This window comes from Cicer arietinum, chromosome 7 (genome assembly GCF_000331145.2).
Source record: "Cicer arietinum cultivar CDC Frontier isolate Library 1 chromosome 7, Cicar.CDCFrontier_v2.0, whole genome shotgun sequence".
In the NCBI taxonomy this organism is placed as follows: Eukaryota; Viridiplantae; Streptophyta; class Magnoliopsida; order Fabales; family Fabaceae; genus Cicer; species Cicer arietinum.
The window spans coordinates 13,816,658-13,888,746 of NC_021166.2; the positions used below are offsets into that span (position 1 = coordinate 13,816,658).

Below are 72,089 nucleotides of genomic sequence, written 5' to 3' on the forward strand. Positions count from 1 at the left end.
ATCATGTAAAGTTTTGACCCAATTGTTTTTGTTGACTTTTGGATAATTGCACCCCAAAAAAGTTTGAAAATTTCAAAATTTGTTCTATATATGCAATGCTTGTTTGTGTATATTAGAAAGCATCACATAAAGTTATTTCTTTTTAATATGAAGCCATGACATTCCATGCTTTTGAGTTTTGAGTTATCAAAAGCAATTAGTGTAATTCATGTTCGTATGTTTGGTATTCACACACATGTATAATTGTTTAATTGCATTGCAATGTTTGATTTAACAAAACAGAAAGTGATCATATTAAGGAACATACTCATGATTGTTACATATGTTAAAATAAAATTTAGAATTATTTATTAAATATTTTTGGATTTGTTAATCACTAAAATGGTCAAATCTATTAATGATTATATAGTTCCAAAATATACAATTGGACTATGATTGCTACTAGTTTTAATTATTAACGTAGAGTTTGTTATTCATCAAGGTGGTCAAATTCATTAAAGTTTTTATTTCAAATTATATGATTGTATTGTAAATTGAGATGTTATGTAAATAACATATTTGGATTCATTGAGATTTATTATTGTAAGACATATATAGATCATAAAAAAATAAAGTATTTGTTGACATACTATGTTGCTTGTATATCCAAAGATAGACATGTATGTTATTTCGTGTATCATTGTTTATCCATTAAAGTATGTGTATTTAGCATCATTATGGTTTTGATTATGTTTTTATGTTTACCAAAGGTGAACTTAGATACATAATTAAAGTTGATTAGTTTGAATCCATAAAATTTATTCAAAGAATTAATGTGTGGGATTGCTACGAATGTTTGCAGTTGAAAGTAATTTATTTGCATTGGTCATTTGAATGATTAAATTCAATGGACGAAATTATGTTGATGGGTACGAAGAGGTCTAGTTTTTATTTGGTGTAATGAATTTAGACTTGACATTAGTAATGGATGAGAAGCCCATCACCATTAAGGATATGTACTATTATAGATCTAGTATTTTAATTGATGGTTTATATTCTTTCAATTATGATGTTAATTTTGGTTAAAGTGTAGCGTGTAACTTAAAGAAGTCAATATATAGACTAAAGTAGGCTCCCAGACAATGGTATCATAAGTTTAACAATACCATATTGTCGTATGGTTTTATAGAGAATATTGTTGATAGATGTATCAATATGAAGGTCACTGGGAGCAAATACATAATCATGATCTTATATGTTGATGATATTTTGCTTGCTACTAATTATGATGTTGCTTTGTTTCATGATGCTGAGAAGTTTCTCTCTAACAAGTTTGAAACAAATGATACACATGAGACATCTTATGTGATAGAAATATAAATATTATGTAATAGATCACAAGAACAGTAAAGATTGTCTCAGAAAAGCTAATCGGTAAAGTATTAGAGAGATTCATGATAGAAAAATGATCCGCATAGATAATTCCCATTAAAAAGGGAACAAATTTGGTCGTATGCAATATCCCAGAAATGATTTGGAACGAAAGGAAATGAAGTTTATTATATATGCATAAGTGGTTGGGAGCTTGATGTATGCTCAAGCATGTGCTCGATCGGATATTAGTTTTGTTGTTGAAATGTTGGATTGATATCAATGTAATTTCGAACACTACGCCAAAAATGACATTTTATAGCACGTCTTTTTTAGTGTTTATTAAATACAAGCGTTGTTGTATGATATTTTAAAAATAACGGAGGATACAACAACGTTTTTTCGACAAGCGCTGTAAAAGACTTGCGCTTTCACATAATTAAAGGACCTATTAGAGCGCTTTTTGGAAAAGCGTTGTAAAAGGCTTTTAAAAAAAATAAGAAGGTCTTTTACAGCGCTTTTGGACAAGCGCTTTAAAAAGCCTGTAAAAAAGCATTGTAATAGGCTTTTAAAAAATAAAATAAGAAAGTATTTTACAGTGCGCTCTTTAAAAAAGCGCTGTAATAGGCTTGTAAAAAATAAAATAAGGAGGTCTTTTACAGCGCTCTTTAAAAAAACGCTGTAATAGGTTTTTAAAAAATAAAATAAAGAGGTCTTTTACAGCGCTCTTTAAAAAGGCGTTGTAATAGGATTTTATATATAACAGTAAATCGCTACAGTTTCCTCTTTATTACATAAACTTCACTACGCTTCAGTGTCCTTCTCCTCTTCATTATCCTTCTCATTGCGAACCTTACTGTCCCTACGAACAATATTGTTAACCATCTTCATTGCAAATCATCTCCATATTTGTTACTATCCCTACGAACATTATTACGTACTCTTCTCATTGCGAACCCTACTTTGTCCTACGAACCGTTCGTATTTCTGCGCATTCTCGTCGTTGCTTCTTAAACGAAACCGTAACCCTATGAACCCTACATATTTCTTCGCACTCTTCAGGTATTGTATTCAGTTATTCATTTATTTCTTACATATATATATATACCTATATATATATATATATATACCTATATATATATATATATATATATATATATATATAATGTGTTTGTTAATGCTAATAATCACATTTATTTGATAGTGGTTTACAAGTTTTCCGAGCTCAAATGGGTGTTACAGTGTCGAAGCAAAAATCAAATAAATCACATGGATTCCAATAAATGTTTAAAATATATGCCTTTAAAATTTCATTAACAATCAATGCACAAATATTTATTGACTTATATGTTTTATTTTATAGTGATCTCGTCAAACTAACAACATGGACTGCGGATACTGTATATTGTGATTTATGAAGGAGATTGTTGATATAATCCCAGAAAGAGATCTAATTGAAATAAAGGAATGCACCTATTACAGCGCTGCAAAACTAATACAACAAGCAGCGCATTTTTTGAAGAGATTTACAGCGCTTTTTTATTTATTTTAAAGAGCATTGTTGTATCTTTTTACAGCGCTTGATACTACAGCGCTTAATTTTTTGAAAAAATACTGTAAATGACTTAAAAAAAAGCGCTGTAAAATACCATTTTTCGTGTAGTGGAAATGGATCACTTAGAAGTTGAAAAAAAGGTTTGCTTTGGTACTTACAAGGTACTAAAGATTACAGGCTCACGTACATAAGATCAGTTCACCTTGAAATGATTGACTACTCATATTCAAACTTAGTAGGATATATGGGAGTTAAGGAATTTCACATTTGAGTTTCGTTTTCTTCTGGATAAAGAAGACGTGCATAAACAAAGTGTCATTTAAACATGTTGATACATATTTAATAATAACGGGTCCGTTAACTAAAGGTTTACCACCCCAAGATGCTTATTTACCATGTTGAAAGGATGAACATTATGGATAAGCCCTTGTTAACATTATAGTGCAATCTATGTATATATAAATGTATGGTTTTAAAGTTTCATTTTATATAACACTTGTAAATTCAATTATAGTTACATGATATAATTATAGTATTTCTTAAAGATGTTTGAATTGAGTTGATTTGTGATACATGGAAGAAATCAAGTTGATGAAAATATTGACCACCACGATTCGATCATTTCAGTTCAATTAAAAACGACAACTTGATAATTTAATATATAGATTAATGTTGAATTTTCAAGTTGTCACATAAACCAAATGAGAGATTGTTGGATTATTTTAATAATCTATTAGTATGACTAATTTAATAAATAGATCACCTTTAAATACAAGATGGCATAACAAAAAATGGTTGTTTGGTCTATTCAAAATAAATAATATATCTCCTCTCTTTTGAATAAATAGTTATAGAGTAGTTGCAACTATAAAAAAAATATAGAATAGAAAAAAAATATTTTATTTATAATTTTATGATTAATTAATACTTTCATTGTCAAAGATGCAAGAAAATAAATAAATAAAAACGAAGAAACTCAAAGAAAATAATTACAATATCGAGATTCTTAAATAAAATTTTCTAACATTAAAATCTTCTTTATTTTGACTGAACACGAATCTATCGTCCTTAATTGTTTTTTTTCTATAAAAAAGAAAACCCTCGAAATTAGTGAGGGGAGGCAAAGGTACGTTAAAAAGCTCCTTGAAATTTTAACTTATTTTTAAAGATAAGGATATCTTGTTCTGGCGATGCATATTCAATCACTCACTCGAATCATATACACTATACGATTATGGAGTACTACTTTACTTTATGTAATCTAATAATGCAATGATTATTGCATAACGTGAACCAGTAGTTTCTCAGGCGCATTTCTTGCTTCTTTTTTATCTACTCAAAAAAGTGGTACTTCGTCTCTCATCTACCACTCACACACACTGCCATCAAATTCACACTTATTACAGAATCTCAACCCATGTGCTGCACTAATCTCTCTCTTTTTCCACTGTAAATTACAAAAATGCAAACCAAGGCTTCTTTCTTCCATACTATATAAATATCTCTCAATTTAAACGTATGTCATGAATCCTAAAAATAATTTTTTTAGAGGTTTTCGTGTAATATTATAAGTGTTTATCATTCTAACATTAAATTGTATGTCATATCATTTAAAATATATCATACCATAATTTTTAATTTAAATATTTGAAGAAGAGACCAAAACTTAGAGATTTTAAAATAAATAAACCAATTTCACAAACAATTGTGCTTAAATTTTTTGGATTTACTCTCTCAATTTGTCAATCTTCTCAATTTGTCTCTTAATTTTATATTCTCTTTCAATATCTCTTAAACTTTGAGTGGATTGTTTTTTGTTTGGCACAATACAAATCAAAAGTAAAGCTCAAGTAACTCGCAACCAGTCATCCAAATTGGCTAAGATACTGCTGTGCAGAAACAGCAGAAGGACCAAGGACCCCTCCCCCCAGGCCACCACATCATCCAACCAGTGAATAATGCAGATTCCAAAAACACACAGTTTGGGAATTTGAATTTTTCCAATAATACAAAGTAAAAGTGTCAGTGTAGAAATAAATGAACTATAGTTTGACACAATAGTCTGAACTTAAATTTTGTTGTACTTGCAAAAGTTTAGTGAATACAATTAGACTCTTCTCACTTGGGCTGTTAATAAGAACAGCTGTTCAACCCCCTCAAACGAGTTAAATCACTGACATTGGTATTAAAATTGTAGTCTACAATTGAAATTACAGAATTGTAGATTTTGAAGTCTACAATAAGTATATAACAACAGCAATTTCAATTAATAGCTTATATAAATTGCATTAACTCTCACTACCCACACACTATAACTGGACAAATTATATATCATATCTTTCTTCCCACTTCCACCAGCTAGCTAGTTCAATCACTTCCACATTTTCACTATACTTCAGATTGACAATATTCTTCACTGTGTTATTTTGTTTGTTTTTAACTTTTATATATATAATAATAATATACTAGTTCATATAGTATATAATAATACTATATATACATATATAATTAAAATGACCTCGTTGTCCACTCACTCACATACATGCATACAAATCATGGCAGAAAGACTACGGAGAAAAGGCAAAAAAATTACATATCATTAAGATAAGGAAAAAGACATCAGCACTAAAAGAATTAAAGCAATGAAAAGAAAGAAAGAAAGATAAAGAAATGGAAAAGGGAAAAGAAGAAAGAGAGAAAAAAAAGAAGATAAAGTCACTGACTTTGTTGTACCCTTTAAATTATTATTAAAAACAGAAACAGACACGAATGTTGGTAGCTGTCTCTGGTTGAACACAAGAAAAATGATACTAGAATTTTGTTCATATAGCTAAATAGCCAGAAACCAACCATTTTTGTTCTACAGTCATCACCAACAAAGGAATTTACTGAATTCTGCTCTGGAAAATAGCTTATCCGTATAACTATGTAAACCGTACACAAATAATAAACTAAGTGAACTAAGTCCTTAACTAGTCCCTCATCAAAAACAAAACAAAACTGTACATAACCACCAACAAAAGGGTACTTCCAGCGTGAAATATAGGACTCTGAATTGAAATCAAATACTATTACCTAAAGTAAATTAAATCTAAGAATAATGTCAGCAAGTTGAATTTTAAACTCTGCATATATCACTCTTTCTTCCTTCACCAAGAGCTAAAAGGGGCAATTTTAAGGCTTTATTTCAACCCACTCATAACGTCCTTCCATAGGCATGTCCTTCACAATATCGTAATTATACCTGCAAATTAACCCCAAAAATATAACATATTGTCATAATTTTAATTAAAAATAACATTCCTCAAAAAAATATCAAAATAATTTTAGCTATATTTTTTTTAAGAAAAATAAAGTTTAACTTTTTCGTTCAATTCACTTTTACCTAAACAAATAATCTTAAACATGAATAATTTTACTTTAAATTGATTATTAATTAAAATGAATATTACAAAATCAATGAATTTAAGATTAATCTTACTTGTGTTGAAAGCGTTTCTGAATGTCTTTCTCGGCGGAAGCAAAGAATTCATCGAGTTCAGATTCAGTTGGCATCTTTTGCGGCTTATCCTTTACTGAATCAACCTCTGGCGAATTGGGTCGAAGCTCGCTTAAGCGACTCATCTCTCTCCTCCTCCTGCAATAATATTGTTAATTTCCATTCTTATAATTGTACATTATTTAAAGTTCAAACGTGCATATTAGAGAATAACAGAATTCGTATGAGTTTAAACGGAAGAAAATAAATCATCACAATAATAATATTAATAATGACTTATTCATACCATACACATTATTAGAGTCACACGATATTCATTTCGAATTCAAATCAACTCAATTTTATTGAAAATTTGAAAATAAAAAAACTGAATTCATAGTTTGAATTTTTTTAATAATTAAAAAAATTAACCTTATAATTTGGTCATCATCATCAGTACAGTCGCGCGTCGACGTTTGAACTTGCGCGTTTTCAACCTGAAAATGCGTTACATTACATTACATTATTATTATGTTTGTTTAGTGGCAAACAATAAAAGCACATTAATGATTGAATTGGACAAAACGGAAGTTGAATAATTAAAACCTTGATGGTGATAATAATAATAGTAATAATACCTCTGGATCTGAGAAATTGAGGATCCTATTTTCATTGAGGTAAAGGGATTCGTTACTCGAACAACAAGACGCCGGGGATTCGTCGGAGCAGCTTTCCTCCGTCGTGGGAGAAAATGAGGATGGCGGCAAGATGTTGTTGTTGTTGTTGAGGTTTTTTCTTTTGTTTGTTGAAGGTTCAATGGACAATGTAGCTTGAGGTCTTGTTCTTTTTCTCGCTTGAGCCATTTCCATAATAATTTCAACAATTGAGGGAAGGGAATTATGGTTTGAGGAAATTTGTTATGGGATCCGGGGGTGGTGATAGCGGTGGGTGGCGGTGATTTTAATAGCTCCAAACAGGCGAATAGTGATGTGACACGTGGAGGGAAGGTTAATTATGAGAAACGGAGGGAAAATTGTTGCGTGTGGCGGTTAGAAGAGGTGAGTGAAGGAGAGAGAATGATGAGGTTAGTTAGAAAAAGAGAATCATTATTTATTTATATATAAGGTTGTTTGTTTGTTGCTGGGTCAGAGTATGAATCGAGAATTGGTCTTGTGTGAGCAAAATAATTATGATCGCTTCTTAATTACGGTTATATCCTTTATTTTATTTTATAATTCCCAAACTGCCGTTCTTTCACATTCTTCTTGCTCTTTTCGTACATTCATCACATTCCCGGATTCATCTATTTGCTTTAAACTCCTCTTATTTTGGATAAAATATTCTCTACATCAACGTTTTATTTGCATGTCAGGTTCCTTGAACTACCCTTCTCATAATTTATCAATTAACTTAAATCAATCAAACAAAAGAAATCTAATTGTAAAAGAAAAACTAAATTTAATGTACATAGCACTGAAGCAGTATTATTTTCAGCAATTTTTTTTTTTTTGGCAAATATAATTGAGTACCCATTTCCCTAATTATTTGCAGTAATATAACGTACAGGTGGGTCTAATGGATCAAATATAATTTGTCATATCATATCTATAGTGCCATATAAAAGTTCCATATTGATGCTCTCTTTGGATCTAAGTTGAGAATTGAGATTTTTTTATATGTCTACTGTACATACTTATTTTCCCAAGATATATTGACGGATTTCATTTAATATTCCATCTAACATATTTTCAGTATATTGAAAGTGTTGCATAATATATCATAGATCTGAGTTTGAATTCCTCTTAAAAAGTTAATTTATATTTAATTAATTTTGATACGCTTCGAATAATATTATTTTTCAATGAGAAATATACGAGGACAACAAATGTTTAGTCCAATAATATAAATTGTACCGCACTGAATTATATTATATTATCAGGTTTCTATTCTTTCTATTAAATTGATAGTTAATAATATTTGTTTATAAAAAAATTCAATATATATGAATATTATAGAGATATTTTATGAATTAATATAATAAGTTTGATATAAAAAAAATTAGGTTTAATTGCAGCTTTGATCTCTCTCTTATTTTTTAATTAAAAAATAACAATTCGATATATTTTAATTAATTTGACATATAATTTCATGATTTAGAACACATTAATTATTCATATGTCACGATATTAAATTACAAAAATAAAAAAAAATCTAAAGTTTAAAGTTAAGTTTTTAGAGAATTTTAATATGGTTTCATGGGAGTTAATCATCATGTGCATTATTTAAAACATATTACATTGCCATTTTTAGTTAACCAATCAAAATAAGGCACTAAAATTGTCAAATTTTAAAATAAGTGAATCAATTTCGTAAATTAATAAAAATATGAGAACTAAAACTGCAATGAAAGAAAAAAGAAATAAAATAAACTGCATTGTGATATTATATAATGTAATTGGATTTATATATTAAAAAGTTTTATATTAATTCCAATGGTTTAGTCTTCTAGAAATACTCGTTGAATGTCTTTAATCTTTAATTTAAGTGACAAATACCGATATTGGTAGATTAAACGTTTTGTCCCGAGTTCGAATGTTAAATTTAAATTGAGATATCATCCAAAATTTCTTATTTCTTCTTCACACACATATATACGCCAAACCTAAAAACTTAGCCCTTCAATTTCTTTTATTTTTTTTACAATAAACCCTTCAATTCCTATTTATATATACTCATAAATACGGGATAGATAACGTATACCTACCTATTTTTTTAACGTATACCTTGGAAATAAATAAAAAAAATCATATATGTTAGTATTTGGTGATGAAATATCACCTATGTTAAATTTATGCCTTTCCTAAGGCTGCCCCTTATTTTCAACAAAACAAAAAGTGATTGAGAACAAGATAGATAGATAGTACAAGTAAATAAACTAATATATCTAAATCATTTTAAGGCTTTAAGTGAAGAGATGTCCCATTACTACTAAGAAATTTAATTAACAATAAAAATTAGACAAAACAAAAATGAAATTTTGTTTCTAAAACTATTGTTAGGAAATTAGATATTAGTTTATTTATTTTTCCATGTTTAATATTTTCCACAAGCTACAAATCAAAGTCCATTCATTCCATGCTATTCTCTATGTGAGCAGACACAAGTTAAAGTACCATGATATGCATGCAGGATCTGCTCTCTGCCGCAAAGTATAAGGCGACAAAACCATTATTTATAAATATGTAAATAAATTAATAACTGAAAAAAAGCAAAGCAAGGAATACTCAGTCTGAATTATTATCATAAATTTATTATTAACATGTTTATACATTTTCATATCATTCATTCATTTATTTTCTAATGAAGAAAATTGTCCTTTTGCAACAAAACGAAATGTTGAACCAATAAGGACCTAATTATGCAAGTTTCTAACTTTGACTTTTGAAATTATATTCTTAAAATAAAATGTTGTAAAAGTTGATTTTGTACAATTAAATAATTTATGTTCTCACTTTCTATTATTTTTATTTTCTCCCACTAATTATTTAGGCCAAACATAGCATAAAAGAAGGACAGTACAATACTTACTTTGAAGAGTGGACACAGAAAACTAGAATAATTTTGCCTCCTTATAAACTTTGGTTTTGTGTGGAACTCACTACCTCATTATGGTAAAAGATTCCACTTTCCACTTTAATTTGAAAAGTGCTTTTTGTACACTTCAACTGGACCAGTGTGTTTGTATTGACAAAAGATGATTGCGTCGTTGAAGGCCAACCAAATTTGACATAGTCACGGGTATCCACCATACCCTTTAATTTATTTTTTCACTGTCACCCATTTTTCATTTTTACAAGAAAATGACTAAAATTGAGATGTTTTAAATGGGAAACCATTCCGTTAATATTTTAAAGTAGAGAAATTAAATCTGTAATTTAATCAATTTTTTATGAATTGTGTTCAAGTTTTATTTTATTATATATATATATATATATATATATATATATATATATTTGGTAAGATATGTTTTACTTACATTAATTATTATTAAAAATGAGACAAAAAATTAACGATGTAAAAAAAAATACAACTGAAATAAATAAATAAAAAAAAATAAACTTAACGAGCTAAATTTGGAATCAAATTAAATTTAAACGATTATATGTACATTTTTCCTTTACATTGCAAAAGTGAAATTCCTCACCATTGAAACTTATCTTATTTAAATTTCTTAGGTAATTCTCTCTTTCTTTGATTGGTGTGAGCAAGAAATCACATTTTACCATTTTTTTTTTTATATAATGTAACGATGTGTTTCTAACAAATTATAGCTCATTAGCTCTCATGAGAGAGTAAAGTGTGAAAATTGTATGAGTGTAAGAAACAATCTTTAAAGTGTTTGTAGAAATCACAGCTCAAGACTTTAACCTTCATGTTTCTAAAATACTATGGTTCACTTTAGATGTACATTTTTAAAAGAAAAAAATTTAGTTTTTTTTAGGTGTACTTCGAAAGTGTATGTGTGAGGTGAGAAAAGAAACATTCAACTTATATTATGTGAATATTAGGTAAAATGTACTACTAATTTTTTTTCAAGTAAACAAAAATCAACTACTCTTGAATATCATGTATAAGCAAACAAATTATTTCGCATCCTTTAAGGGAATGAGTTAGGTTCATTTATTTTTCTGAAAACAGTTAAAAAAAAAGTAATAGTATTTATAAATTGCCTCTTATTGAAACTTGTTTAATAAGCATAAAAATAGTTATTGAAAAATAAATTTTACAATAATTAAAGGGTGTTTTAGAAATTATAAATTAAAATATATTAGAATTGGTTAAATTTTATTATATTTGAGGCTGCCATTTTTTTTTGTTGCTTGTGTTTCATGCTAGAGGGAGCACTCTTGTAGAATACAATTAGTTTTGTTTTTACGAAGAAAAAAAAACGATATTCATTCATTCAAATCGATAAAGTATATTACATACAAACACAAATTCAACATCATTAAAAATGAAAAGGAGTGAATCTGCAAATATACTTACAACATTCAAGTTAATAGCATAAAACGATACAATGTTTATAAATACTGTGATAAAATCAAAGTGATTAGAATATCCATGCCTCCAAATCTATAATGTTGATGACCTTATCATTGGTTGAATTAGTAATTGATCGAAGTTGATATGTCAATCTAAATCAAATAAATAATGCAACAACACGAGAAATCAAACAAACACTGCATCAAGACGGAAAATCGAACAACGTCGATTTGAGACGACGAAATCATGAAAAATACATGAAATAAAAACTTAGTATGTGTAGAAACTATTTATTTAGATTAAAATAAACGAAAAAGAACTACATTAGTGATTCCAGATAAAAAATGACCCCAAAATCACTCATTTCAATTAATGAAAAAGAAAAGAAGCTTAGAAAAAATGTGGAGTTATCTATCAAAAAAATTTACAATCGGCTAGTAAGATACAACTAGTTATTCACGTTTATTCTCATTTAAAAGTATAATTTCACCATTTGAATTATTTATCATCTATACTCCTATTCTTTTTTTGTTCATAGATGAAATATTATCACCAAAAACTAATACACGTACACAACTACAAAATATTAGGTTTGAATTCAAGATACGATGAATACTGAATAGTCTAATAATATTAATATTTTATCAGTTAAAACATCTATGCTTATATTCTATACTATATAGAATTGCACTAGAATTTACATTGAAGACAATAAACAAAAACTTTACACTAATTTATGACATGCCTAACTCTACGAAAAAATATTTAATTTGGATAATTAATTAATATGTTGGCAAATTCAAAAAAAAACAATACATGCCAAAATATTTTAATATTTATTTATATTTCATTATAATTATATAGGTAAATATCTTATATTTATTATATTAGCTATTTATTAATTAAGAGTCTAATTGATAAGTGGTCAAATTAAGTAATAATGTTAATTAGATTTTTATTTGAATAATTAATTAATATGAGCTCAAATATGAGTGAATGCCACTCATAGCCCATTTAAAAATAATGAAAACTTAATTGATCATTTTTCTATATATATGCTATAGTCTTCAATATATTATATACAGCATATTTTCTCCGCATTTGAAAAGTATCAAAGACATAAGGAGTTCAAATTCAAGAATAAGTATTTGTCATCCGTCTCTCTTTATGTTTCAGGATCTATGCTTAAAGATTATCTATGACCACCATTGAGAAATTATCAAAATGAAATATACTTCGTATCTATAATAAATCAATATGTTATAGATCCTAAAATAATAAAGATTTTATGTTTATCATACTTATTTACAATTAAGTTTCCCCGATAGAGGAGTATATGTAATCATGTAAATATGTAATAGCATGTCTTGAATGATCAATTAGTAAATTAATTACAATAATATATTCATATTATATATATATATATATATATAATTGAAATTTATTTACATTGAACAAACTACATTTAAAAATTAAACTAAAATATTTTACAATAAAAGAACCTTTGTGAATTTATATTTGATGATTTCAATTTTAAGTCTAACCTTCCTAATTTTTTTTTAAGTCTAACCTACAATCACATGCAGATGTAGTGGGAGAAATTTATCCGGATAAAGTGAAAAAGAAACGATGCAAAAATAAATAAAAAAAGACAAAGTTTATCATCCTCACAATTCTTAAGAAGCAAAGATATTGGAATAGACACGCTTTCGTTCTTCAAAGTGATAAGTTCTCACATTTTTTATCGGAAGAATGAAAATTTAGAAAAAAAACTCTTGAATGAAGTCACGTTAATTAAAATTGACCTAAACGTTAAATCTCATCTACAAAACGGTTAAATTTAATGACATGTAGTATTAAATAAAACAACATGTATCATTTATAAAATTTGAACACACTAATCCATGAATTAAAATTGAATAAAATTTAATGTTTTTCATCTTCTCGAATAGAAGAAATACTAAACCTCATTCCTTAATTTTCGATCTAAAATTAAACTACATGGCAAAGTTGGGCAATATTATTAACACAAGCATCATGGTCCCAAACTTGAGAAACAATAAACACAAAAAATAGTTGGTACTTTTAAACAATAAAAAGGACTTATTCATACTCAATCAATCTTTACTTTGAGGTTACCAAAACATAATATATTCACTTTATTTTTTATTTTGGGGTTTTAAACTCTTCACACTCTTAAGAAGTGAGGCCTTATTTTTCTTTTACAGTTAGGTTTATAGTATTAAGAGTTTATAATCAAAAAAACAAGAAAACTTTGTGATAAAGGTTTTGTAAAATCTTCTAAAATGTTAATTGGTAAAAGATTTGGAGTTGGTTGGACGTATTTACCAAAATAAGCCAATCATTTTTTTGAAATATCCGCATAGAAATATTATGCTAATGAAGAATCGATGTTTCATAGAAGAAGGAAGATGTAAAACATTAAATTTTATGCCATTGCATACTTTGGATTAATGGTTTTGTGGATGAGGTTTATCGTTAGAGACTATTAATTTTAATTTACGGAATATACAATCACGAGGCTTTTTTTTTTCATAGATGAAAGTGAATGTTTACTAAAAAATTATGACATCTATTTGTAATGCTTTATTAATGATTTGAAATGGAGAAACTAAAATAGAAAGAAAGTAGAAGTGATGGAAAAAAAATCAAAATTTGATGAAGACCGAAAAGGAAATTGGGTAAAAATAAAATGAAAAGAATAAATGATATTTTCATAGTCACACAGCCACTGCCCATATTCTCTTTTTTGAGTTAAATTAAATTTTAAAATTTTATCCGTTGGACCATGTTCAACGCCGTTTGTTATGTTGGATATGGGTTTGAATTCGGGATTTTATAATTGTGAGTGATTTTTTTTTTTTACCATTTTATCTAAATATTAAAGAAAAAAAAATCAAAATTTGATAATTTTTTTAATTTCTATAAAATCATCTTAAAAATAGTTTTGGTTTATCTTGAAACGTGTTTAATTGTCTTTCAATTTTAAGTTTTTTAATAATTTTTAGCAAATATGCTTAGAGCACTATTAAAAGTTGTTCTACAATAATTTAAAATTTTTAAATTTGTGATAAATTAAATATAATTTTTTAAATATTATAAATTCAAAATAAAAGAAAGTAACAAAATATAGACCTAAAACATGAATTTTGAGATCATTTATGTGGATATACTTTGTATAATATTATAAACATACTTGTAAAAAAATCTTACAAAAATATATGTTATCGTTCCACTAGAGATTAAAATTATTTATAATAATTTTTGTAGAAACTAAAATTTATCATTTCTTTTAAAGGGACTAAAATATATATATAATGAAATTTAAAACTAGTCTTTCCTCTTTTTTTTTTTACATCTAATCATAGATATCATAGTTGCATACAATTAAAATCATTGAGAAACGTTGAATAATAATAATAATTTTCAGCTATTAAAAGAAAAATTCATTGGACTTTTTAAAAAAATTCAAGTGAGAAAGTCTCATCTCTATGTGACAATGCGTACTATGTTTTAATTTTAAGCATTCAAATACATATATTAAATAATCAACTTTTTTTTATTTTATATAATTTTGTCTCAAATAAATACTAGTGTACTTAATTATTATGAATTTAAAAAATAATGAAATTAACTGCACTATTACTTTGTTCAAAATTGGAATATTATTTGATATCTCATTTATTGATAACTTGATCAAATTGAGTAATAATGAGTACGCTTGAAGGAGGGTGTTTATCAATGAGTACGCTTGAGTAATAATGAGTACTCAAATATTAAGAATCATTTTCATTTCATGTATTTGTTTTATTGCAGGTCTATTAACAACCATCTTATAATTATTAAAATGATTAAAAAGAATCTTTTTATTTGTCGCATCTTCTTGTATATTTTTAGTAAAATTTTCTCATGTAAATGTAATTGTCATTTTTTTCATTTTCCACGCTCTCTAATTTTTACAATAGTCTCGTTGTCTTTGTCCATTAACTTTAAAATATTCAATAGATAATCAACCTTCAAGATTGTTAGGAGAAACTACATCTTCTTTCTTTTACTAATGAATGAAATTAATTTCCACCATTAAATATGTTTAAATAAAGTTACTCCAATTTACACCTTTAATATTGATGTCATTGTTATATAAAAAATAAAATAAAAATTGAGAATTAATATCGTGATAATGGTTAGTATTGTATAAAACAATTTTAAAGTGTGAGTATCACACTAAATTCTATATTCGATTTATCATCATCAATTTAATTAATAATTTATATTTTAAAAACTTTAGCGTAATTTGTACAAACACAGCAAAACTATCATTCAATAATATTTTACATAAGATATTTCCTACTCTTAATCTTTTCTATTAATAGACAAGAAAATGATGATTTGGAGTATAATGAAATATATATTGGCTTTTAATATTTGGCTATAAGTTCATATGTTTCAATCACTAGGGACCATGGTACAACAAGTGTGTGGAATTTTGTCATAGTGCACTATCAACTACATTGGCAGTGAAGATAAGTAGAGAAGGAAGATGGCTAGCCAAACAGAAAGAAGGTTCCAAAGACAAAACATGCAATCCAAAACCAACTTGGTGGAGCATATAAGTTTTTTTTTTTTTATAAATAAATTAGACTAATTCTTACATAATTTATTTGTATGTAAGTCGTTAAATAAAAAGTTAACAGATTTTTATGAGGACTTTTAAATAGAACACTTTTGTGATAGTAAATAGAACCCTTTTTCTTAAAAAAATATTTTTGAATTTTTTTCCTAGCTTCTAAAACAAACAAATATATAGCAAGCATTTTTTTCAATTTATTGAAGCTGGATATGGAGAGGATTAATAAGAAAGCATTTATGTAAGTTTTTAAAAATCATCATAACAATAACGTGATATCGATCTCCATTTATTGTTTTCAACTATATATAATTTATATAGTTGCATCTCATTCTCTCTTCAGCGCTAGAAAGTAGAAACAACTTAATTACCCATAAGTACTTTCAAAATATAACCTAGAAACGTTTATTAATTAAGTTGATTATTCAAATGTGTGATAATTTTTAATTTTGTAATTTTTATTAGTAGAAAATTAAGAAATGAAAAAAGAGGCAGATAAATAAGGGAATATGATAGACATTCTAACGTGGCCCAGATGGTGTGTCGCCGTCGGAACAGATGTAGTGTTGCTGACTCCAAAACGTGGTGTGGACCTTCTGCCTTTATTGTTGAAATTAAAATAAAAAATGCCCTCCAAAAAGAAAATAGCATGTTATTTTATTTTATATATATATAGTAAATAATAAATTACTATAAATAAAAAATACTTGTTGATTAAATCTTTGATGTTTTTTTACAACACTGCTGTGTAATATGGATAGTTTTTCACCAAGTATCACAAAAGTCAAACTATTAAGAAAAATTAACTATACATCTAAGGTTATATGTTGAAATAGTCAATCAAATTAAAAGTATATATTAACTTTCTTGTGTTTTGATGATAAATTTTATTGTAATATTTTACTTTTTTTAAAATCAATGTTTCTCTATGTGTATACGCGGAGATTAATCTTTACCAATAACTAAGATTCATTTAGTGGTCTATTTGAAAGTTTAGTAGGAGAGAGAAAAAGAAGATTTACAAAAAGAAACAAATGAGGAAAAGGAAAGGTATCGAACGATTGTCCTCCAATTGATCGAGATTTTTTTCTTCATAGTACAAAATCCCTCAAGTATGGGAGAACACACAAAAAAAAATGTTTTGGAAATGTATTTATAATAATTTTAACAAATAAAAATATCTTAATCATAAGCATTACTTATCATTCTCTATAGAGAATACTTTCTTAAATAAAATAGAAGATTTCTCTCATTTTCTCTCTTGAGGCTTTATTTTTTTCTCCCCTCCAAACTTTTAAAGAGAGTTTAAGACTTCACATAGGAGTCTATGAGGAGATGAGGACTTTGAAAAATTAAAGGAGAAAAGAAAAAGTGGAGGAAGAATAGTTCTCCATCGAATGTGGAGTCTCATTTTTTTCACAATACAAAATCTCGCAAATTTGGAGAATTCAAAAAGTGTATTAGAAGAGGATTTTTTAGTGTTTAGATAAAAAAATTCAAAAAAATTCATCTATAATAATCTTAAAATTAAAATATATTAGTCATATGCATTCCCTTTTTATTCTCTACAAAAAAGATACTCTCTCAAACAAGGTGGAAGATTTCTCTCTCCTTGCATCTTGCAAAGGTTGTCTCATTTCCTCCCCTCCAAACTCTGAAATGCAGCCTAAGTGTCTCTTTGGTTCAACATAAGGAAGAAGACATTTTAATGGAGAGTAATAGATATGTGTTTGATTTAAAAAATTGAAAAGGGAGAAGAGTTATTTTAATTAAATTTATGTTTAGTTCAAGGGAAATTGGGAAATTTTTAATGGCTTATAAGTTATTTTGATCTCCACCACTTAAAATCCCCCAAAATGAAAAAGGAAAAATATATATAAATATATATATATATATATATATATAAAAGAAATTTTGCTTCGATCTTCCTCTTAAAAGTTGAACAAAACCAAAAAAATTTAAAATATTTTCTCTCATCCCTTCAAAATTTCTCCAACCACCCTAGGATATTTTTGGAAGGTTAGTTTTGGAGGGATAAGTCTATATTTTAAAATATATATGAGATTTCAAAAACAAAAACAAAATTGAAATAACTTGATAATTGATCATATAACATCTCATTTTCACTTAATTTATTTTAAGAACTATTTTGTAGTTTTTTATTTATTTATTTTGCAATAATGTAGCTTCCTTAATAAGATATCCCTTCTTGTTTCAGCTTGGCCCAAGGCTCAACTCGAATGTACTCGTCCACTTCGACCCAATATGATGATCGAATGCGAAAGTCTTAGGGTTTTTTGGACTCGCAACCAGACCTAACCTAACAGTCACAAAACGTGACCATGCCAAAATTTTGCATTTAAAGTCATTTAAGGCTCTTGCCCCGCACACATTGAGACCATCACCTATATAAATAATGCCTTTAACATCGGTAAATGTATTTTTTTTTTACCTAACCTTACCTTTCGCTCTCCTTAAATAGTTACTTTGTTGGATGTCAGAGTATTTGCAGGTACCACCTCACCTCCAGATACAAATCATCATTCAAGTATCAAAGTCGGCTATCCAGCTCGGTCCAATTCGGATCACCTTTTTTCCCCTCCAAAATCCAACACTTTAACATATCTTAAGGGTCTGCTTGAGAGTTTATGAGGGGAAGAGGAGAACTTTGGAAAAAAATAAAGGATGAAGTGGAAGGAATAAATGACTCTAGGAGCGGAGTTATTTGAGGATTTATTTATTTTCATAATACAAAATTCTCATAATTTTGGGAGAACTCAAAAAATGTATTGAATGAAAGTTTTAGAGGATTGTATAATTTCATCCAACATTTTCTATAGTGTTATACTACTTTATTAATCATAAGCATTCTCTCGAATAAAGTGTAATATTTATCTTTATCTCCTTCTCTTTCACTCTCCCAAAACCCTCCCTTCCAAACTCATAAATGAATTAAGCCTTTGTTTGTTTGTACGGTGGCATTGGTGTGACCTGCGGTGAAATATATTCTAAACATTGGAGCTTTTAGGTTAACGTATTTTGTGTACAATATTCGATGGGGTAAATGCAACTTTAGACGGATAGTAAGTTTAAGAGCGATTTTTTTTTCAATATATATATTTTTATATGTATCTCAATGATCAACCCTTTATCAAATCGTTAACAATTCTAAATACTTTCACTTGTGTCACGCCACATTGATTTGATAGTTTTCTTTAGGTTCCATTTAGAGTTTGGAGGGGAGAGTTTTGAGTGAAGAGAAGTAAAAGAAAAAATATATAAAAAAAATCACTTTTTTTAGAGAGTGTTTATGTAGAGATTGATAAATGAATGATTATGATTAATATATTTTTAATATTAAGAGTATTGTAATAACATAGATTGAATTGAATTTGAAGAATTTATCAAAGTCCTCCGTAATCTTCCTCCAATGCATTTTTTTAGTATGGTTTTTGACTTAAAATATATATTTTCTTTAATAGTTATAACAAACTTTGAGAAAACTGAATTTAAGTAAATCATAATTCTTTAAATTAAGAACCATAAGAAAAATATTTAAGGAAATGCACATAAATTTTGTCCTTTTTAAATTCTCCAAATTACATGGATTTTGTATTATGCATAAAAATAAACCTTCAAAATTCTCTCTCCAAAACCCTCTATTATTTCTACTTCATCCTTCTTATTTTTTCAAAGCCCTTTCATAATCTCATCTCCTCTTAAACTCTCATACATACATAATGTTTAATGAATCAAAGAGAATAGAGTGATGTTTCATTATAAGGAGACCGTACTAACGAACCGGCCCAGAAATTTTGAGGATTGGTTCGTGGATCTCACTAAATGGGCTATATATCCTCAAAGAAAGAAAGAAAAAAGTGTCATGTTTATTAAATCACATCACATAAAGCATAGACAGTGGCATTGGATTCCGCAATTTGTCGCTACCATAGGGAAGAAGAGTTTATGAAAACGACAAGTGGTTGCGGTTTTGTATTGCATATTATTTATGGGACCAAGCCACTATTAACGTTAGGAAAAAATTCCCAAAACGCAAATGCAAATCACGAAGTTATGCGCAATCATTGTTTGCATGAGGAACCTCAAATTATTGAAAATGTGGAACCAATTTGAATATGCAATTTCTTGTACATTAGTAGTTATTACTAAAAATATTATCAACACCAGCCAGGTCCTAATAAGTTTAACATAAGTTATGTTAGTTACAAAAACTGTATCCTATAATTTTTCCATTAATTTTTTTATCTGTGCATGCTGCCTACAAGCTGTGATTTCGTGTTTGTACCTCACAGCCTCCGTGAATTCTGCAATTCAACCCACTTTGTCCTTTGATTTGTAATTCCATTCATCATTTGCTTCTTACTTTTTGATCTATTCTTTTCTTTTTTTGTAATTAAAAAAATTAGATTAGTTGGATATATATTCTTCCTATTGTGACATATTGGGACATAAACAAAAAGCATTATAGAGGTAGAATGTTTTTTTACTAATAATTCAGTGTCATATTGTGACAACTAAATGGTTTTTTCTTTTATTTTATTGGATGTTAAATAACTAGAGATATTTCAACCATATGATGGATAGTATATACTAGTATTTGTTATTCCATTTTTTCTGGGGCGGATTCACGTAGTAAAATTTTTTATTTTTGAGTAATGTTGTTGAAATATAAAATTTGATATAAAATGAGACATAAATTTAATATTGTATAAAATGCGAAAGTTTTTCTATCCCGTTAAATTTAACTTTGGTTCCAAAAAACTTAGAAAAATGTTTCTAGATAACGTGTTTTAGAAAATTCGATCTTTGTATAAAGAAAAACTTTTTTAAAGTTTTCCATAACATAAATGTGTTTCCGCAACACCATTATGTACGTGAACATTCAAAAAATTTGTTCTAAATTTTTTTTCTTCAAGTTTTTTAGAATATAAATTTGTTCCAAAAAATATGAAGAAAACAAATTTCCGAACAAAAATATTTTTAGAAAATTTAAAATTTGTATTATTAATTTTTTTAAAAAGCTTTCTAAACACATTTCATGTTTTCCGAAATATATACATATACCAAAAATTGTAACATTTGATTTTTTTTTAAATAAAATTTAATTTAATTTTTTTTTACATATCCGATAGAAATATAAAGTAGGGTATTTTTTTTACGCCTAACATATAAATAATAATATATTTATGAAGCTTAATGTAAGTGACAAATAATACAAATATCGGTATTGTTAGATTGAATATCGTGTTTCGAATTTAAACTTAAAATTTTACAATTATATGCAAATTTATTTATCATTCTATTAAAAAAATAAAATATTAATATATTTCTTCTTTTAGCTAAGTTTGTTGGCATAAAAAGGTACATGGATGTTAATTCTTCTAGTGACACAAGAGTTTGGATAGATAGAATTAAAAAGTTAATCAAATAAATTTTTGTTTGTTCCTCTCACTTTTTATATTCTTTTCATAGATATGTATCACCCTACCATAGGTTTGAAAATTTTGTAGTTAACAATTACAGTGTAATACATACACGTTTTGAGTATTTTCGAGTTGTAATGAGGCTTAGGTAATGGTATGATATTTTTTGAATAGTAGGTTTTTACTACTTGAAGTTAGGTACACATTTTCAAATTATTTTATCTCTTTTTTTTTCTTTATATTTTTATTGTGGAGATTTTCAAACAACGACAAAAGAATCAAGAAGATGTTATTTGTCAAAGTTCACAAACTAATAATTTATTTTCTTTTTATTTTGATTTTATTTTCTATTTATTTTTTGTTGATATTTTTTATTTTATTTTTGAGAACCATCACCCCAAACTTAAAAAGTTGATATTCCATGAGCAACACAAAACTTAGAACTTTATCAAGACGAGACAAAAGTTTTTCTACCTAACTTCAACAAATGTGATTTAATTAAAGTCAAGTATTTGACTTGTAGTGTGACTAGTAACCGAAAGAAAATGACAAGACTCAAAGGAGCTAGTAAAGGATAACATTCGAACAAAGTAGTTAGAAAGGCTCAAAGGACCAAATAAAATTGCCTAGTGGATGCATAAGTCACAAGTGATGCAAGTCATAATTACTGCAAATTCTGAAGAGATAACACATGTTTTGATAATCACACAACAAAGAATTAAAGTACTTATGCTTAAAAACTCACAGTTATAATAATAAGAGAGAGTATGAACTATCAAAATTAGGCCAAACATATCACAACAAGATTTATTTTTATTTCAATTTTTATTTATTTTTTAAATGGCAAGTGAGACTTCGACAACCAAAGAGTAATCTACAATGCATGCACTAGTGAAACTCGTCAAATTGAGTAATGACATGAGTAAAGAAATAGAATTTAAATTTCAAAATCTCAAACAGAAAGTTTAAGACCAACTAAAGTTATTACAGGTTCTTCATCATAAGTGCACATTCAATTAAAGAACAAAAGCTTACTCGACTAACAAAAATAAATAAAGCAAAAGGAAATGAAACTTCTCTTAGTTGAGTAATTCAAGAGGCATTGTTTGGGGTACTCTATTCTTGTACCATTGTAGTCACCAATATGTTGGTGAGGTGAGAATAAATCAAAATAAAACATGTCTCCCGATATCTATTGAAATGAAGCGAAAGCTCGATAGAGATTTATCTATCCCAATACTATTTTGGTCTGTCTGCCTCACTAGTCGATCATCAATTATTCCATCATAGCTTTCAACCTTCCAAATCTTTCCTCAATGGAAAACTTTGATAGATGTTGAAAATAGTCATGTGGCTGTAGAGGATCAAAATGTTCCTCCGTCTTTCACTTGCCAATGTTCTCAAAGTCATAAGCAACAAGCAATATTATAAAAATTTAACCAAATAAGCTCAATTTGAGGGTTACATATATTATAGGTCAAATTACACTCATCTCCTTCAAAGTCTTCTTAAAAAACACAAACACCCACTTTGATATTGAAGTAAAGACATGCCTCCCTGATTTTGTATCAAATTGACAAACACCACCCTATCATTGTAACACCGTTTAATCTCCATTAACCTCCACCTTACCTCATTGTTGAAAATTCTCTTTCCACGGTTGCACGATAAATTCCCTTTTTATTAAGTTCATTGCAAGTATATGAAACTGAGTTTTAAAATTGTTTGGTTTCTTCAATTCGAATACGCCTTCAATTTTTCTATAAGCTAAATAATCATATTTAAAAGAAAAATATAACAAATAAAGAAGAAGTGTCATGTTGAACAACAACATAATATGCAATACAGTGTCGATGCACAAAGGACTCAAAGAATAGAAAAAGGATGGACTAATTTTTTCCAGAATTTTTAAGTGGATTTTAGTGTTATATAACTTGAAATTTGCATCGGCAATGAAATTAAATTTGATTTTCTCATTAATTTTGTCTGATTCGAAATTGATCAAAAATACTTTAGAGCAAAGAAGTAGGGCTTAGATTTTTTATTTTAATGGAAAAAATAGATACAAAAATGATTAAATATATCTTTTTAATTATTTGTTTGTCCGACTGAAGTTTGACGGTGCTAGAAAGATGAGAGGTTAGTGTTGGAAAGATTAGAAGGGATATTTGTGTTGTTTAAGAAAATATCAAATGTATTTATTCTATGTAAATATAAGATTATACTTTTATAAGTAAATGCATATGAATATTGTCATTGTTCACACTAAAATTGCGATTGCCACTGCAATAAAATGTATAAAACGAACATTACGTTTCCTACTATTCTTATTCGCGTGGTTGTTCCTGCAGGTCAATGGGAACATGTATCTACATGTATTTATATTATACTAATCTTAATAAATTATATACCAAATTATATGAATTTAAATAAATTATACACTTATAATGTACTATACTATATTATTAAATCAACTATTTATTAATTTGTTCAATCAATATTCTAGCTGCAATGTGGTACTCGTAATGGTTAAGGACATAAAGATAGTACGTTCCTTTAGAAAATAGAAGTTGCTCAAAACACAAGATCCAATCGCTCCTGATGCTGAATGTGATCCTCTTAAACAAAATCATGTTGTTGTTTCTCCTACTACATGTGATCCTCGTACATAGGAATCTGATGCAGTGCGTGTTGCTGGTCCTAACTAAACTTAGGCTGAATATCGTCCTCATGTTGTTCCTCTTACTAATGCTCAATCTTAGATTGTGCCTCTTGGTACATCTATTTGTTTCTCCTTCTTTTCTCAACAATTACTTTTTGTCAAATTGCGTAAGAGGTTGAACTCGAGAATATTATATAATGTTTTTTTATCCTCTGATTTCCGTTAAAAAAAATTAACAATGTAGAAAAAAGTGTAAAAAAAATTAAATCATAAAAATTTATTTTTCCAATTTTTCGATGGTTACTTTCCGAACCAGAAAATTTAAAAAACAAATTTTCTTATAGTTATTTTTAATTGAAATTTTTTCCAATTTACAAAATAATTATAAAAAAATTCAAAAAAAATGAATTTTATTTTAAATTTTTTTTAAAAAAAAGTTACTTTTTTTACGGCCATACCGTACAAATTTTTTTAGTTTTAATATTAACTCTGTGTATTTTAAAAAGTGTATGGAAAAAAATTAACGTTTAATTGTAGTTTTAGTCCCTCTATTTTTACTAATTCACGAAATTGATCTATCTATTTTAAAAGTCGACAGTTTTGGTTTCTCACTCTAATTTTTTAACTAAAAACTGATGACGTGATATGGTTTAAATAATGTGATATATGATAATGATTAACATTCATTAAATTGGAATAAAATGCCGTAAAAATTTAAGTTTTAATTTCGAAATTTTTTCATATTTTTAATTTAATCAGTAACATGAATAATTAATGCATTTAAATGATTATACATCATATAATTGTATGTCATGTCATTAATAATATATTAAATAGTTATTTTTCAATTTAAAAATCTGAAAGAAAAAAAAAGACTAAAATTAAAAACTTTTAAAATAGAGTGACTAATTTCATGAATCAGTACAAATAAAGAACTAAAAAGCCCAAAAATTAAAAATGTAGATATAGGTCGAAATTTTCCAAATTGTAACGCTCAGGCCCAAGAAAAGCCCAAAAACCTAAAACCCTGATCTCAAGACCGCATTGCAAAGAGAGAGGACCGCATGGCACAGTGGTCGCGCTCCGCCGCCGGCCACCTCCGAACATTGGAGGCAAACCGTCAATACTTATCAGCACTCCGCCGTAGCCATTACCACACAATCCAAGCAATTCCGAGAGAATGTACTGGAAGCAAAGTTGCCGCCAGAGATAGAATGCAAGGTCGAATACCTGCCGTCGTTTTCTTCCAGAACCTTCTCGACAAAAACTCCGACTCTCGATCCACGTCGAGGAAGCATTTGCTCACCGTCGAGAAGAAACAGATTAAAGCCGTACTCAATGAAATCGAAGTTCCTTTCTTCTGCTCCACACGTTTTCCGCTACAAATCCGTGCTGGATCCGGATCCACTCATTTGCTCGAAACTGGAACTGTTCTACCTATCAAGGTTTACTTTCTTTTTTGTCTGTTACATATTTTTTATTTTATTTAAAATTTGAAATTGTGATTTTAGATTTTGTATATTTGTGGTGTGTAGATTCATAGGGATGAAGAGAGTGGGAATATTTTGAATTTAGTGTTTGTTTGGGCAGAAGACGGTACTGAATTGAAGGTTGATGTGCCTGTTGTTTTCAAAGGGGAAGATGTTTGTCCTGGTCTTCAGAAAGGTAATTCCATTTTTATTTTGAATTTGTTGATCAAATATGTAAACTTAAAGTAACTCTTTCTATGGAGCTTTCAAACCATCAATATTAGTTTAACTCCTTCGTGATGTTTTCTTGTTATATAGAAGGACTGCGGTTAGATTTATTTATTTTGGTAGGGATATTGGGTATTTAATGTTGTTCTACTGCTAATACAATCTAAATATATTACAGGTGGTGTTTTGAATAAGATCAGAACTAGTCTAAAATATCTTTGTCCATCTGAGCACATTCCTTCAAAAATTGAGGTGGATATCAGCAAATTAGATATTGAAGATAAGATATTCATGCGTGATATTGAGGTTCATCCATCCTTGAAACTTCTGAGTAAGAACGAAAACATGCCGATTTGTAAAATAGTTCCAACAAGTTTGGGAAACCAAGCACCAGTTGCTGAGTGATCACTGAAACAACATATGAGATTCGACAAACTGCATTCATCGAGAGAAATGCAGAAGCTTCCAAATAAACAGGATTAACTCCCTGATTTGATGAGATGTTGGCAGTGACAAGTACAAGCACCATAGATGTTAGAACTACTTTGTATTAGACTTCATTGATGTTTCAGTCTAGGTGGATTGATGATTTCTGTTCAATCTTTGGCGGCACTTACAAGCTATTATTATCTATAGACTTGTTGGAACCTTAGCTTTTATTATTTTTAACAATTAAAAATGAATAAAATTTAAATACAGATTATTCGAACAGCATTCTTTCTCCGTGACCGTGACGCATCATGTATTGTTGCCTTGTTTTTGTTTCCCCTATGTTTTGTGATATGATAGAACAGCGGAGTATATGTTAAGAGTGCGACTTTTTGTTCATGTTTTCTCTCTATATTCTTTTTCCTAATTTAAATATTTAACTTTTGTTAAGTAGTGTTTCTGACATTTTTCAAATAATTGTTTTTCGTAATACATAAACAAATATTAATAGAAGTAGGCATGCCTGTCTAATCACATTAAAGCTGCAAGATAAAAAAAATTACATAGAAAGTAAAATAAGAAAGGATAATAACAAATAACAAAAATATCGAATTGCGAAGGATAGATTTAAGAAATATTTGTTTGTTAGTTAACTTTGGAATTGTCTTAATAGTTTGTATAAATTTTGGAGGGAAGAAATTAATAAAGACATGGGAAGGATAAAATCGTTATAGAGTAAAATTTGAAGGGTAGTTGAGTAATAAAACATAAGTTATAAAGTTTTCTTTTCATGAGTCATAAAAGATAAAAATGAAAATTGATTGTATTTTTTTTTTATTAAAAATTAATTATATTAACCAAAATGAAAGTTAAGAATAATAAAATGTTTGAAGAAAAAAAAGTTTGTGATTAAACTTAGTTAAAAAATAAGTATGTCTATTTGTTTTTTATTTTTTTATTTTTGAAGAATAACTAAAGGAGTTTGTTCAATCCATCTAATGCAATATAAATATAACATTTTTTAAAAGTATATAAAAATGTTGTCGATGTCTCTCAAATCTTGTATGCAGTACCTTTGGTATTTAGTCTATAACTTTTTCTATTAAAATCGTTTGGAGTTTATTTTGATACCATTAAAAACTAGACTAAATTTTAGTCGAAATAGACACTGTTTTCACAAAATTAATTGAAATTTGATAGATAAAAATGTTTCCAAATTATACTAAAGTTGTTGCTCTATTTTTACAATCTTTATGTATTATTTTGACAAACTTTACTAATTAGGAACTTAGCTTGAAAGATGAAAATTATATTCATAAATTAGACATTATAAGTTTTTCAATGAGTGGTAGTTTACTCAAGTCGCACTTTTGATATTTTAAATGAATAGTCAAAGTTGAAGTAAATTATACACAAAAAGATTATCACAAAGCTAAGTTAAAAGTGGTGTAACAAGAACTATAAGAACTTGTTTTATGAAAAGCTATAAGTAATTTAATTGCATTGAAAAGCTTACTCCTAGTAATTTAATATTGTGAAGTTTCATAGTTTTATATCAATTTTATAATTTGTAGTGATTTTATGAACTCGGTTGCTTCGTAGAATTTTAGGGGTGTGTTTCAGATAAAAGATAAAGTTTTCTTTTCATGAGTCATAAGAAGTTAAAAGGAAATATAGAAAATATATTAGAAAGTATAATGTTAAATTAAGAAAATAGACATATTATATATATATATATATATATATATATATATTTAAATATTTTTATAATAAAATAGTATTTAATAGCAATGAGCAGAATTTTATTATAAATTCAACCTTCATTGTAACTTGGATGATTGAGACATCAATTATCGTAATTAGACAATTGGTTACAATGTTCTATACTTTCTCGGACTGACTCACATCTGAGAAATGGATTATGCAACCTTCACAATTATAGTGTAAAAATAGTTATGCATCTTATTAATTTATTCTAGCATGCCTAAGTCCATGTATTTAAAACAACTGCAGTTGAGGTGAATAAGTTAACAAAGCTATATAATTGTTTTTATAATTCACATATTATAGAATAAAATTATTAAAGATTATACATTTTAGTTTAAGGAGTCAAGCTATGTTATGTTGGTACTCATTGAGACATAGTCTCATCCTTTCTATTGTTGTTGTTTTTAGTTAAGGAGATAACCAAGGTTAAAGGAAAAGAAAAAACACTTATAAATATTATGTAAACATGACATTGTGAGTTAAGATTCATTATATTTTCTTTCATTTGAATTTGAACTTATGTATTAAGTTATATATTAAACAAATTGTATTGTGGTGTAACTTCACGCTCGAGTGTCCATATTATATTTTAAGCAATAAATGCAAGGATTGGAGACTTCAAATAAAATATTTATTAAAAAAGAAAAAAAAATAAAGCAAATAGTTTATATTAGTATTAACTATGTTATTTATATTTATAAAAAGAACTATGTTATTTATAGCTTAGAGTTTAAGAATAAAAACCATTGGACCAATTAGATTTTTATACTTTTTGTTATACAATTTTTTATATTATAAAAATAAAATTTTGATAACTTTGAAATTTTAAATTTTTGATTGTCTATTAGTTAATGAATACATAGACAAATATAATGATATTCATATTACAAATATTCACATTCAATAGTAAATTAGTAAAATTTACTATTGATAAATTAATTTTGATACAAAGATAATTTTTTGAAGGAATGTAATTCTTTGAGAGATTTTAAATACTTCGATGCAAATTAATTTATTTTGACAATAAATTTGGAAATTTTTAAAATGAAGAGATTTTATGAAATTTTTGTGAAAGTTAAATTTGAAGAATTTTAAATTATCTCTTTATTTTATAAATTATGAATCATGTAATAATTCTTATAATTTTTTTAAATTAAAAATTATGACATTATATTTCAGAATTTGTATATTAATTATTATATATATTTTTAAATTAATCACTAAAAATTTACAAACAACAAAATGTAAAAATAAAAGAAATTAATTTGAATAGTTTAAAATTATAATTTTTTAAAATTTTCAATTAGTTGGTACAAATAATATCATATCCCTTTAGGAAGAGACAGCTGGCAGTGAGGTATAAATTCCCAGAACCGCAATCTATATTTACCGCACATCGCCGCCATTTTTGCTATTTTTCTTTTTACAACCTAAAAATCGATTAATCTCTCTTCCCATCCAAACTCCAAAAGAAAATTCACTTCCAACCAACAAAATTACACAATAACCCCCCCTTTCCTCTCTCTTTTCCTCTCTCAATCTCACCAAATTTTCTCGAGAAGCGTCCACAGAAAAAAAAAAAAAAATGGAGTCGTCGCCGGTGAATTGGGAAGCGCTAGATACTGTGATAATCGAATTCGCCAAATTGGAAAACCTAATTGAAGATTCTTCTTCTGCACCTTCTCCTTCTTCATCTCCTTCCTCTTCTTCTTACCATTCCAGAATTATCATTCGCCAGATCAGACGTTCCTTGGAATCCGGCGCAATTGACGCCGCCGTCGATCTCCTCCGCCTCCACGCTCCTTCCATCCTCAACGATCATAGGATTCTATTCCGTTTGCACAAACAGGTCCATGTCTATCTATATTGATTTTGTAGTTTTTTTTGCCGTTCGTATTGTGATGAATTTAATTCTCGTTGCTGTGTAGAAATTTGTGGAGCTTCTTCGGAAGGGAACGAGTGAGGATCGTGACTCTGCTATTGATTGTTTGAGGACAGCTCTTGCTCCCTGTGCACTCGATGCTTATCCGGTATATGAATTTTGAGATTTAACGCGTTCTTGTTTCATCTGTTTTTGTTGTTCTTGTTTCATCTGTTTTTGTTGTTCTTGTTGTTGTTTTTCAATGCCTGGTTCTGAAGGTTATCTTTGTAATTAAGGAAGCATATGAGGAGTTCAAGCATGTTCTGCTCGCATTTATATATGACAAGGAAGATAAGACCTCTCCTGTGGCAAATGAGGTAGGTCTCAATTCTACTCTTACAGTCTGTTTGATCCGGCCAGGGTCCCTGCGTACTGATTTTGTAGCTAGTAGTATATTGAGAAGATGGTGTTCAGTAAGCTGTTCCTTTTTGTGTCAAGTTTGTAGTATGCCAATCTGTATATTTTTGTCACTTATGCGTAAACTGTTGTGTGTTTAATGCTTTTGTTTGTGTTATTTAATAATTGATGCTGTCTCCCTATGTGTCTTTTATTAGGAGAATCATTGTTTTCATTTTTATAGTTCATGATAACATTAATTACTCTCTCCGTCTAATTATTCATTATAAATGTCATGTTTGGATTTTTTTTCAGCCTCAAATTATTTGTCATTTTAGAATGCAAACACAACATTTATTAACTTTTTTCAATAATATCCTCACATTATTAAATAGTCTTGCAAACTATTTCATTACCACAACTTCAACTACTCCATATTTTATTATCTTTACATATTATTACAGATTATTTTATTTTAGAAATCAACACAACTAATCATTTTCTTAATTTTTTTTTAAATGACACTTAATATGAGACAGCTGGAGTACTAGTTAGTTGATTATACCCTTACCTTCACTTCACGTGATTAGTTAATAATTGTATAGAATATAGGAATACCTTCTTAATGTGTTGTTATTGTAAATGACACTTCAAAGATGGAGGTAGTATCAATTATTTATACATCACTATTTGTTTTTATTCTTCATAATTAGAGTTGTAGAGTATTGAAAAGGTCGCTTGCTTATAGAATGCTCACATACATGTGTTTAAATACTATTATGTGCACAACGGGTGTTGGGGTCTAGCGGAAGATGCTCGTCTCCCACGTTGCAGCGAACCAAAATTTTGAATCCCTGTTGGAACTTGGAAGTGATACCCATATTTAGTGCCTGAGGTGCCTCAAACAAGATTGGCTCCAATGGAGTACACCTTTTTTTAAACAAAAGTTGGTGTGCAAAAGCAGCACTATCGTTTGACACCAATTATTTGCAGCATAATGGTGTATACCTGTGGGAAACCTAAAATACTATTATGTGCACAATGAACTCACCCCCAACATTGATTAGAACTTATTATCTAGAACTATTGCTGTGGCAGTGTTCTGACATGGCACATGAGTATATTGCATGTATACTCCTAGCAACATCAAAGTTAATGTTATTATACTCATTTGAAATATATGAAAATAAGAGCAATTTAATTATATTATTTTTTCAATTTTCAATTTTCAATTTTTACAAAGATTTGACATAAATAATTGAGGTAATAGAGATAATTATAATTTGATAAGTCTGTTGGTTAAGGAACTTAGTTAGTTGGTTAGGTTGGGAAAATTAGAAGATATAAATAAGGCATGTTGCGTATCAATTAGACAAGTGGTTGAGATTGGGGTCGTTTGGGGTGAGAATTAGAGTTAAGACTAAGGAGAGTCCTGAATCTCTTGAATATTTCTGGAAAATACATACTTTCTATACATTTTTTCTGAACATCATTTTATGAAGATATATTCTTTGTATTGTTAATTTGAACCAATTAGAACAATTGGTAGAAGAGCTCTAATCTTTACATTATGGGGGTCGTTCACTCGTTCTTCAAGAAGATTCCAACATTTGATGGGAAAAATGGCTTATTCAAAGATAAATCAGTATTTTGAAGCTCCTAGAGTACGTGAGAAGATGAAGTTCGTGGCTTCTTTGGCATTGAGAAGGGGCACTCTCAGTTGGTGGTCTTCTTGGAAAGAGAGCTACCACAACTCATCATGGTGGGTAGTGCTCAAGTGGTTCCAGCAAGAAGTTTGGCTTGCCTTCAAGATTTTGGTTTTCGGGAGCAAGGATATAAAAATGTAGAAGAATTTGAAGATGAGAGCCGAGAACCAATGGAACAAAAGGAATCTTTGGAACTAGAAGGGGAACCAAAAATGGAAAGGAAATTTAAGGTGTAAAGATGAAGATTGAAAGCAGAGATGAAGCAGGAGAAAAATCTGAGGAACTAATGACAAGGAACAAATGGAAGCCAGATACTGTCTTGGTAGGAGTTTTTGAGTGCCATTTTCTCATTAATAAAGGCATGACTGGGATAGTGTAGAAGGTTGAGATGGGACAGAAACTTGATATCATGGGTCACAACAATAGCATAACATAAACGAGAGGAACAGAAAAGGGAGAACCTAATAGAGATTTGGGTCTCACAGGCCGAGTCTCAAGGAGAAGAAAAGATGGAAAGACGAGAAGAATCACGTTAAAGTTCGTGAGATGGGTGTTGTGCAGGCCTTCAACGTTCGCCAAACTGCTAGCCCAGGCTCATTTGTGGAGAAAGTAGGATGTCAAATGGTGGTGGAACTGGAACTGTCTTGGACTTGCTAGTCGAGCTCCGCACACCAGAATTGGCAGGTAGGGTTGGGCAACAATCCTTGACCCACTTGAATTTGATCAACCCATTTCAAAATTTGGTGACATGGGCAGGTAAAAACGAGTTATTGGGTTAACAGGGCAAGTTTGTTACAGATTTATGTAACCCATTAATACACACAGGAAATGGCCCAATGCACAAAATAAGGCCCAACTTTGTGTAATTTTGCATAAAAAAATAACTGAATAAGAATTTTCCTCAAAAGTTTGATTAGCCCTAAAAATCTAATATATCCCAATACTTCCATATGCATATTGATACCAACCAATCTGCCCAACCCATTTCCTGACCAACTCGCTGGTCCAAACAAAAAGAAATTAGGTTCATTATAGTCTCACGGCCCAAGGGTCCAGATTTATTATCTATGGAAGCTAAGGATTGATTCAACTTCAGTGAGTTAAGGCCATCTTAACCAAATATTCTAATTGCAGTCAAATTTTAAGGATTATTGGAGATAACTTGAGAGTTGAGAACATACTGACAGAAGGCCAAGTTTAACATGACTAAACCCTTCCTTCTAGTCTATATAGATTTAAAATTTCAATCACAAAAAATTTGTAACCTTGGAGGAGGAAGGTTATGTATGTATATGATAATAATCTAATTATTTCTATTACAGTATTTAGTAAATTGTAATTCTGTTTTTACTTTATTTTCTAGTGTTTAGACTTATGATGTTTATTAAATACCATTTTAATAAGATCAGATGGGATGAAGGGAAGTAAAATAATTATGCTAGAAACGTGCAGAATACGTTGAGCTCAAATTCCATATTTTGAGCAGGACAAGTTCATGTTTTGAATTTGACTCGACAAAACAAACAAGCCAAGCTTGAGTAGTGTCTCTAATATTTCACATATCAAGCTTGGTCTTGAACGGCCTGATTTGATTTAACTTGTTTGTACCCCAACTCAGTGCCCCTCTTCTTTGTTCAACAAGCTAACTTTTGCCCCCTACTTCACCTGGAAGCATCTTGTCAATTGTTTTCTAATGATATGGCCCCTCAGAGTGCTGTTGTTTGTGCATATTTGCCACCTATTGACATGTTTACCATTAGGAAAGAGGGACAAGTCGAGTTAGTTGCAAGTTTATGACTGAGTGGCTTTTTTGGCAGGGGAGGGTTGATACTTTTGTACAAAATCATCTCTTTCTTTGGTAGAAAAAAATACAGAAGATAGAACATGCCATTTCCTGTCCCGTTTTCATCTTTTAATGTTTTCAGACCATCTGATTTAAAACTTCCATTCATAATGATGATGGAAATTTTATCTACCTATTTTTTGGAAAACGTTAGAGTTTCAAGAATAAATGTTTAAGCTCATATCGTGGCTGCTTTATCTTGCAGTGGTCTGAACGAAGGCGGCTTGACTTAGCTGGATTCATGTCTTCTATGTTAAGAGCTCATTTAAATGCTTATGATCCAATTTTTTCAATGGCTCTGAGATATTTGATAAGGTTGTCCATCACCTTCATCTCATTCAGTTTGTATTAAATGGGAAAATGATGCTGTTTCTATTGCTAAACAATTATATTGGAAATTCTTTTGCCAAATTTGACGTTATGTTTTTCTTTTGGTTTTCCTGCCTTTTTTTTTTATAGCATACACAGGGCATATTGTTTACGTCAAGGTATTACATCACCCATCTCTGATTTGACTGAAAGATTGCTCCTGGAGGAACGTGACCCACCTGCAACACCACAGGACATATTGTATGAAGTACCGCCATTTGATGAGGTGAGATATCTATGCTGTATAATTCTTAAGTCTCACGACATTTGGACATAATAATATTGATTTTCTGAGATAATATGAAGTATAGATCATGTTGTATGTGTCACCATTTGAACAGTACCAGTAAATGGATTTTCAAGGATAATATTGAACAGAATTTGGTTCAAATAAGTACAGATAGGTCCAACACATTTGAAAGGCCATGATCTATCCTTCTGAACCTCTCCTCTCTGTTCTTTCTTACCCTGTTTTCTCTTCTTATTCCATTTCCATGTAGTTCTGTAATGTTAGGTGAGAGAGTTATTAGGTTTAGTTGGGCTGACAGTCCAAAGAAACAAATAATGCATGTTGCCTATAAATGACTGGTGAGGTGGAGTGTGAGACATGTATAGTCATTTGTGAGAAAAGCGGGGCCTTAGTGTAGGTTGGGAGGTTACAAACCCACAGATCTGCATTCTATTAGTAATCAGGTGAATCTTCTCTAAATCTTCTAATAAAATACTAATTCTTATCAACTGGTATTTGAACCCTCGCATCCATGGAGCATCACTTGTTGGACTTGAGGCAACTGTAGGAAAAGGCAGCAGAACAATGGTAGTGGATGACTTTGTATTACAATACAGAGACTATAGTGCAATAAATTGTTTAAGATGAACAAAATTCTTGGGAACTTGATGCCCGAAGACGATGGGCCTTACAGAACAGTGGTACACCTAATTCTTTGATTAGAAATTAGTGAAGTCTAGCGTGTAGGACTACAGAACATGTTTCGAGACCCATATCCCTTTTTTGCACTCCTCATGTTACTGACAAAATAGGGAGCACAGCTCATGTTATCCATCTAAACCTCCACTGCCTCAACTTTGCTACTGCTAGCGGCACAAAAAAAGATTTTGATGAGTTGAGTTTTGATATCATTAGGCTCCAAAGGATTTTGGTGAATTGAGTTTTTTCATCATTAAGTTCCAAAGATAGGGACCCAGGTGGGGTTTTGTTTTCAACAAGTAGTTCACCTTGAGGACTAGGTGAGTTTTCAAGGAGGAGAATGTTGAATGTTGATAGGTTTGTTAGTTGAGAAATTTAGGTGATTGTTATGTTAGTTGGACTGAGATAGATGAAATAAATGAATTTGACATGTGCCTATAAATATGGGGAGAGGTGGAGATATCTAGGGGTGTTTGGAGGAGCTTGTTTTAACTTACCTTATGACATAAGCAGTTGCATACAGGAATGGATTCAGAGATCTAACGGAAGGGGAGCCATAGATTGTTTTAATAATAAATAATAATTTTTTTTTGAGTAATAATACTACATATTATGTAAAAAAAGTTATGATAATTTAATTTTAAATAATAAATATTGTATTACATTAAATTATCATAACTTTTTTTAAAAATATTGAAAATATAATTAAATAACTTAATAACATATGATAAGTTAAAGAATAATAGTATAGTAGTTAATATATAATATTATAATAATGCAGTGGGTTATTTGAGAAAAATATATATTATATAGTATGTATGTATATATGTTACTTTAAGGGGGTGTTGCAGCCCCTGGATGACCCCCTGTGTGTCCGTCCCTGGTTGCGTAAGTGTTTGGAAGTGCTTATGTTATGTTCATAAACTGGTTTCAACTTATTTTCATAAGCTGCTTCAAATAACTTATTGATGAAGTAACTTTCAGTGTATGTAGAGAGCTTATCCTTATTTTATTTTTTTGCTAATTGTGCTTCTCCTTATTTGCTTACCTATTGTTGTAGAAACAATTTATATATGAGCTCTTATACAAGTATCACTTGGCTTATTGAATAAGTGCTTATCCTGATGCGCCCTAGTCATTTGTGAGAGAATTGGGTGCTTTGGGACAGGGAGGTTACAGACTGGTCTGCATTTTATTTTATAAGGGAAGGGAATCTTCCCTAAATCTTCTAATAAATACTAGTTCTCATCCCATTATCCAATTTTTCCTTTACCCAATCTGCCACATGATCAGGTTGTTACAATGCAAACCCAGAATGTTCTGACCACACCTTTTAGAGATGCACACACACACACACACACGGGTTCCCTGGTTCTTTGCTGCTGTTTTCTTTTCCTTTGTTTTACACTGTAGTTATGTGAGGGTGCTATAAGACGTCACGTGTAACTAATAGTGAATCTCATTATTTATGAAAACATTTACAAATACATTTCCACGTTTTTATAATGATAATCAGGCACCTATTTTTCATGTGTGTGTATGCATGCATCATTCATTCTTAACCTGAAGCTGAATGTTTGACTCTGGAATACAGGTGGATATACAGGCTCTTGCACATGCTGTAGAGCTTACTAGACAAGGGGCAATAGATAGCTTGAGATTCGCCAAGGGTGATCTATTCCTGGCATTTCAGGTTACATATAATCGTCATAGCTCATCTGCTTTTGGCTCCATTTTAAATATTAACCTGTAACCGTTCCTTTTAATTCTAAGTTACTTCTACTTTTTTTGTTTGTTTAATTTATATTTGTTTTTGAAAAAAACTTAAATTTAAAATGTTAGTTTCTAGCATTGCATCTTTTGATTCTGCTGTATAGTTAAGTCCTCCTGTCCTGAGGTTAATATATTTTCTTGCATCATCACCCAAATAACACTCCATTATACTGTTGTTGACTTTCGATCGTTGCTGATTCTAGAAAATTTGGTTTAAGAAAACTGTTTTTTCATGTATTAACTGGATCAAAGGATCAATATTCAAAGCTAAGAAAAAATGTTCTCCTAATTTGTTTTTCCACTTTCAAACCTAAGAAACAATCTCCTCTCCATGTCAGCAGTAGGGGATAAGGGATTCAAACATAAATGGGTGAAAAAGAAAGACAGCTGTTTGTTAGTGCAAGATATTGCCGAATGATTTTAATCTCTTTCAATATTGATTACTGGTTGATTGGCAAATTCTTTAATTTTTAGGTTGACCTTTCCTTCACGTCTTCATTATTGTAATCTTTTTGTTGCAGAATGAATTGTGTCGGATGAGATTGGATGTTCCATTCCTTGATCAACTTGTTCGGGAGTATTGTGTGTACAGAGGCATTGTCGATTCTGGTATAAAATCTCCTCTGTTGAACACGTCTCTGCGTGAGTGAGCTATGTGTAGAAATAGTTCCATGCTATTAGCTTCCAATACTTTGTAATTTTTGTGGAATTTTCTGATCATTAATCTTGCATTAGATATCAAGTTCCACTCAAATTTTGGATTTATGTTTTAAGGTGGTCATTTCTGAGTTTTTACAGTATTTGTGGTGTTCCAATTAAATATGTTTTTGTATCCTATTTTGATCATTTCTACTCAATTTATGTGAACTTAGCATTTGGGAAGCAACAAGTGCCAGAACCTGTTAAACCCAACCAACAAGATTGTTCATCAAGGGATAGTTCTCTCGAGCTAGATTGTAATGCCAGTAAGCATTCTGATGGTGAAACTTCTGTTACCAATGCTCAGATGGATGGTTCTCCTGAAAATAATGCCGATGTGACGAGCATGCAAGGAATAGATTTTGAAGTACGATGTTCTTCTGAGCTTGCAAGTATTCATGAAGATTGTAGCACCAGTGGATCGCAGCACCTCGAAGATCCAAGTGTTTTGAATCGAAGCAGATTGCCTGGAAATGGAGAAAGGACAAAGCGTAAAAGATGGAGAGGGCGATATGATGACAATAGTTACATGGCCAGTGCTTATTTGGAAGGGCATAACAAGCAAGAACATAGCATAAGTACCACTGTTTCAACTTTATCAAAGGAAAAACAGGTATCTGTTTGATAATTTTGATGTTATTCTCCCTAGGAGTTCAATTATTGACAGAATATTGTTTTGCAGGGCTCTGAAAAGCTTTCTGTACTCGACGTTAGTAATGTGGAGGATAAATATGAGATTCTGTTGGGTATGAAAGAATTGGCTAGCAAAGGAATGGCTGCTGAAGCAGTTGAAGAAGTCAATACCATTGATCCAAATTTCTTTGGCCAGAACACTGTTTTGCTCTTTCAACTCAAGCAGGTGAGTGGCTTCTATGTCACTGTATCCTGTTTTATAGGAGAGGGCTTGGGGTTGTTGCTAGCATCTGCATAATATCACCATTAATGTGATCTATATGTGGGATTCTTGGCTGTAGGTTGAGTTCCTCAAGTTGGTCAGTTCTGGTGATTATAATGCTGCTTTAAAGGTTGCTTGCTCCCATTTGGGTCCTTTAGCTTCTAGTGATCCTGTTTTATTAAAGCCGTTAAAAGAAACTCTCTTGGCTTTATTACGACCAAATGAAGATGCTCTTGGAAATGCATTACCTCTACATGCTCTAGCTGCGTCTCTGCAGGTATATTATTTTGCTAATCAAACAAGTCAATTATTACTATTGAAGATGCTCTTGGAAATACATCTGTTTATATTTCCATGTCGACGGGATTTCTCTTTCATGGTGTTTTCTCAGTGAAAATTCATGATAGGACTGTTGGCAAGTCTAGTCCTTCATTCTAACATTATATATGTGTAGGAGTAATAATAGAGAAAGAAGGTAACTGGGAAGGGACTTCGTATAGTTTATGATTGTTAATGCTCGATATGTGTTGAAAGCTTATAACATTCACAAATGGCAAACTAATTTAGTGTCAACAGCTTAGCAATCGTTAATAATATTGACTTGGAAATAATAATAAATTATCTGGTGCAAACAGTATTTATAGCTTATCCTTACCATATTTGTCTTTAGTGTGTGATATTTTGTTTCCCGTTGGTATACTTTTCATGCTGTGTTCTGTACCTGAAAGCTTTCCTGTGGAGGACTTTATTCTGTTATTTTCTAGTTACTAATATTTCAATACAATATGAACATTATTCACTCTATTATGTTATTTTACAATATTAAATGCTTGTTTCATATTAAATAGGTTGCAGTTGGTCGGAGGCTAGGTATTGAAGAACCTCAACTTATGAAAATAATGCGAGCCACACTTTATAGTCACAATGAGTGGTTTAAACTTCAAATGTGCAAAGATCGTTTTGAAGGTCTTTTGAAGATCGATTCCTTGAAGGAAGCTAATACTACCTTCCTTGCTCCAGTATCTATGTCCAAGTCATGTGTCGATAGCTGCACAAATGGATCTTCTCAGGTTACAGTATCTTCAGGCACCAGAATGTCAGAGGATGGTAACAGTCCAACCCAAGTGTCTTCCAGGGATGTCATATGTGATGAAAATGCAATACTCAAAGTAATGGTAGGTTATGAATTCTTGCTATCAATTTGTTTCCGTTTTTCCTTGCAAAAATGCAACCATGTCATAATGCTCTTAAGTTTTTGGCGGGTTTGATATCTCCCAATCATGTTTTTCTTTGCAACATTTAAACATCTACACGTAATACATTTATATTTATAGGTGTTCTAGTTTTTACCGGCACTGATTTTGTATGTAAATCTTTGTAATTCACAACTTGGAAGTTGTTTGGAAACACAATAGAGGCACTAATATTCATTAATTCTTCCAATTTGTTTCGATGGGTTTTACATAGATTTTACTTCTTTCTGTTAGTATTTTGTCTCATCAATGTTAGTATTTTACAGGGGGTTGAGTTAAAGCCTTGACCTTCTTATCACTCCACTCCCTAACTCTCTCACCCCAACCACCATCAAGTATCATTTATTATTTAATCAGGTGAAGAAAAACATACCTATGCAATTTCACAAATGTTATCTTGCATGCCAATTGCCAAATCCCCCATGTCTTATGTGTTGCGAAAAATTTAAACCCTTTCAATTTTCTTGCAAGTTAACTTGGGAGGATATTCTGTTCACATTTAATTATTTTCCCTTGGTTGTGTAACTATGATATAGTGACTTCTCTCTGCTTTTTTCGGGATAAACAAATATGTCCTTCGGCCTTAAATATAAACAAAAATGGGACAGATGAAACTTGATGTATTTGTTCCAAATCAGAATAAATACATAAGTGGTTTCTCTCTCATGGCTAAAGCAAAGTAATATCAATGTTTTAGTTCCATTAGTTATACTGATATTCGCAATTTAGGGAGTACTTTAGCTTTGAAGTTCACACTCACTAGCAGGTACAATAAAATAATAGTATATGCTTACCGGGTTTCTCTTTCATGTTATGCAGGAGTTTTTAGCTTTGCCTAGGGCTGATGCTATCCATCTGCTTGCCCAATACAACGGAAATGCGGAGACAGTAATTCAGCAGATATTTGCGTAGGCTTTGCCTAGGAAGGAAAATCGAGTTTATTAATATGCAGACAAGTTAAATTATTTTTTCTATATTATTTTATTCAAATCTGTGATATTTTTTACCAACACGTGTACATGTAGCTGCAAAGAGGAGGTTGTGGTGTAACGTTTTAAAACTGAATTTGACATAAACTATTCTCTGTACAGAATCTCTTCATTTATATTTCTCAGTTTTAGTATGAGAAAGTTGTAAGTAAAGCAATAATTATTGGTGTGTTTCAAATGGTTTCATAAGATCAATAATACTTGCATATGCTAAGATTGTCACAACAGGAACTTGGATATGATCAGAGTATAATTCTGTCTACGTGCTTGCATTGTTCATAAAAACTTGAATACGATTGTGTTAGTTGTAACTTGTAAATGCTTTCTTCATATAGCAAAATTGTAAACCGGATTGTGATAAAAACTTGTTAAGCATAAAAAATTGTTGATTCTAACACTCAATCATCTTTCGTTTGAAACAAAGTAAGAATCTTCCTCTTAAAGCAGTGTCCTAGACTTGGCACTGGAATTAAGTTAGGAAACTATGCAACATTTTCTGTCACATTAGTGAAAAAGCAAAACAATAGGGATAGAATACAGAAAATTTACAGCAAAAGTGTGATTAAAATGATTTCCCTTTTAACTTTTTTCTACTATTGGATTTTCTGTCTTGTTGCGGCGCATGTTTAGTTCAAATTGATCGATTAATTTCAATTCATTAAATGATTTTGTCATGTAGACATTTTTTCTATGTTTAATAAATTGATTTATCTTTTTTAATTTTAGATACTTTTAATATTTATTAGCAAAAAAAAATAATAGCACCACTTAAATAACAAAATTTTAGAGTGAATTGACAAATTTGTCCATGAAATTGTAAGCGTTGGTCAGATTAATTTTTAAATTTTATAAATTGATAAATACATTTCTAAAATTATAAAATATCAATCAAAATAGTTCATCGATAATATTTTGAAATTAGATATTTTGATATAGCATTATGAATAACTATCGACAAATATTTAAATTTCATAAGAAAATTAGTTAGAATTATGATAATATTAATGTAAAATTGATATAGAAATGAGTCACATATTCAATAAAAAATTTAAACTAATTTTACATGCTGTAATTCGATAGCCCTTGCCTAGATAAATATGAAAGACCAATAACATCTAAAATTTTGAAGGAATGGTAGCATGAGAAATCTCAACTCTGTGCTCCAAGCTTGCTCCACTTCAAAAAATCTCAACCAAGCAAAACAACTTCACCAACGCCTCATACTTTTCAACGCCTCAAACCCCAACCCCTTCTTCACCACCAAACTCATCCAAATCTACTCTGATTGCAACGACATTCGCTCCGCCACCTTCCTTCTCCACCAACTCTCCCATCCAAACATCTTCTCCTTCACTTCCATTCTCTCCTTTCACTCCAGACACTCCCTCCATTCCCAATGCATCCAAACCTACGCTCAGTTGAGGAGGCTCAATGGCCTTGTCCCAGATGGTTACGTGTTCCCCAAGGTATTTAAAGCTTGCGCTCTATCTGCGTCATTTCACGTGGGTGTTGTTGTTCATAAGGATGTTATTGTTTTTGGGTGGAACCCCAATCTGCGCGTTTGTAATTCTGTGTTGGATATGTATTCTAAATGTGGGGATGTTGGAAGTGCAGTGAAGGTGTTTGATGAAATGCGTAAAAGAGATGTTTTTTCGTGGAATTCGATGATGTCGTGTTATGTGTGTAATGGGCTATCTGACAGGGTTTTGGGGATGTTGGAGTTTATGGGAATGGATGGGTGTGAGCCGGATGTTGTCACGTGGAACACTGTCATGGATGCTTATTGTAAGATGGGACTAGTTGATGAGGCTTTAAGGGTCTTTGAACAAATTAAGGATCCTAATGTTATTTCTTGGACAATTTTAATATCTGGTTATTCTGGTGTTGGGAAGCATGTCGTTGCTTTGGAAATATTTAGGGACATGGTGAATGTTGGGATGATTATCCCTGATGTTGATGCTCTTTCGGGTATCCTTGTATCATGTAAGTTTTTGGGGAATTTGACAAGTGGGAGGGAAATCCATGGTTATGGTCTTAAAAACGGGTTTAGGAATGATGTGTTTTATAAGTCTGCTGGTGCTGCGTTGTTGACGTTGTATGCTCGGTGTAATAGACTTCATGATGCTGAAAAAGTGTTCCGTGTAATGGATGATTCTGATGTTGTTACGTGGAATGCCATGATTTTGGGTTATATTGACACGGGCTTGGGACGTTTGGCTTTTGAATGTTTTAGAGAAATGCAGGGAAGAGGTGTGAGGATTGACCAGACGACTATATCTACTATATTGCCTGTTTGTGATTTGAGATGTGGAAAACAGATACATGCGTATGTTAGGAAAAGCAATTTTGATTGTGCGGTTGGAGTTTATAATGCACTGATTCATATGTACTCGATCTGTGGATGCATTTCATATGCATATTCTTTGTTTTCCACCATGGTTAAGAAAGATTTGATTTCATGGAACACGATTATTGGAGGATTTGGAATGCACGGACTTGGCCAAACTGCTGTGAAGCTTTTGCAGGAAATGAGTGATTCGGGAATTAGCCCCAATTCAGTGACGTTTTCTTCGGCACTTTCTGCTTGCAGTCATTCAGGACTTGTGGATGATGGAATTGAACTTTTCTACAGAATGACAAAGGATTTTGGCTTGAACCCGGTAATGGAACATTTTTCTTGTGTTATTGACATGCTGGCTCGTGCTGGTAGGCTCGAAGACGCATTTCGTTTCATTAACCAAATGCCTCTGGAACCAGATAAGTATATTTGGGGAGCTTTACTTGCAGCATGCCAAGAGCACCAAAATGTTAGTGTTGGCCAGCTGGCTGTGGAAAAATTGATAGATTTGGAACCTCGCGAAGCTGGTCATTACGTGACACTGTCAAATCTTTACTCAAGAGCAGGAAGATGGGATGATGCTGCAAAGGTAAGGACAATGATGGAAGGTCAAGGATTGTTGAAGCCATCAGGACATAGTTGGGTTGGTACCAGAAGTTAACTGAGAGGAAAAGACAGCATAATCAAATCAATCTTTTGATCACACTTCAAAGTTCAATATATTAACGTGCACAGTCAATTTTGCATCAACATTTAGAGGCTGCAACCATTCCTGAATTGCCTTGGGATGCGATGGGACATTGTTTGGTGTTTGCAGAATGAGCTTTCAAGTGTTCTGCAGCAAAGCAGATTGCCTTGAAATGGAGAAAGTAGCAAGCATAAGCAGTGGAGAGCACGGTATGATGACGATAGTTATGCCCAATGCTTCTTCGGAACAGAACAGCAAGCAGGAACATAGCATAAATACCACTATCTCAATTTTATCAAAGGAAAAACGGGCATCTGTTTTATAATTTTGATGTTATTCTGTCTAGGAGATCAATTATTGACAGATTATTGTTTTGCAGGGCTCTGAAAAGATCTCTGTACTTGATGTTAGTAATGTGGAAGATAAATTTGAGATTCTGTTGGATATGAAGAAATCATCTAGCAAAGGAATGGTTCAAAGTAATTATTTTAAGGAGTAACTAATAATGTGATCTGGTATGCATCTTGGTCCTGCTCTAGAACCATAATGCAATTTGGAATTTATTTGATTGCTGATTTACAACTAAAGGACGTCTTTCAGAATGACTATTGCAACATTAATTGTTTGATAACAGTTTTACTCTACCATATCTAAGTTTGCCTTCAAAAGTTCCATTTGCATTTAAACCAAATTGTTCTTGATTCATTTTGTAATGACTTGGTTGATAGCAGTTATGCTTCTAGATCAGGTCACAAGTGGCTGGTGCCACTAAGAGAGGGAGAGAGACTATTATTATTTATTTAGGAGGAGGGGAAGGCGCAAACTGCAAAGTCATACATTTCTCAGAGGAAATTTGGACTGTATCCTTTTAGATTACAAAGCTGAGCGGTCACCAATGTACTTAAACCCACGAGATTCTTGAAATTGGATTTGGAATTTAAAGGCTGCTGAAAATATAAATTTCCTCGTTGGGCTAGCAATTCACAATGCAATTCATACATACTCTTCATCTGTTGTTTTATAGGGGAATGATATCAAGCACCTATCAAGGTTGTTTTTTCTGAGTCTTCGAACAATTTTGTTGCTTGTAAGAGGAAAATGTTGCATACAAAAGGACTTTCCTCAATAGCTGCCTTAGTTTAGTCTTTGGTTGGTGTGCGACTATGAGCTTCTGGGCCTGTATGATTTCCTGTCCGAAAAGGAAATCCTATACAGGAAGGGCCAATGGCAACGTCCCGCCAGTTCGTCTACCCGGGCACCATGCACTCCTATCAAAGCGAATAATCCAATGACTTCCCCTTTTTTTTGCTTATTCAGGCCTGAAGGCTAGTCAGCTTCCTTTTCCGCTTTCAGACAAGTAGCTAAGTCGTCTTAATCCAGCGACGAAAACTCTTGCGCTAGGAGAAAGGCTCAATCCCCTCGCTTTGTCGCCCCTATCTCGTTAGCCTCTCCTTCTTCCTCAATAGCTGCCTTAGTTTAGTCTTTGGTTGGTGTGCGACTATGAGCTTCTGGGCCTGTATGATTTCCTGTCCGAAAAGGAAATCCTATACAGGAAGGGCCAATGGCAACGTCCCGCCAGTTCGTCTACCCGGGCACCATGCACTCCAGCAGCATCCCCAAATTACATATTATGGTGGAGTCTAAACTGGTGCGCTCACTTAGCTAGGGCTCTTAGCTTCGGGTGAGAGGGCCTTCGATCTGGATTCTTTTTCTTGAGGGGGATTCTGACTGTCTTGGGAATGAAACACTGTCAATGGATCAAGGAAGGAGCTTTTGGTCCAAATTCAAGCCTTTTTGTTGTTGTTTTATGGTGGATATGGAGAGCAGAAACATAATCCATCATGGGAATGAATCTATCCAAGTTCATCACATACTGTCTAATATTAAATTTCTGGCTTATGTGTTTCAATTATGTTTCCTGCATACAAGTAATAAGCTTCCTCTCAGACAAGTCATTTGGCTCAACACTTAAGATGTTAACCTTTTATTCTTAATATGAATTGTATTAATATGGAAAATGTAGGTAGAGAGTGGGTTTTGGAGGCTTTTTGAGGAATGATATTGATAATGGATTGTTGGCTTTGTGGGACACTTTGATCATACTTAGCCTCTTTTTGAGAGATTAATTAATGTAGTGATATTTTTTTGGCAAAATTAGAAGGTTAATAACATGAGGATATGTAGATTTTACATTCTCAACTTCATCCTATGAGAAGGTTGTTGTTAGCTTAATTTCATGAATGTGCATTACTATGGAATTATTTTCTTCTACAACTTCCCAAAAAAGATCCAACGTTAAAAGATAGTAAAAAAGTAGAACAAAATAATATGTGAAATACACAATGAACCTTTTAATTACTTTGAATTGCTCATTTAACACAGACTAAGGAAATTGATTAGTATATTTAACTAATTAATGTGTATTGAGTTTTTAAATTGGACTTCAATTAAAGTTTTGGTTACAGGAAACATTACAAAAAAAGAAAATTAGTTAAAACTAATTACTGATGAGTTTAGTAGAAAGAGTATCTCTGAAGAAATTTATAAAAAATAAAATAAAAACAACTAATATATCTCCATCTAGTGATTTAAAAATTATTATAATAGTATAATTTTTTTGTCCTTTAAATAGAGCTTCAATGGCGAGACATAGTATTTCCTTCTTTGATCATTGATCATTCTAGTTTTTTATTTTTCTCAAACTTGTGACAATTTTAGAAAAGTAAGATACAAGTAAGTATATATCCTCTTTACATCATGACAGAAACTAAAAGTACATAATTACATGACTTTTTTTTTTCTGAAAAAAAATCATATGATTTATTTTTCTCTGACAAATAAAAAACTTTATTTTTACTGAGCGCTTTTTGTGAAATTTATTTGAAAATACACACTTCATCAAATTCACACAAATATCAATTTGACAATTACTAGAAAGAATATGAAAATGTGCATATGAATGGGAGTGGTAGAAATTAAGAGTAATGAATATTTTTTTAAAAATAGCGAATAAAAACATTAATTAAGGATAAATTAGTCTAAATTTATTATTATTATTATTATGATGATGATTATTATTATTAATATTATTATTTATTGTTATTTTAACATATTCTTTTAAAAAAGGCTTAAATGCAATTTTGTCTAAAATAAACTTTTATCATCTCATTTTTAAAATCGATTTTTTTAGTTCTCTTATTAACTAAATCTTAAGATTACTTTAGTTATTTATTATTTTTGATAATGTGGCGATCTCGTTAATGACGTAACACTTAGATAATATTTTCTAATAGAATAAAATATTTTTAATGTAATTATTGTTGTAGTTAATTTTATTTATATATTAAAATATTTCAAATTTATTTATTTTTTAATAATTTAAATTTTAAAATATTTATATAAAAGTGTTAAAACTTTATTTATTTTATTCTTAATATTTTATTATTATTGTTAATATTTAAATCTATTACATTTATAATACAATTTAATATTTATTTTACTTATATACTAAACTAATAAAAATAAACTTATGTTATTTTATATTTAAATTAAAATATTTAAAAGTAAAATTAAAAATATTTAAAATTTTATTTTTAATATATAAATAAAATTGATTACAACACTAATGACATAAAAATTATTTTATTTAAGTCATAAATGACACTTAAGTGTCACGTCATTAATGAGAGTGTCACATAATAAAAAAAATATGTGGATAAAAAAATCTCAAAAATTACTTGATAAAGGGCAAAAAAAATATTTTAAAATATAGAGACTAAAAATTTATTTTTGATAAAATAAAAGAATTAAAAATGTATTCAAACTCAAAAAGAACTTATGTGTCAAAATCTTATAAGCAATAAGATAATTTGATAATTTGAGGAGTCATATATTGGTTCTAAAGAAGTCATATATTATTTTATTATTACTATTATAATAATAATAATAATAATAATAAAATAAAAATTAACAAGTGATATTTACTATTAAAAAAGTAGTTATTATATGTGTGATAAAAAATACAAAAGTAATTGCTGCAAAATTATATAGGAATAAAACTCTCCTAGTTCACTGATAACTTATTTTTTCTCTCTCAAAACTAGTTGCATTCATCATTAATCACCAAATAGGAAAATAGTAAAAATACTGGTAAAAAAAATTTAAGTTACACAAGAAATAATAAATTAATTATTTACACTTAAGTGTCACGTCATTAATGAGAGTATTACATAATAAAAAAATATGTAGATAAAAAAATCTCAAATATTATTTGATAAAGGGCAAAACAATAATTTAAAAAATACAGAGACTAAAAATTTATTTTTGATAAAATAAAGGAATTAAAAATATATTTACACTTAAAAAATAAACTTATGCGTCAAAATCTTATAAGCAATAAGATAATTTGATAATTTGAGGAGTCGTATATTGGTTCTAAAGAAGTCATATATTATTTTACTATTATCATAATAATAATAATAATAATAATAATAATAATAAAATAAAAATTAACAAGTGATATTTACTATTAAAAAGTAGTTATTATATGTGTGATAAAAAATACAAAAATAATTGCTGCAAAATTATATAGCAATAAAATTCTCCTAGTTCACTGATAACTTATTTTTTCTCTCTCAAAACTAGTTGCATTCATCATTAATCACCAAATAAGAAAATAGTAAGAATACTGGTAAAAATATTTAAGTTACACAAGAAATAATAAATTAATTATTTATCTTTTATTTTTGTATTAAGTTAATTTTTTTCTCAGTTGTCTTATGTTAAGTTAGTCATTATATTTATAAATATATACACTATTAATTTTAATTTTAAATTAATTAAATTGAATTGAAAAATTCTTTTAATTTTCCAATTAACTCATATAATCTTTAATGAATTTTAATACAATAATCATAAAAACCTCAATCCTCAATAAACTTTTAAAAAAATTGAGTGAAAGACATTTTACGATTTTTGAAAATAAATGCAAAAGTTTTCTTAATATAGTTGATAAAATTATATGAAAATTTATCATATTATTTTTGATATAATTTATACAAAATTTATAGTAGAATTTTAAAATTTTTAATTAAAATTTATTGAAATAAAGTTATAAGTAAAAATATTTCAACGGTATGACTTTTACAAAAACAAATAACTAATTTGTTAAAAAAAATAAAAAATTAAAAAACTAATTCAATATTAATGCATAATTTAAAGAATTATTGAATATATTTTACCGAAAATAATTAATACAAAAAGTTGTGTTGCTACAATATCGGCCGACGGCTGACCATTTACTGATCATTGACTTTGTAAAACTATTTAATTTACATGTCCTATTCTCTTTATAATAATGATTTATTTTAAAAGTTTTTCCTCGCGTTAAAATAAAAACATCGTAAAAAATAAAAAAAACAAAATATTTTTGCAAAGGAAACAAATATAAAGTTTTAGTCTAGATCTTGTTTTGCGAAATGCACCCGTAAATCATATTTAATTAAGAATTATTTAATTGTTACACTTAGTATAAAAAGTTTTATATCATTAATGAATCATGATTGTTTATTAAAATGATTTTAAAATTAGTTTTGAAAAAGTTAAATATATCTAATAATTTAAGATTGTAATTAATTGATAATGTCAAATCTCTTTAAATTGACGGTGTATATAAACTAAATTCTTTTAAAAATCATATTTTCTTATTATTGAGACAATTTAGTTTTAATTTTTAAAGATTATTTGAGACTGATTTTGAATTTAATTTAATTCATGTGTCAATCCCACAAACGTTCTTTACTCACCTAAATTTGACATTAAACACAATTAAGAAAATTGTAGTACAAAATAATTATGAAAATTTCAGTACAAAATAATTATAAAAATTGTAGTATAAAAATAATAGGTTTAATTACAATTTTAGTCCCCTATTTTAGTCGAACCACGAAAGTAATTCTCTATTATATTTGTTTCTAGTTTTGATCTCACAAAACATAATTTTGATCTAAAACATGATAAAATGTAATTTTTTTAAGCTACATCACATCATTTATGACCATAAATTTTTGGTACAATTGTTGCTTCATAATATCTTGAGGCATAATGTGGCTTAAATAAATGAAAAAAAGTGATATTTTATTAAGTTTTGGACCAGAATTCTGTTTAGAGAACTAAAAGTGATGAAAAATAAAACATGATGACTAATTTCGTGATTCGGTTAAAATAGATAGACCAAAACTGCAATTAAACTAAAATAATAAAATTAAAACATAAAAGTCATTAAAGATTATTTTTTGCTTCTTTCAAATTAAATCCAATTATTCATAATATAAATCATTAACAAAATAATAAAACGTAAAAAAGTTATTATGTATCTTTGCTCCTTGATTTCATAGTCATTTTCGATTCTTCTTGATTTCACATTCTATAAATGATTTTACTTCATAATCATAATTTTAATTTAAAATTTTAAAATAACTAACAAATTATATAATTTGCATAAAAAAACTATATAATTATTATTTGCAATACTTCCTAATTAAATTACAATCATTTTTATTCAATCAGACTTTAATTTTTTTTTAAACTAAGATTTTCAATTGTAGTATTTTTACTACCAGTATAAAAAAATACTCTACTACAAATATGCATTTGTACTGCAATTTGACATTAGTTTCTGTTAATAGTTTAGTTCAATATAAGGAACCTAAATATTTGATGTCAATTGTCCCTTATGAAATTTGGTTTCTCAAACCTTTTAAGCGCAATAGCTCCAATTTACTGATTGTGTTTTTACCCCAAATTTCCAACATGACAAATGTATAAAAAAAATTGAATAATATTTATAATTACATTTAATTCATTTCAAATTTCTCTAAATTATTTATAGCGTCTCACGTACACGTTGTACGTTGTTTATATGTAGATTAAGTTCTTAGTACAAACAAAAAAAAAAGTTTATTATTAATATTAAATTTGATAAAACAAATAACTTTAATTAAATATTAATATAAAACTATTTTAGTCAATACAAATATTCATTAAACTCAACAATAATATTATTATTACAATAAAACTTTTAATTTACACTTAAATATTTATTTTTCTACCTAATGCTAGATACGAGCTCCACTTACTACACTAGTTACTATATTATACATAGCACGAAGAATCTTATCAAAGATAAATTAAACAAAAGTTTCCAAAAAAAAAAAAAAAAAAATTCCATCAACAAATTAAATAAAAGTCAACAATAGAAAAAATCAACAAAAAAATTCGATGAAGAAATTAGGAAATGTCAAAGTAAAAGGGTGAGTTGATTTCTGTGATTGCCTCTTACTTTGAGCAATGAGAGCGGGACTGCCGTTTAAGTTACGTTACGCCATCATCATGCTTCTCAGGTCCCATTCTTTTTAATATATCACAATTCTTCAATTTTCTTTTACTTTTTGGACCAATTTTATTTAAATGTTGATTATTATAGTTACATTCATTCATTCGTTTTTTTGAAAGGGACCATTGGTTAATTGTTTGAGTCTAACAACTACTTCATTTTAGTTGTTACTTACACATATAAAAACTTAATAAATTTTATTATTTTAAATGAAATTGTTTATTTTATAATATTTTTAACTATTTATTATTTTATTTTATTTATTTCTCTCCCTACATTAAAACTTACAGGTAATTATTTTTTATGTAAGAATTCAGGGTATTATTAGCAAAATAATAATTTTAATGTTATATTAAACTTTTAAAACAATTTATAAATATAAACAAAAATTTTATACAAAAGCCGCCGTTAAAAATGAAGACATATCATATTTTTACGATAAATTTTAAAATCGATCAATAATTATTTTTTATTTTTATAACTAAAATAATAATTTAAATAATATCAATAACTTTTAATTTAACTTACCTTCCTAGCAGGTAAATAGTTAAGTGACCACTTTAATTAAACTTAAGTGACCACTTTAATTAAACTTAAGTGACCACTTTAATTAAACTTAAGTGTCCACCTTAATTAAACTTAAGTGTCCACTTTAATTAATTAACAACAACTTCCCCTTTTCCATTTATTAATAAATAAAAGCTAATGAAGAATATATGTTTCCAGTGTGCGTTGAAGGAGAATGAGAAAAACAGTACTTTTCTTCTGTTCGGCAAGGTGGGCTTAGCTTTTGAGGGCCTTCAAAGAACCTTCTTCAAGATCCAAACTCCAAACACTCTTTGCCTCTTCTTCCTTACTTCTCTCTCTTTTGTCTCTAACAACAACAACAACAATGGTCGTAGAAGATATGTTTTACTTCAACAAGGTATTATAGTACTCTTCTATCATAACTCTTGTCCTTATTACTATTACTATTCATTTTCTTTTTGTCCTTTCTCTTTCTTTTACTTCACCATTTATAGCTACATTTCTTAGCTACCACCATTATGTATTCTATTTATGTTTTTGTTCCAATTTGAAATTTTTCAAACACAGTGAAAGAGAAAACAAAAAAAAAATGATTTTTCTGAGCTACCTTTGCATGTTTCGATCTGGGTCATTATTCTTCATTTGTGTATCCATTATTTTAATGGGTTTGTTTAATTTTCATAAAGTTTCTACTTTTTTTTTTTAATCATTTTCAGCTCCAAATTGATGATTTATGGCTACTTTTTGGTTTGAGATTGTTGTAACATGTTCCTCGTTGTATGTTTTTGCAGGACATTCTTGTTATAAAGCATCAGAAGAAATCGCCAATGTTGTTAAGGATGTCATTATTGATGTTTTCAATGGTGTGTGGTGTTTTTATATGCTATGTGTGTTTGAAGCAAACAAGCATTCATGCTAGGACTATACTGCTTGAGTTACAACAGATTGAGAAGCCTTCTAGGAGTAGATTCAACCTTATAGATATTTCTTACCTACATTACCCTAATCCCGTGACTTTTAACAGGTAATGAGATTTTTCTTTGAATCATGCTTTTTGAAGCACATACTTAAATAAAATAGAAGTAATTGATTGTATCCTGTGTAGCACACACTGAAACTTCATATTGAAGGTGTCTTTGGTGTCCAACATGTGTCAATGTGTTTCAATTGGGACTTTGTTAAACATTTTTTATTTTGCTAGGAGTGAGTGTGCTCAAAATCCTGTTCAATTGTTTGCTATATTGACAAATCAAAGATCAGGAAGTGGATGGTTTGAGACCCTTTTGAATAGCCATATAAATGTAAGCTCAAATGGGGAGATTTTTTCAGTTGCAGAAAGAAGAGTAAATGTATCTACAATTGTACAGACTTTAGATAAAATTTATAATTTGGATTGGTTCAATAGTGCTTCAAAAAATGAGTGCTCTGCTGCTATTGGTTTGAAGTGGATGCTTAATCAGGTAAAAGTTCTCACTCTAGTTGAGTTTTCTTCTTTTTAATGTGGAAATGACTTGGCATAATGTCAATTCAGTAAAAGACTGTTACACCAACATTAACTTAATAGGGATAAAATTGCATCGAATCGGAAACTAATGGAATGACAATATAACAAACAAGCTTTATTCTATTTGGTCTGTCTCCTACATTGAAATTGGAATGACAACGTAGCTAGTACTACGGGTAGGACGAAAATCAAACATTAGCGACACTAAAAGGGACCAAAAGTATAGTTAAGTTGATTCCATCTAAGTAGCTATTTGATTCTCCATTAGTGCATGATGGGTCAATTGTCAATTGTGTTGGAATTCAATATTTTTGTAATGCTTTCATGCAACATGATAAGGCATACTTGCTTTGGTTGCAACTTTTTTGCTGTTTATTTTGCCCTTTTAGCTTAGGCATTTCAATTCTGTATTATGAACCTTCATGATAGGATACTTATCATTAAGTTGCATAGATTACTAAGGTTAGTATTTAGTATTAGAATTAAAGAATTAAGACAAGTTCTAGCTTCTTGCAGGGATTAATGGAGCACCCTAAAGAAATAGTAGACTACTTCAACTGCAGAGGTGTTTCAGTCATATTTCTTTTCCGAAGAAACTTGTTACGCCGAATGGTATCAACGCTTGCCAATTCCTATGATCGTTATGCTAAGCTACTGAACGGCACTCACAAGTCTCATGTTCATTCTGCAGAAGAGGTATCTTTTCCTATACTGCTCTCCTTTCATTTTTTTTCTTCTTCTTTTATACCTAAAATGAAACTCATACTCGGCTTCTTTCAGGCTGATACTCTTTCAAAGTACAAGCCTACCATAAATTCTAAGTCGTTGCTGGCTGACCTCAAAGATATGGAAAGAAGTGCTGCAACAGCTATAGAACACTTCAACACCACACGGCATATGATCTTGTACTATGAGGATCTTCTCAGAAATCGGACGGTAAGAGCTGCATCATAAATTCCTTTATTTTTTACCAAAAGTTTCAATTATCTACCTTTTTTGAATGCATGCATAATATAAGCTTACTTTGAATAGTAACTTTCTGTTTGGATAAATAGCCTAGTTAAGGTTTATAGCATAGACGATTCGTATTAGTGCTTATGTGTAAGCTATTTCTATAACAAAAGTTAAAATAAAGTGAAATTGTTTTTCATATAAGCTGCTTTCATAAGCTATTCTAGAGGAGACCTTACAGAAATCCACTAAAAATAGCTTATAAACATATCATAAGTTGTTTCCATAAACTCTTCCAATTGTGTCACAACTTCACAATTGCGTATGCCGGTAGAGACACACAAATAGGTCAATCCAAACAGGTTTGGTAGAATTGAATTTTGCTACTAAGTTGTCCTAGAATATAAAATGTCTAGACTTTAATTTCCAATTTATTCTAAGAAAAGTCTTTCACATATGATAGTTAACAAAATACATGTAATTTCAATTATCTGTTTATTGCAGAAGCTAAAAGAGGTGCTAGAGTTTTTAGGATTGCCAGTAATAGAATTAACGAGCCGTCAGGTTAAGATACATAAAGGACCATTGTCAGAGCATATTAATAACTGGAATGAAGTCGCCAAGACACTCAAAGGAACTACTTATGAGAGTTTTCTACAAGCTGACTATTCATCATAACATAACCTCTTCCAATTTTCATGAAAGGGGGTGTAAATATCAACAACACTGATTTTATCCTATGAAAGAGTTTAAAGTTTTGGTGCCTGAAGGAACCTTTCTCCTTCTTCTAATGCTTCTTTCCACAGCTAATCAATATTCATCAATAAGATGCTCGACTTTGGTTCGAATGTAAGTTGCCAGTTTACATTTTTTGTGCATTCTTGAATGACCTTTGTATATGTCATCTAATTTATTTTTTTATAGGCAAATGTTAGTAAGATAGTAGTGATGTTAGGTTATAAGTTTCGAACTTTTGACCTCCTACTTAAAAACTCCTCCAGTGTCTCTTGGCTAAACTAATTCATTAATTAGTAAAGATGAGCATTGGTTTAATTCAAAGAGATTTATTTACTGTGCTTTGGTGTTTTTTTCTCCTTTCTTTTATCATTTATGTAATTCAACTTTTTAGGTTCTTTCATTGTTTTTATTTTAATCGGATATGTTTTCACATTATTGGATGACTATGTATCATTATCTTTTTTAAAATTGCGAAATGGAAAAATTATTATTAATTAAAGTGACACTAATGACTATTTATAATTGTCTTACGTGAATTTTGAACTGTCTCTTGAAGTTACAAGATTAAACTCTTACCACTTAGCTACCTGATCATGGACATTATGCATCACAATTAAACTCTTGATTTTATTGATTCATAGTTTGTAAGAATTGAATTGAAGCCACTTGTAAAGTATAGACCGCACCTTAAACCCTAAATCCTTAGAACACATGTTATGCAAGATTCTATAATATATGATGTTTTTAAAGATCAAATGGTACTTTTAGATTATTATTTTTTCATTAAATAATTTTTTAAAAGGAAAAGAAAAGGTACTTTAAGGTATGCATTGTACCAAAAAAAAGTTACTTTAATATTTGAAAGGGATGAAATAATGTGTATCATATGATTTGTGTGATTACCACCATCAACGCCAGGTACTTGGTGGTGAACGTGATTATTTTTGTGGCACTGGACCAATGATTTTGTAAGTCCCAACCAACCACCAAAAGAAACAAATAAAGGGGAAAAAACATTTACAAGTGTAAACTTATGGTACAAAATGCAAGAAATCATATATTTGATACCAAATACTCCGTTTTGTTTGTATGAAATGAAGAAGTCCCTCCTTGGGTCCTTTGTAGCTTCCTGATTTGGGCCTTGTTGGACCATAATCTTTCTGTTTTTTAATTCATGGGAATGCTAATCCAACCCCACAATTTTTTAGTTTTATATTTATCGAATTCTAGTTTCAGTTAATATGAAATACACTATTGAATCCTAACTTTCAGTAATGTATTTAGATGTGGGAAGAAAAAATCATACGAATAAGCATTCACCTTTAACTCATGAGGTATTATTAAAATTAAAGAGATTAAGTGAAATTAATGTACAAATAGTATTAATTAGAGGATACAATTGAACAAAAAATTTCATTAAATTTAAAAGGTAATTTATTTTAGGATTTTTTTAATTAAATGAAACACTCATTATAGAATTTATTTTGCTCGACACACTCATCATCTACAACTGAGGGAGTATTAAATTCACTGAAATATGTTACCGGAAGTCAGTTTTCGATATTATATTTTACATTATATGAACAAAACGAGAGGTGGTTGAGTAATCACCTCATAAAATTGGCTCGGTCTTATCATAGAGCTTTTCGATTTATGGGCCACAAGCATTTGTCTTACAAATATGGACATAGTAACGAGCCAACGTAGTAGGCTTTACAATTTACCTTCAACATCAACTACTTTGGTTCAAAGTGAATCTTTATCCATCCCATTAGTTTTGTCTCCCCACCCCCAAAGACACTATAAGAAGTTAGGATTCGGTTGTGTATTTTACATTATTGAAAGTTAGAATATGGTAAAAGGTCAAAAAATTAGGGAGTTGAATGAGCATTCATTATAGTACAATCCTTGAAGAATAAATTTATTTTCCATCTAATTTGAAGAATAATTTTTTCTGACTTAATTGCAGTTTTGGTCCTCTAATTTCATTAATTCTTGGAATTGATCTCTTATTTTAAAAGTCGATTGTTTTGGTCTCTATCATAGATTTTTATACTAAAAAAATAACAATTTGATATATTTCAAATGATGTGATATATAATTTCATGAAATAGAATAATCTATGTGCATCAATTATTCACGTGTCATTAATTAACTATAAAAATGAAAAATTTCCAAAAAATGAAAGTTAAGTTTTTAGAGGATTTTATTGTGATTTCATGAGTGTTAATCATTCTGTATCATTGTATTATATGTCACACTATTTAAAACATGTAACATTATTTTTTAATTAAAAAAAATCAGAATGAGAGATTTAAACTGTCAAACCTTATAATTATAATTAATTCATACAATTATAAGGTCATGATTTGAACCTTAACAATATCGACATTTGTCAATTAAATTAAAGCTTAAAGACATAACATGATTTTTAAACATCTTAAAACTTGACTTTTGAAATAAATTAAAAACTTACCAAAAATAGTGAAAGGAGTTGCTTGGATAGTTCAGAAAGACAAATAGAATAATTATAGATTTATAGTTCATGGTGAAGGAAAATGGAAAAAACATTTTTTAAACTGATGAAACATTCTTAAAAGCGAATAAAAATTTTGATTTCCAATCCCATGTTGCATTCCTATAAAAATAGTACAAAAATTACCATTGTTCTACTCTATGGCTATATCATCTATAGTAATAAAGAATATCCCCGTAAAAAATATAGTAATAAAGAATATTCACCTTTAACAACTTGAATGGTCATAAATCACTTCAAACCCTATATTACCTTTTACGATCATGTGATTTTCTGTTGACATAAAGAAAAAAGAGTCTAGGAACTATATGTGCAAATCAATTGGTTAGTGATATTTACATCACAATGCAGGTGTTCTGTTTGGAATATTTCTCTTTTAAGTATTAATTAGATAGTATCAACGAGAATATTTATTATTATTTTTCCCAATAATACTATCACGAGTTTAATTTTTATCTTATATATTAATAGTATAAAAAAACATTATTTTGTATATTAATAATATAAAAAAATTTACACAGTCGATATATTATGGTTAATTATATATATAATTTAAAAAATAATTATAATAAAAATTAAACATTAATAATAATAATAATAACATAATGGTTGTAATTAATTGTTAAAATAAAAACTCTTTAAATTAATTATGCATAAACTAAATTCTACTATTAAATCCGTAATAAATATTTTAAATATAATTAAATAGTATAATTTAAAAAAAATTAAATATTAAAAAAATTATTTATTTTTAAATAATTTTTTTTTTGAAAATAAATAATATACTATTGATATAAACTAATTTTATATTGAATAAATTTTTTTAAAGAAAAGTAATTATGTTTTTACTGGGTGATGGCATGGAGACGCACTTCATCGAGAATAGAGAGAATGAAAAGCAAAAAGGTAGGCACTACACTACTAGCCCACCATTTAACTTCAACTTAGGAGGAAATTCAAACCGCATATTTATATGTGGTGGCCCACATGTACATGTTCTTTCACCTCTATAAAAACCCCCTCATGCCACTTCCATTTTCCCAACTCAATATTCCATTACTTAACTTCTCTCCAAATGGCACAAAACATTTCCATTCTTTCTTTCATTTTCTTTGCACTCATTTTAATTTTTAGCCAACCATTCGAGTCCATCGAGGGACGATATCTAAACTCAAATGAAGGCAAAATTAAGGTTCATATTAATGAAGATGTTGTCTATAGTGGCATTTCAATTTCAAATGTAGCAACTCTCACAAACATGTCTCCACCTAGTGTGGTGGTTAACGGTGCAACCGGAGGAGGAGACCTATCTCCTCCTCCATTGGTTCGCGACGTTGACGATTTTAGACCCACAACTCCAGGCCACAGCCCCGGTATTGGACATTCCATTCACAACTAAGCCAATAGCTTAACAATATTGAGGAAAAAAAAGTCACAATATTACATATGTATATATTAATTGTCTATTTAGATTTGATTCACTACAAGTATGTGTATGAATCTCAGGGATCAAAGAAATAAAAAACATGTTTTAATTAATGATTTCAGATTTTGAAGTCTACTCTGTATATATGTCGCATTTTGAAACTTTAATTAACATATATCTATTAGACTACATGACGGTTTATACAATTAATGTTTCACTTACTTTTTATTTTAAAAAAGTGTATGAATTAAATTTAATTAATTAACACTAATAAATATTAAGATATAAATCAAAATCTATTATCTTAAAAAATAAATATGATTTTTTTGAGTTATTCATGAAATTGATAAGAAGCAGTATTATATTTACAGAGATATTATGTAGTTCCAGATTAAAATTTAATCTATCATTTTCTCTAAAATTTTAACTTCAAATATGATGCATCATTCTCTGATTTCTCTCTAATATTAAAGTCTTATCAATATTTTTTGATATATTCATATCGTTATTTTAATATAAATGTTATTTTAATATAAATACGTGCCCCGTCGTTATCACCTTAATTAATGTGATTGTTTTCATAGAGAAGAAAAAAATGTTATTGTTTTCATGTAACTAATTCACACTTATTTTAACTAGTTATTTATTTAAATTTAATCATATTAACAGTAAATATGATATTTTTATACTTTTACAAATTTAATTTATTTTTTATTTTTACAAATTTATCAATAAGTCGAGTAAATATCATTTGAGTCTCGACGAACATTTTCCCATTTGGCACCGATGATCAAATACACATATACTTTTAATTTTAATCTTTTATGATTTAATAAATGATTAAAATTCATTCTTATCATCTGTTACTGTAAAACATCATGTTTTTATACAGAAGCAAACAAAAATGAAGTATGAAAATATGTACAATTATTATAATTTTTTTCCTATCAGTTCACAACTCTTACGAATCCAATATTGAAATATTTACAATGTTTAATTATATTGTTACTTCTATTTTATTTTGTCTTAACCTTTTAGATTTTAAAGAGAAAAGATCTTAAGAATTTAAAATTTCATTGAAAGATAAGTAAAATTTAACTATAAATTGTTTTAATAAAATTCAAATTTGTATTCTCTCACATTATTTATGTTTACAGAAACGTTATAATAGAGAAATAGGTATCCAAATCCATAAAAGTTGAGTAAACAAATTAAATCAAATTAAGAATCAATTATTTCTTGAGACCATAAGTTAAATATTTATTTCAATAAAATAAAGTAAAATTTCAATAGTAACTACATATACGTTTGATATATTGAGATACAAAATTGAATTTAAAATATTTTTTTTTTCTTTCTATATTTAGTGTGTATGATTTCGTCGTTAAACTCTTAAAAAAAATAAAAATGTATAATTTTTTGTTGTTTTAGCTTAATTGTCAAGCTTACATATTCTAATTTACACAAGTAATTTTTTATTGTACATCATTCATATGTTCAATAATTTGTGAATTTAATTTCATGATAGATGTTGAACACTTCGGCACATAAAGCATGGGCCTATTTAACAAAGAATAAAAGGTAACTTCTAATGGGCCTTGGATCAATGGGCTGTTTGTTCATTCTTCTACCATCTTGAAAATTAAATTTTCTACCTCTCAATTGATTTTATACTCTTTTATTATAAATTTTTGTTCTTAAATTTCTCAAAATACCCTTATTATCTATAAAAAAGCAAAAAAGAAAAAAAAAATATTGGAACTTTCACAACCAACCCCATCTCAAAATTTCCATTTTTTTTTTCCAGTAGTTATAACATGTATCAAAGGTAGTTATTTTTTAGTTAAAAATTGGCTAAATTACATCACTGGTCCCTTAACTTAATTTCAGGTAACGTTTTAGTCATTTATATATTTTTTTTCCCGAGTTGGTCCTTTATTTTAATTTTAAGTGACAATTTAATATTTTATGTTTTAAAATGTCAACAATGTTGTCATTTCTTTTACAAAAATTAAAAAAAATCATCAAATTTTTCAAACAAAATCCATAAAATTCATTATCATCTTCAATAAAATACAAATTTAATCAAATTCATAACTTAAATCTTGAAATAAACTCATATTTTCATTCTTTATTTGCTGTTGTTGGAGATAAAAATATGAGTGTATTTGAATATTTTGAGTTATGAATTTGATAAAATTTGCATTATATTGAAGATGATTATTAATTTTATAATTTTATGGGTTTTGGTTGAAAATTTTGATGATTTTTTTTTGAATATTTGTATAAAAAATGATAACATTGTTGAAATTTTAAAACATAAAATATCAAATTGTCACTTAAAATTAAAATAAAGGACTAACTCGAAAAAAAAAAAGATAAATGACTAAAACGTTACCTGAAATTAAATTAAGGGACCACAAATGTAATTTAGCCTTAAAAATTTTATTCTTTCAATTTTTCAGAATATAATATTACTACCGAGAGTTTCAAAATAAAATTTTCAATACATATTATATGATTATAACACCTAAAAATAGTGGGAAAAAAAATAAAATTTTCGGTTTTAATTTTTCTCAAATTTCCAGTTGTGTAAAATTTTCGAATTTTTCTAAAATTGTAGGGTACCAAATCTAATTTTCCAATCGCTACTATCCTAGTGGTACTTGTTTCTATTTTCAGTTATAACCATTTGTATGGGTGCAATTAGAACCATTTGAGAGAATACATAATCTCTTGAAGTTGGTTACTAAAAGAAGAATTAAGATCAATATTGATTTGAAAAAAACAGAGAGAAAACAAAGATTTATTAAGTTTTTTAAATTCACACTTTTGGAATCATTGATTGATTTATAGTACAACTTTTCTTTTGGATTTTGTTCCTAAGACGGAGGAACATAGTTTTAGATTACCAATTTTAGTGTTTTTTTTTTAATCTTACGGAAAATGAAGTTTAGAAGTTAACTTTCACTTGTGTGTAATCCACAATAATAAATTAATAATTATAAAAAAGTAATGGTAAAAAACAGCACCTCACTTCTGGTGTTAATTTTGAACTAACGTAAAAATATTTGTTAAGTAATTAAATATATACAAAAGTTATTTTTAAAATAATTAAAAATTATGTTTTTAATTTTAAAAACCTAAAATATATTATTTTTAATACAAAATTTCTAATTTAAATTTCCTTAACAAGTATTTTTAAGTTAAATTTAACCCATATATATAATAAGGACAAAATCAAAAAATATAATTAATGATGGAGTGGAATGACAAAAAGACACTTCAAGAATTTTGTTTTTGCCTTTTGTTAAAACTACCATTAGTTTGGAACACATGGAGTATATTGATGACTAAAAAAACTAGCTAGTGACAAATTCAAGTGGTTGGGGTCACAAGACCATGCTGCTTTTGACTTGACTGTATTTTGCAGATCTCCAGCATGATTTCTTAGTTTAATAAATTGAGGCACATTCATAGTTGTCATGCATGGGTGCAATAATAATATTTATTAATTGTTTCCTATTATTAGATATAAATACTGTATCTCTATTTTTAGATTTCGTATAAAGTATAACTTGAATTTGTTAGATTATCTTTTTTTATGTCAATTTTTCAGTTATACACATTAAATATTTTTAAAATAGTTTAAAGGTATATTAAGAATAATAACACATGATCTAAAAGTAATTTATTTTTGTTTATAATAGTGGTCAAAATTAAAATTATTTTTTATTTCTTTATAATAATGATCCTAGGAAGTATTAATTAAAGTTAAATGTAAAAATGAGTTTTTAGGTGGTTAATTCACTACCTCGATCCCTAATTTTAAATATCTTCGAGAAAATTGTCTCTAAGTATATATAAACGCCATTTTAAATTATTAAGTGCATTTATTATTTTTTTTCAAAATACCTTTATTAATACTGGTAATTTATTTTTGAAAATGAAAAGTCAAATTGAATAAATTCATGTATAAATGATATTTTTAGAACATCTGCATATTGATTTGACACATTAAATTAACTACCTATTTTTCATAATATTTATAATCTATAATAGTAATAAAGACAATACATAAATTTGGTGTAGCCTATTTTTTATTACAAATATTTCATTTACGTATTTTTTATATAAAAAATTAACTTTTAAAAACTACTCTACTTGAGCTATCTTTTAGAGTTCATTGTTATACCTTTCTAACGTTTTTTTTTCTTTCCATTATCATCACATTTTATAATTATATATTTAGCCAATATCACTCATTATATTTAAAAAAAATAAAAATTACACAAAAATAATTGTTTATGATTAATATACATTAATGCAATAGAAAAAAAAAATCGTTACAGAAGTGTCTATCTGAATATTAATATATAAAAAATGCAATAAGAGTTTATAATTCAAGAAGGAGGTAGTAAAATAATTACTTAGTCAAAGTATAACATAAGTGTACAAACCTTACAAATGATACAAATAAGCAATATATAATCACAATTGGAAGAAAAAAAAAACTAATTTTGCTCCTAATCAAGCACCACACAATTCCATTACAAGCATTTTATTTGGATGGGTTACTTATTCTATTTGTAAATAGAAATCTGTTACAGCTTTTGGACTGCCAACTAATATTGGTTTGTCTTGTACGATACCCAATCAAATAGGTTATACATGCATAGTGCAATACGAAATATTGCTACAACTCAATTCAAACAATATGAATGAGAGTTAAATGAATAAACTTTATAAATAAAAATAATTATTGTTATTCAATCATGCACCCCATTTGATTTGATAATTAGCGTACCCAAAACGAAAAATATATATGTTTTATAGCCCAGACAAAGATGCCTTTCACTTCAACTTGTCCACCAAATTCAAAAGATATTTTCTGAAATTAAACACACACCATTAGCTGCTTAATTATGGTTATTGTATAATCATCGATTCAAACTATACCGCTGTAAGTGGAGTGGAAGGTACAACAGAATCCCATCTTACATTTATATCTTATTTCTTCAGGGTCCATTTTTATAATGCGCCAGTCCTCTAACTATTCTTTATTATTGGTTTATCATAAACTTCATATCGTACCATTTTTTCAAACAAAAATTATGTGTGTACATCTATACCTCTCTTTAATATATTTTGAAAGAGAAATCAATAGAAATTGATGTGATAGGAAGAAAGATAAAATAAATTAAGATATTAAATAATTGTAGATAATAAATTATCTGCATATTATTGTTGTTTTTCAAAGGAATAAAATTAATTACTTACATATTGTCTTTGGTAAAATTAGTTGATAGTTAATAATTTATAGTTGATAACTGTTAATTGACTAATTGAATGTTTAAATAAAATTAATGATTTAATTAATTTAAAATATAAAATGATATTTTTAATTAAAAATAACTTTTTTTTTATCAATTAATGTTTACAATATTTTAAAAGTAGTAATTTAAAATTTATCAAATTGATATATTATTTATTTATTTTAATTTAAGTAAATAAATAAATTATTTAATTTAAATATTAATTATTTTCATATTTAAATTATTTAAAACAATGATAAATAAATTATTTATTAATCATATATATATATATTTTATTTATTTAGGTAGTATATTTATTTTAATTATAATAAATAAATTATTTAAAAATGTTTATTTTAAATTGTTATTTAATAAAATCATTTTAAAATTTTAATTATATAAATTTATTATTTAAATTATTTTAAATTTTTTAATATTATTTATTTTTAATTATAATAAATAAATTAAAAAAGGGAAAAAGAATTTTAATTACAATAATGAAAGTTAAATTAAAAAAATAATTATAACTTTATAAATTATTTGAATTAATTTATTAAATCTTTTTATAAATTATAAACTCGTGAATAACTATTGTCAAATATAATTTATGACATAAATTATTAATTCGTTATTTAACTTTACCACCAATTGCCTTTCTCTCTGAACTCTCGACTGTCAACTTAAAAAACATAGTATAATAATTTTGGCACTATAGACTATGCCTAAATTCCAACTATTAATGATGCATATCTGGAATTCTCGACTTTCGTGAAAAAGTAGGTTGGAGCCACCCAAGATTTTTTTCATAACAATATAACTACATTACCAAGAATCAATTTTAAATTCCTTATTTTTAGACATTACTTTTTAGATGTCCTTACAAAACACATTTAAGAGTCAGCACCAAAACACATATGTTTTTTTCTAAATGATTTTATTTCAACTTAGTGAGGTAAAGAGATGTAAGATCAAATTTGATTTAGGTGGTTGAAATGGACAAAGACCTCATTCATGTGTTTATGTTATAAAGTAGTACAGCCGAAACTAGTAGGAAACTTTATCGCTGCAGTATGAGACAAAATGTTATGTGGTAAAAAATTAATACAATAAACATGTTTAATAAAATTTGATTATAATGAATAAATTATAGTTTGATAATTAATAAATTAATTGAAATATTCGATAAAATTAATGATTTAATTAATTTAAAATGTAAAATGTAAAATGATATAAGTCAATATTCTTAATTAAAAATAAATGTTCTCAACTAATATTAAAATATTTTGAAAATAGTAATTTAAAATTTATGAATTGGATATATTATTTATTTATTTATTTCAAATATAAATAAATAAATTGTTTAACATATTAAATATTTTAAAATTCAAATTATATATAAATAATTTAGAATTATATAAATATATTATTTTAAATTATATAAACTATTGTTAAATTATTTTAAATTTGATAAAAAAATTTAGTTATAAAAATAAAGGTATAATTGAAAGAAAAAAAAAGTACCAGCTCATAAGCCACTTCAATTAGCTCATAAAAAATGTTATAAATTCATAAATGATTATTACTAAACAAAGTTTATAGCTTATAAGCTATAAGATCATTTATTGATTTTACAAGGTGTGAAAAGACTAGACAGGCACAACAAGAAAACATGGATTTTGTGAGGGCTTTTGGCCCTCACAAATGGGAAAAACAGCCACAAAGTAGGCATTTGTGGCGGCCTTAGGCAGCCACAAATAAGGTGGTCACAAACCTTTGTGGCGGCCAAAACGGCTATAAAGTGTGAAAATTTCGTTGTCCTTTGTGAGGGCAAAGACCGTTACAAACGTCTGCTTTTGTGAGGGCATATGTCGCCACAAATGCCTCACTTTGTGATGGCTTAGACCACCACAAAGGATAAGTTGATTTTAAAAAGTTAAGCTTTTGCAGGGGTCTAGGCCGCCACAAATGCTACCCTTTTTGAGGGTTTAGGCCGCCACAAATGCTACCCTTTTTGAGGGTTTAGGCCGCCACAAAGGATGTTCCAGATTAAAAAATAAATATTTTGTGAGGAATTAGGCCGCCACAAAATATTAACTTTATTAAAAAATTATTTTTTTAAATTCGAAATTAATACTAAAACATAATATTATATATAATAAATTAATATGAATATAAATTTATACTATAAGCGTTTGTGGCGGCCTGAGCGGCCACAAATGACAACGTCACTTTGGAATTTTGTGGCGGCCTTTGCAGCCACAAAAGGTAATGACTCAGGCTTTTGTGGCGACCTTTGCAGCCACAAAAGGTAACGTCACTTTGGGATTTTGTGGCGGCCTTTACCCTCACAAATGGTTGATTTTGTGGCTGAAAAAACCCTCACAAAAATCTTAAAAATTTAGGTGGATTTTGTGGCTGCCTAAGCCCTCACAAAATCACAACGTTGTGATTTTGTGAGGGCTTAGACAGCCACAAAATCCACCTACATTTTTAAGCTTTTGTGAGAGATTTTTCAGCCACAAATAAAGACCAATTTTAATTTTTGTATTTGTGAGGGCTTTTTCGGTCACTAATTTGTGAGGGTTTTTTTCGGCCACAAAATATTTGTAAAGTTTGCCACAAATGAGGGGATTTCTTGTAGTGAGGGCATTATTAATTAAGAATGACATTGTTAGAGAGAAAGAAAGAGAATTGAGGTAAAACTTACCATAGAAAAGATGATGGATACTTAAACTTAAATGTGAAGAGGAGACTTGTAGATTATGTAGTAATTAGGGGTGGAAATAGGCCAAATCAGACAAGACTTTGATAGGTCTGAGTCTGACCAACGATTAATTTTTTCAACTTGAGTTTGGTCTATGATGTATCATAAGTTTTTTTTCTCTCGATTTGATCTGACCATTTTAAAAAGTCTTGTTTTAAAACATATTTAAAAACCTATTTCACATTAAATCATTTAAATAGTATATTTTATATATATTTTTTAAATAGGCTAAACTAGACCTTTATATATTATCATATCTAAAAAAAATTATAATTAGTAAGTATACAACAACTTTAAAAAAAATAAAGAAACAAAATGACCTCATTCAGCAAATTTAAAATAAAAATACTAATATTAATAAATAATAATAATAATAATAATAAAATAACAGTATATATATATATATATATATATATATATATATATATATATAGGTCAGCCTATCAGACCTAAATAGACTTTAAAAAAGTATGATTCTGGCTTTTTTATTAAACACAACAGACCATATCAGATCATAAATAGGTCAAACTATAGGCCTCCCCTAGTAGTAATACAAGAATATTAGATAAGTGCTAACAATACACTTTCTAACTCACATTTCTCAAGACTCTCTCTTCTATTGGTCAAAATTCATATGAGATATACCATATTTATGTAGGCCTCACATAATTAAGTGGATTTTATATAAAATTCAACCAATACAAATGAGTGTGTTGAGAGGTGTGTGTTGCTAACATTTTTCATTAGATAAATGGTAGTAAAATTGATAGAGATAAAGGAAGACCTAAAGAATTATTGGAGTTAGATAGAGATATACTATATAACAAAATATTATGATGTTGTTGGTTCATTTAGGGTGTGTTTAGGGGGAGGTAGTTTAAGGGGGTGGCGGGAGTGATAAAATATTTTTAAGTTTTTGTGTTTGATTCAATTTTTAAAAAGAGAGGAATGAAGTCAAAATTACTCATAGAGCTCATTTCCATCTCCTTCCATTTTGAGGGAATTTAGAGGGGAGGGGAAATAATCAAAACAATATAAAATCATTAAAAATTCTCCCTTTCTCTTGAATCAAACACAATACCATAAAAAATCTCTCATTTCACCCCTCCTCCATTAAAATTTATTCCCTCCCTTCCTCTCCATTAAACCAAACAAACACTTAGCTGACTATACTTAGGGATAATGCTCAATTATTGTTGTACGTTATGCTTGAATATACATTTTGATCTTAGCTTTTATTTACCTTAATATTATGTAAGTTCTCACAATTTTGTCTTTAAAATATGTCTATATTGATTGAGGAGAATATATATTAACAACGTAGTGTTAATCTTAAAATAATGTAAAACATTTTAATGTACCATAATAGTAGTCTCTAGTAGAAGCTAGATATCAAATTATAAAGTAATATGAAATGCAACAGAAGAATAGAGGTGAAGATCAAAAGAGATATATCATAATGCAAATGACTAAACAAAGAAAGATTATATAAATATGCACACCAAAAGAGCATGTTAGCCCACGTGAGATAGTGATGAGACCCATGGAATTAAAAAGCTAGCACCAATTTGACATATAAAATCAAAAGTTAGCTATTTTGGCACATAAACGGTCCAAATTTGCAAATCACACACTCCACTAATTAAGTCAAATGACATAATTAATTAGTAGTTAGAATCTTACAAGAGACCACTATACATTATAAATACCCCCAAGATCCCATAACTTATCATATCATATCATATCACATATCTTCTAATTTGAACTAGCTAGCTTAAATTTTCAATTAGTTCATTCATAATTCTCTCTACTCTTACTTCTCTATCTCTTAATGGCTAAATTTCAAGCCACAATAAAACATTTTGCTCTTTTTCTAGCACTAATAGCTTGCAATTATTCCCTTCAATCTCATGCAAGGCTCATAAAACCATTGAACCAACACAATGTTCCTACTTCAACATCAAAGAAAAACAATGAAGTAGCTAGTTATTTTGTAGATTCATCAAGTGAAGTCCACACAAATGCATTTCAACCAACAGCACCAGGAAATAGTCCTGGTGTTGGCCACAAATATTTTACAGAACAAGATATTAATTTGAAAGCAAAAAAAATTCAGAGTCCAAATGTTGAAGTTTCTGTGACTGAGGATACCAAAAATGATTTCAAAAAAACAGACCCTGGTCACAGTCCTGGTGTTGGTCATGCTTACCAAAATGAAATTGGAAATTGATATTAGTCATGTAAATATGTTTATGTACATTAATTATATTATATGTCTTTAGTTTCATATATTCTGCAATTTAGATTTTCAATTCTTGTATGCCAAACCATGCAGCATGTTGCATGAGTTTGGGTTTAATTGATTATTGGCTATTGATTGTATTTGTATCATTCAAAATGTTAGCTAGCTAGCTAGCTAACATCTTCTTTATTTATAATAATTATGTCACAAATATTGCCAAATTAATATTTTGTTCTGTTTCTCTGGTTTTGACATTCTTTTTTATATATATTGATTGACATGTAAATATTAAATTTTATTTTTTTATTTTTTTATTATAAATGTTGCCCTGTACCAAATTTCATTTTTAAAATATCTATAACCAATAAACTTTATTTATTTATTTATATATGTCCCTTGAATTACGTTACTATTTCTCACTTCAAAATTTTAGATTAAATCTAAGTTTGTCATAGACCTATACAAATCTATTGGTTAGGGCCTTATAACATGTATTTGAGTGTAAGTGTTTGTTGATCATTCTTCTTTAAGTTGATCTTATTGTGTTCATAATTGGTGAGAAAGTATGTTATTTGAGTTTTTTTTTTCTTTGAAAAAATCAAATCGCAATATATTCAAAAAAATGTTGAATATGTTATTTGAGGTTATTGATTACTTTTTTCGGTGATCTCTAAAGTATCTTGAGATTGAGAATCTTGCAATACTTAATTTTCAACTATTGACATAAACGTTTATAGAATATAGAAAAGCATTTTATCATCAGTAATTAAGTTATTAGTGATTTCTTGCCGTGACTTTTCCATAAGCCAATTGTGCTAAACACATGCTTAGTCTTTTCTTTCTAGTTGTCTCTATAGGGTATCTCACAAGAAATAATGTTTTTTTTTTATATTTTAAATAATATTTCCACTTCATTAAATAATGTTTTATTTATTTATTTAAATCAACTTAATTATTTCAACAACTTTTATGTTTCTTTTCAATACTACGCTACTTTGACTTTAATATTCTTCTTTAGAGTCTTCAAACCTCAATGACTTATTTTTTTGAAACTACTAAAATTAATAATTAATTTTTATATTAATATTTTTTCTCTTTCTTCCGAGTTTACTTAACCTCGATGATTATCATTAATTATGTATAACTTTGTATATATACACCTTATATCCTAGGAATCAACCACCTTTAACAATGGAAAAGATTCCTCTAAGGGTTTTTTGCATGAATTTGGATTTGTTCTTTATAGAGAATTTATGTGCTCTTGTTAGAATTTGGAATGCATCGGAGAAAATGATCAAAGTTGATACTAATACGTTGAAAAGAGTGAAGGGAACTACACTCTCAATCTTAAACTTAATATATCCTTACTTTATGATTCTTACACCATACTACTCTCTCTCTCTCTCTCCCAGAATATAAATATAAATACATAATAAAATAAATGAATTTAATTCAAATATTAAATAAATATTTTTTAATTAGTTTTTATTTATATTTTAAAATGGATGGAATATGATTTTTAACTTGTTACTTTTCAAGACAATAAAACTACAAAAAGAGATTTTTATTTTACTTTTGTTGAAGATATTGGGTGATAAATACACAAAAAAAATAATTAAAATATTAACAACATATATAAATTGAAAACATGTTAAGTTTATAATTACTTCTACCCAATATATAAGAGCATTTGGTTTCTTCCAATTTAACTAGAGGTTAATCGGTTTTAATCTGACCTTGAGAATGCAACTGAAAATATACAACAATTTTGTCTTTCATTAAATGCTACAATTTCTTTTTAATTAATGTAATATATAAAATTTGTGCTAACAAGTATTTTAATGATATTTGTTAAAGATAAAAAAAAATTAAATAAATTTTTTTACTTGTTACTATTTCAAAATTTAAATTATAAAACTTCTAAAAATTATCTCTATATTTAAATTCTTAACAAGTAACTAAAAATATCCGTTAACATTTTTTAATATATAATAATAGTATTATAAATAACTTAAAATTAGAATATTTTTATGTTTTTATACATTCCACAACACTCATCATGTGTGGGCAGTTGAGATTCGATGACAGAGACCTGAAAGATTCCTTGTCTTCTTTACTTCAAAGACGACACCACAGTCCACAGATCTATTGATTTTAAATTGACTCCAAATCTAATGATTTTATAAAGATTGTTCTATTATATTCTAATATATTTTTAACACTACTTTATTTATCGCAGCTTTTATATTTCTTGTTAGGGTATGTTTGATTTTACATAATCACAGTGGAGTGGTTATAATTTTCTTCATTTCACTATAAAATGAAATATATATTTCTTTTGTTCTTATTTAAAATAAAAGTAGGTTAATAAAAATAAATATATTTATTTTTGTTTATTTATTTTTTCTTATAAATAATAACGGAAGAAGTACTTGTTATTTTTAATACAGTTTAATCTTAAAGAATGTAACAAAAAAATTATTTATTTATATTACCTTTATAAATTATTAGGATAAAATATTGATGTTCTAGTCTAAAATATAATTATTAGTATTAGTGGAAATTTGAAGTCTTTGTCTAATTCAATATATGTCTTTTTAAATAATTATAATAATAATAATCACAAACAAACACCCCTTGTGCAATCCAGCAATAAAGCCAAGACGGTAGCCACCACACAGTATCTAAAACAGTACATAATACACTACAACCCTATATATATTATTGTGTAAATATGTAATTTTTTTCTATAAATGAATAATGATAATTATTATAAAAAATTCACATATAAGTTTGAGATCTCGAGTTTAGTTTAGATATGTGATATAATAATATTGAGCTATTTAGGATGACAGTATGCAATTTGATTCGTAAGTTAGGA

At 28.5% G+C, this 72,089-nt stretch overlaps 5 protein-coding genes across 7 annotated transcripts; 4 read left to right on the plus strand and 1 right to left on the minus strand.

Annotated features, from left to right (window-relative positions):
* Window positions 1–5,606: 5,606 nt before the first annotated feature.
* On the minus strand, window positions 5,607–7,386 carry LOC101506039 (uncharacterized). Its single transcript, XM_004509093.4, has 4 exons — window positions 7,022–7,386; window positions 6,816–6,880; window positions 6,387–6,542; window positions 5,607–6,149 (listed from the first exon to the last, which is right to left on the minus strand). Exons 1-4 carry the CDS (start codon window positions 7,250–7,252, stop codon window positions 6,080–6,082), a joined length of 522 nt encoding a protein of 173 aa, XP_004509150.1. The 5' UTR covers window positions 7,253–7,386; the 3' UTR covers window positions 5,607–6,079.
* Window positions 7,387–25,154: 17,768 nt separating this feature from the next.
* LOC101506355 (uncharacterized) lies at window positions 25,155–26,588 on the plus strand. The gene is made up of 3 exons (XM_004509094.4): window positions 25,155–25,625; window positions 25,716–25,845; window positions 26,056–26,588. The coding sequence occupies exons 1-3, from the start codon at window positions 25,245–25,247 to the stop codon at window positions 26,280–26,282; spliced, it is 738 nt and encodes a 245-aa protein (XP_004509151.1). The 5' UTR covers window positions 25,155–25,244; the 3' UTR covers window positions 26,283–26,588.
* A 2,905-nt stretch (window positions 26,589–29,493) lies between these two features.
* On the plus strand, window positions 29,494–41,010 carry LOC101506676 (uncharacterized). Of its 2 annotated transcripts, none has more exons than XM_004509095.4 (12): window positions 29,494–29,922; window positions 30,002–30,103; window positions 30,213–30,311; window positions 34,085–34,194; window positions 34,339–34,474; window positions 36,771–36,869; window positions 37,471–37,558; window positions 37,822–38,261; window positions 38,331–38,507; window positions 38,623–38,820; window positions 39,392–39,718; window positions 40,616–41,010. In XM_004509095.4, the coding sequence occupies exons 1-12, from the start codon at window positions 29,659–29,661 to the stop codon at window positions 40,706–40,708; spliced, it is 2,133 nt and encodes a 710-aa protein (XP_004509152.1). In that variant the 5' UTR covers window positions 29,494–29,658; the 3' UTR covers window positions 40,709–41,010. The 2 variants fall into 2 exon arrangements, with proteins under 2 accessions (XP_004509152.1, XP_004509153.1); XM_004509096.4 differs by having other exon boundaries at window positions 29,495–29,922; window positions 30,231–30,311.
* Window positions 41,011–41,833: 823 nt separating this feature from the next.
* LOC101498116 (pentatricopeptide repeat-containing protein At3g16610-like) lies at window positions 41,834–45,074 on the plus strand. Of its 2 annotated transcripts, none has more exons than XM_073363950.1 (2): window positions 41,834–44,326; window positions 44,543–45,074. In XM_073363950.1, the coding sequence occupies exon 1, from the start codon at window positions 41,925–41,927 to the stop codon at window positions 43,782–43,784; it is 1,860 nt and encodes a 619-aa protein (XP_073220051.1). In that variant the 5' UTR covers window positions 41,834–41,924; the 3' UTR covers window positions 43,785–44,326; window positions 44,543–45,074. The 2 variants fall into 2 exon arrangements, with proteins under 2 accessions (XP_073220051.1, XP_027192983.1); XM_027337182.2 differs by having other exon boundaries at window positions 41,834–44,020; window positions 44,191–45,074.
* Window positions 45,075–51,927: 6,853 nt separating this feature from the next.
* LOC101507230 (uncharacterized) lies at window positions 51,928–55,258 on the plus strand. Its single transcript, XM_004509097.3, has 6 exons — window positions 51,928–52,129; window positions 52,524–52,756; window positions 52,934–53,192; window positions 53,753–53,932; window positions 54,017–54,172; window positions 54,692–55,258. Exons 1-6 carry the CDS (start codon window positions 52,097–52,099, stop codon window positions 54,863–54,865), a joined length of 1,035 nt encoding a protein of 344 aa, XP_004509154.1. The 5' UTR covers window positions 51,928–52,096; the 3' UTR covers window positions 54,866–55,258.
* Window positions 55,259–72,089: the final 16,831 nt, after the last annotated feature.

Bases quoted from the DNA above. Each gene is read 5' to 3' on its own strand.
- LOC101506039 (XM_004509093.4), bottom strand. From the start codon at position 7,252: ATGGAAATGGCTCAAGCGAGAAAAAGAACAAGACCTCAAGCTACATTG. The intron at 6,543-6,815 runs GTTAATTTTTTT...ATATTATTGCAG, and splicing joins GATGATGACCAAATTATAAG to GAGGAGGAGAGAGATGAGTC. The intron at 6,150-6,386 runs GTAAGATTAATC...GTTAATTTGCAG, and splicing joins CAGAAACGCTTTCAACACAA to GTATAATTACGATATTGTGA.
- LOC101506355 (XM_004509094.4), top strand. From the start codon at position 25,245: ATGGCACAGTGGTCGCGCTCCGCCGCCGGCCACCTCCGAACATTGGAG. The intron at 25,626-25,715 runs GTTTACTTTCTT...TGTGGTGTGTAG, and splicing joins GAACTGTTCTACCTATCAAG to ATTCATAGGGATGAAGAGAG. The intron at 25,846-26,055 runs GTAATTCCATTT...AATATATTACAG, and splicing joins TTGTCCTGGTCTTCAGAAAG to GTGGTGTTTTGAATAAGATC.
- LOC101506676 (XM_004509095.4), top strand. From the start codon at position 29,659: ATGGAGTCGTCGCCGGTGAATTGGGAAGCGCTAGATACTGTGATAATC. The intron at 37,559-37,821 runs GTATAAAATCTC...ATGTGAACTTAG, and splicing joins CAGAGGCATTGTCGATTCTG to CATTTGGGAAGCAACAAGTG. The intron at 38,508-38,622 runs GTGAGTGGCTTC...TCTTGGCTGTAG, and splicing joins TGCTCTTTCAACTCAAGCAG to GTTGAGTTCCTCAAGTTGGT.
- LOC101498116 (XM_073363950.1), top strand. From the start codon at position 41,925: ATGAGAAATCTCAACTCTGTGCTCCAAGCTTGCTCCACTTCAAAAAAT.
- LOC101507230 (XM_004509097.3), top strand. From the start codon at position 52,097: ATGGTCGTAGAAGATATGTTTTACTTCAACAAG. The intron at 52,130-52,523 runs GTATTATAGTAC...ATGTTTTTGCAG, and splicing joins ATATGTTTTACTTCAACAAG to GACATTCTTGTTATAAAGCA. The intron at 53,193-53,752 runs GTAAAAGTTCTC...AGCTTCTTGCAG, and splicing joins TGAAGTGGATGCTTAATCAG to GGATTAATGGAGCACCCTAA.